Source organism: Protopterus annectens, chromosome 9.part0 (genome assembly GCF_019279795.1).
Source record: "Protopterus annectens isolate FY-2018-M chromosome 9.part0, PAN1.0, whole genome shotgun sequence".
Taxonomy (NCBI): domain Eukaryota; kingdom Metazoa; phylum Chordata; order Ceratodontiformes; family Protopteridae; genus Protopterus; species Protopterus annectens.
The window spans coordinates 1,860,348,673-1,860,420,761 of record NC_056743.1 but is presented as its reverse complement, the minus strand read 5'-3'; positions in this window follow the sequence as shown (position 1 = coordinate 1,860,420,761).

Sequence of the window (72,089 nt, the reverse complement as noted above, 5' to 3'; positions counted from 1 at the left end):
GAAGTCCAGTAAAGCAGCAGGATCAGATGAAGTCACGACAGATATTATCAAGACCTTGAGTGAGTTAGGTGAGATATAGCTTCTGAGGGTATTCACTGCAGTATGTAGAGAAAGGCATATCCCAGATGACTGGAAATTAATCATGTTAGTGCCAGTGTACAAAACCAAATAGGTCATTCACAAATTGTGAGCAGTACAGCAGTACCAAAGTCCTGTTGTATTGCATGAACGTGCTGGAGAAGGTGACTGATGAATGACTATACAGAGTAGTCAAAAGTAACAAGGGAGATGATCAGTTCAGATTCAGATCAGGATGGAGCACAATTGATCCATTGTTTGCAGTGAGACAGACAGAGGAGAAGTAACTGGAAATGAAGAAAGAGTCCAACTGGGCATTTCTAGAATCAGAAAACGCATATGATAAGGTTCCAGGAAAGCTGTTTTGGCAGTCCTGCAATGGTTCAAAGTCCTGCAGAAATTGGTAGGATTAGTGCATGTGATGTAACATGATCTAATGACACACATATGAACAGTGTTTGGTATCAGAGGGGTCACAAGTAGGAGTAGGTATGTATCATGGATCAGTTTTAAGCCCACTACTGTTCATACTGTTGATGGACTACATTATGAATAGTGTTTGGAGTCAGAGGGTCACAAGTAGGACAAAAAGGATTCAGATAAAAACATTTGTAGTTAAATAATAAGTTAATATATAAACTGTGATAGTTAGGAAGAGTTTGGTTCCATCTGTAGAGTATCAATCAAATTAAAAACTTTCCTCCACAGACTATTAACCAATGGCTTATGCATCATGGATCAGCTTTAAGCCCACTACTGTTCATACTGTTGATGGACTACATTATGAATATTGTTTGGAGTCAGAGGGTCACAAGTAGGACAAAAAGGATTCAGATAAAAACATTTGTAGTTAAATTATAAGTTAATATATAAACTGTGATAGTTAGGAAGAGTTTGGTTCCATCTGTAGAGTATCAATCAAATTAAAAGCTTTCCTCCACAGACTATTAACCAATGGCTTATGCATCATGGATCAGCTTTAAGCCCACTACTGTTCACACTGTTGATGGACTACATTAGCAAACAGTTTAGGAGGGACAGAGTAACAAAGCTACTATATAAAATAATGTGACACTACAAACTGACACTGAACAGGAACTTCAACAAATACAAAACTGAGGGCACAAGATGAAACTGAGTACAGGAAAAAAACATCTGTCATGACAAAAAAATAGTGGTCTTTGTTTTAGTCTCCAGATGTGCACAGTCACTAGTAGCATTTTAATTTCAGTTATGAAATGTATTATACAATAATGTGTAAAAAATATGTACTAATATTTAAGTTTTATTTAAGGTTTATTTTACAATTGTTTTATCTGTTGTTAGAGCTCCTTTACTCCTGGATGACTCATTTGTAACAAGTAAAAAATGTCACCGCATGAAAAAACATGGAAGCTGTACTGTCATGACATTGTTACCTCAAATTTAAAGGTGATTGCCTATGCTTCCTCATGATCAGTTTAGTAAAACATGGTCCATTTTCTTCAAGGTGTATTACAAATACTTAAAATATACCAAAGACTACTGCTTGTAAAAAATGTACATTATTCTACTACCTAGTGTATCCTCCTCCCCAACCAAACATGCTCATAATACAGGAAATTATAATAATTTTAAGTCTGCTTTCTGACGATATGTCTGGACATTTTGTAGAGGATTATTGTAGTGCACTTTCTCTGGTAGTCTTGATGAGTTATGTTATAGGCAAAGAGGAACTTTGAGTCTTCCTGTCACACATGTTGTTCATGTTTATAGGGTCAAAGGTGTTTACTAGGCTAATGACCACAAGGGCCTTTTTAAATTAGCCATGCGTCCCAACTCTCTGACAAGTTCTGATACCCTTGATAAAGTGTAAGCAGGGATTTGGGAGATGAAACATTTACAAGCAGGGGTCTAGGAGATGAACCGTTTACAGGATGCCTGTGTCCATTAGAGACATAGGTGTCAAACCAGGGATGCATTTCCTGTTCCCCATCCAATTTCCCAAGTTGCCCTTGAATTGGGTAAGTGAGGAACTTTGCTGCATGTGGATGAGGAGCCTGTTCCATAGACAGATTAGTCTCTGGGATACATACCTATCTCTCCAGTAGGTCCTATTTATGTCACAGGCAAGGTTTAAGTCTTTAGAACAGGTAATTCTGGTCCTGTTTATTTTGTATGGAGGTCCATCAGAGTGGGGTTTGACAATGCCTTGTATGCCAGGCATAGATATCCCCTTAAAAGCCTGTAGGAGACAGAATGCAGGGATAGGGCCTTGATACAGTCTGCATAGGATATTTTACTTACACACTGCATTCTTTTAGTGAGAAACCTCTGTGGACATACCAATTGTTGGATATGCCTAGTTAGGTACATACCAGAAGGAGCATTGTACTCAATGATAGGTAAGGATGAATGCCGAATACAGTGTAACAATGACTTCCTTGAACATAGATGCCATAGCTTTGTTTATAAGTTGTGCAACACAGAATGATTTCCTCACCACTGTAGACGCATGATGGTCAAAGGATACATTACTATCTATGTGTGTCCCTAAGTCCCTGACTACTGGGTCATCTTTAAGTGGTGTGCTGTCAATATGATAGTTACCAAGGATGTGTGACTTCCCAAAGGATACTATTATGCATTTCTTGGCATTTAGTTTTAATCCATGGTTCTGACACCAGTTTTATGTCTGTGTCAGCCCCTCCTGGAGAACATTTGTGTCAGTGTGAGATTCAGTGAAAGCTTCTTATTTGCAATCATCTGCAAATTTAGTCAGGCAAACACAACTGACATTGGCCTTGACTTCTGAGAAGTAAATGCCAAAAGGGAGTGATCCAAGAACTGATCCCTGAGGGTCTCCACTTGTGACTGGCCTCTTTGTAGAGGTGGACCCCCCCAATTCTAACTTTCTGGGTCCTGTCTGTGAGCTGGTTTGCTATCCACTGGGTGACATATGGGTTTGTACCTAACCTCTCCTGTTTGTCAACAATTCCTGAGTGGACTATTGAGTCAAATGCCTTGGCCAGGTCAAGGTAGTTAGTGTGAATGATTTTGCTCTCATCCATTGCTGCGGTGACCTTCTCAAAGAAGTCCACCAGGTTGAGTAGGCATGATCTGCCCTTGATGAAACTAAACTGAGCTGGATCCAGTGTCTGGAGGTTTACTATATCTCTACTGATCATCTCCATGATAATTCTTCCCATGGCTTTACATGAAAGACAAGTGAGACTTATGGGTCTGTAGTTTCCAGGGTCTGTAGATGTCCCAGCTTTGTGCAGAATGATGACTGTTGCCTTTCTCCATTCATGAGGCACAAAACCTGGTTGGAGGCTACAGTTAAACAGTAACTCCAGATGCCTTGATAGGTCATGATTCATGCTATTTAGAAGGCATCTTGGGATATTGTCTGGGCCCACTGATGCAGTGTTCTTGGTCTTAGGGCACTAAGGACCTGTTCCATAGTGATAGTAGGGGGAGTTATATACTTCCTGGGGAAGGTTGAGAGGCTCAGAGGGGTAAAGTTAGAGCTGAATTTATCAGCCAGAATGTTTGTGTCTTTTGTACAGAGTGTTACCCTCCTTGAAACTCTGTAGTTACAAAACATCATTCCCTATTCTAACTTTCTGCAGAATCCTTTGATGCAAGCCAATTGACAGTGTCAAAAACTCAGAATTCATTTTATTGGAATCCCAATTTTTTTTTAATTAGTGAATATTCAGAAGTAACAGAACAGTACTGATTAGACAATGATGTGTAGTGCTGCATGTGTGGGGTTTTAATCTGATATGTTGTATATGAAGGGGAAAGGGGTGAATGTTGTTGCTGTTAAAGTACAAGAAAATGATGGTGCAACTTCAATAAAGCTTACATGGTCATTTATTTCTGTGCTTGCATCGTGGCACGATGTGAACATGGGTGAAGTGGGTTTTAGATTCAGCGAACTCCATGTTGAGGTGCACGAGCATGCGCATTAATGTGCACCAATGGAAGGTTTTATGACATGCAAATTTTGGCATACTTAGATGAATTTTATGGTAATGAAGCAAACCAATATGGTAGAGCGATCCAACAACCCCACACACAAGCTTGTAGGCTCTGTGTCCATGTTGGAAGTGTATGTGAAAATCTTCCATGTACAGGAGCCTGAATGGAAGCAAGGGCATACCAACGTCTTGAAATATGGGCAGAATACCCATAAAAAGGTAACAACATGGAATGTACTGGCATTGGATGTCCAAAAGTATCAGAAATATATGAGAAATTACTATAACTAAGATTTATTTTTAGCACAAATTTGCATAATGTGCCACTACACACAAAACATATTAAAAAGAATAATTCAAATGTAATTAAAAATTTTGGTATGATGTATTGTCACAGCAATTACAGTAATAATCTGCATTGTATCTTTAAATCTGTGTGCCCGGCTGCTTCCCAGCTTGCACAACTACTATGCTTGGAGGTTCCAGGCTGTCAGCATGGTTATTATGTAAATTGTGTAAACAAATGAGTGGATTGGTTGAATCACAAAAAGCAGGGACAATGTACAGCTGTACTCTCCATGTAAGCTCCTACATGTTATGTGTTTTCCATGGATGACAACTTCTGAGCATCATGCACACCTGGTAAGTTGGGTTGCACTCAACTAACCCCCTCTAGTCTTGTGATGATGACTGTTAGGTGTTGGACTAAGGTATGCCAACTTTTAATCATACTGTGCCTGCATTATAGGTCATAGTAATGAAGTGCAATTATCCATAATTAATTCTGCATGTATCATGACAGTATGGATGATATTATTAAATGTTTTACATAATATGCTGTCAGTATGCACAGCTGCACTCTGCTGCTAATTGGTGCACAGAGATCAACACTGCACACTGCACCAGGAGTTTTAAATCCTGTCAATTATATCCTAAGCAGGTGAATGTCACTTAAAACAGCCAATACCAGATGGTGGTCCTAATCAAGAACTGTATAAAGTATGCATACAACCTACAGTCTGATTTTCCCTCAAAACTTCAACCATATTGGAGTGGATATTTGGAACTTTTAACTGACATAATGCTAGGGGCTGCTGCAGCTATTCTACATCTGTATGTGCTCAAGGCTGAAGTCAATGCTGTTGGTGCTGATGAAAATAGGCCTAGGCTGAGACAGAGAAGAGTATTCAGGCCTAGGGTGACCTAACAGGTGATACATGAGATGGAGATTGTAGAGTGCTACAAGGTTGGCATGGACACATTGCAAGAACTCTGTAGGTTCTGCTGGCCTCATCTCAGAGCTAGAGCCAACCATGGGGAACCCATCCCAGTTGAAACTAAGGTATGTGTAGCCCTTAGAATATTAGCTACAGGTATTTTTCAAAGACCAACTGGGGATATGATGGGGTGTCACAGGCATCAGCATCTAGAATACTCACATATATATATATATATATATATACATATATATATATATATATATATATATATATATATATATATATATATATATCTGGATCTAGGACATTTGATCGAATGATCAAATGTCCGAATCCATAACCACCGAACACACTTTAACGAAAGTGCTTTAACTGAAAAAGCGCTTTCGTTAAAGCATGTCAATAAAAAAAAACACTACATTTGCCCCACTACTTTAATATTCTCCCTCTGAGACCACACTACAGTGGGGAAAAGGAAATTTTCCTTACCCGCACAGTAGTACGGCCTCAATAACAGGCATACTTACACGAAAGTGCTTCTTCAGTGAAAAGCACTTTCGCTTAAGTATGTTTGCGCTTAATGGATTTGGACATTTGATCATTCGATCAAATGTCCTAGATCCATATATATATATATATATATATATATATATATATATATATATATATATATATGAACACATATGTTTTCCCCTCATTGCTGAGGAGGGACCAGCAATATGCAACACTTCTATCATGTAGCACACTAATCTGAAGTACTGGGTGCCATAGATTGCACTAATGTACATATCAAGGCACCACCTTGTGAGCAGGATAGAATCTACTTTAACCACAAGGCATACCACTCTGTCAACTGCCAAGTTATGTTTAATGCCCAAGGGATTATCTTTATTTTTTCACAAATGATTTTTATTTTGATGAAATAACACAATAATTTAATACATTCATAACATTCAATAACTATTTAAAGTATTTACATTCAGCCTGACAAAAAGGATTCAGATAAAAACATTTGTAGTTAAATAATAAGTTAATACATAAACTATGATAGTTAGGAAGAGCTTGGTTCCATCTGTAGGGTATCAATCAAATTTAAACTTTACTCCACGGACTATTAACCAATGGCTTAGGAAAAGTTCGTAACTCTTTAGCTCTTTTCTCCATTAGTATGCATTTCTTCAGTGATGATAGGAATACCTCCATTGTGGGTGCTACATTAGAGTTCCATCTTCTAGTTATACATTTTCTGGCTATTGCTAACATTGTCCACAACAAATACAAACCATCTTTCTTCATATTATTACTATTAACATCATTCAATAAAATTAAAGACTTTGTCAAAACAAATATATCAGTATAGATAGCTTGAAGAAATGTGTTGATCTCATTCCAATATGGTTTAATATTAGTACAGTCATACAAATATGAGACCAGACAGCATTAGTGAACAGATGACATCTCCAACATAACTTGCTTTTTGAAGGGTTCATTTGTGAGAGTTTCTCAGGTGTCAAAAATGATCTGTGTAGAAATTTCCAATGAAAAATCCTCCAGAATTGTGAGTAAGAAGTTAGTTTAACTGAAAATAAAATGTTTGTTTTATCTTCCATTGATAATGATACTTGAAACCCTTTAGTTAGGTATTGCCAGTAAGAATCTTTAGGAGCTGTCTTATAGACAATTAAAGTGTTATATAGATATGATAATTCATTCTTAACATTGATATTATTATAAAGAATTCCAAAAATCCAGTTTATAATTTTTGGTACGGTTTTGAAGGATGAGTTATGTATTATTCTACACAGATCCTTAGTGTATGCTGTGACACTCTGAAGAACCAACCAGTCATTAGGGGATAGGCCATAGGTTGACAATAGACTTTGTGTGTTCAAAGCTTGTTGGTTTTCAATACATTGTAACCAACAAAATAGGTTATTATTTTCCCATAAACCAAAAATCTCTCTGTGTTTTATCATGGAAATTCCTTGTAATAGTAAATGGTATTAAAAAATCTATGCCACAGTTTTATATTTAAATTTGTGTTAAATGAATTTTCTAAACACATCAAAAATATTGTTTATTAGTTTTAGTTTAGTTAATTTTGTTGTACTATACTGTAAATTTAAATTTAAATAATGCCATATCTTGTTATCTTTGTCAGTTATCAAAGCATTCTTTGATAAATAATTTTCATTCATTAGTATAATGGAGTGTAACTGTTTCCAACTGGAAGAGTATCTATGATTTATCCAATTCATCACTATTTTAATTATAGATGCCTTTATATAAGTTTCAATCTCTGGGAATTTAACCCCCCTTGTTCCCATTTTCTGATATGATGAGAATATGCCACATTATTTCTGTTGGGGTACCATAGGAATTTCATTAGAGTTGAAGTGATTTCCTTAAGGATTTTCTTTCCTGTTGGAAGTATAAGGGCTTGTACTATATATAATATTTTAGATAACAAAACCATTTTTATCAGTTGTAACCTATCATCAAATGTTATAAACAAATTACTCCATTTGCTTATTAATGTCTTGACTAAGTCTATGGCTTTGGCTTAGTTAAGCTGTAAGGTTTTCTCTATATTCTTGCCTAGGACTATTCCAAAATAGTCTAGAGTTGAAACTTGGTTTCCAGTAATGTGATTAGCTGGAACCTGTATGTTCTTTCTTATTTAATAATAAATATTTTGATTTAGATTTGTTGAAGGAGAGTCCTGAGATTTTTTGGAAATTTGTTGTTACTATATCCACTTAACCTAACACTTCCTTAGAGTTGGGTAAGGTAAGTAAGACATCATCAACAAACATCAGTATTTTGGATATATATTGGTCATATATATTTATACCTCTTATCTTTGGGTTATTATGTATTAAAATGGCAAGTATTTCTACGGCCAGAGCAAATAGAATAGGGGTCATGGGATATCATTGTATAGTACCTCTAGTGATCTGAATTGCTTTGGAAGTAAAGGGACCTAATTTGACATATGCTACATTATTTTCATAGATTTTCTTTATCATTGTTATAAAAAATGGGGGAAAATCAAATATTTTGAATGTGTGAGCTGGCAACCCTGGCAGTTATCATGACTCCCATATATGGCAGACATCACAGCTGTACCAGATGTTTGCTAGGGGGGATATCTCACATGGCTATTTACTGGGGGATGCTGGCTATGCCCTGGAACCGTGGATGATGACACCCATCAGAAATGCACACGCACCCACAGAAGAATGCCATATTGAGGCACACACACAAATGAGGAACATCATAGATCATGTGTTTGGGCTTCTTAAGTCACGGTTTCGGTGCCTGGATATATCTGTTGGAGCCTAGCAGTATACTTCACACACATGTACACAAATATTCACAGTTTGTGCTATGCTGCACAATCTGATCCTGCAGAAACATCTCCAGCAGGATCAACAAGGGGAATGAGCACACATTCCCCACCAATGCTGAGGTCACCACAGCCACAGTCACAGGAGGTCTTGGAAGAAGGAACCCCCAGCTTCTGTACCTGCAGGTAGACAAAGGAGTGCTCAGTTTGCTCTTTCTTTGGCTAAGAGATAATGCACAGCACATGCACTGACCACCTAGGGTCTAATACCTTCCTCCTACTCACATACTTATATTAAAATTGAAGCCAGACAACTCACCCAACCTTTATCTATACATGTATTGGCTGCGTACTGCTTGCAGCAGACAGAGTTATCCCTGAACTAATGCTGTGTCAACCAATGCATTTGCAAGGTAACTCCTGAACCTAGACTGTAGTGCATATCCTTCTATATGTCTTGCTCCAACCACATATATACACATTTTCACAGTTTGTGCTATGCTGCACAATCTGATCCTGTGGAAACAGCTGCAACAGGATCAGCAAGTGAAATGGGCACACATTCCCCCCACCAATTGCCTAGGTCACCACAGTCACAGGAGGACTTGGAGGAGGACCTTCAGCTGCTGTCCCTGTAGGTAGAGGTAGGTGTGCACAGCATGCCCTTGCTTTGGTTAAGAGACAATGCATAACACATTCACTGACCACCTAAGGTCTAACATCTTCCTCTTACTCACATACATATATTAAAACTGATGTCAGACAACTCACACAACCTTTATCTATACATGTATTGGCTGTGTACTGCTTGCATCAGAGTCAGCCCTGAACTAATGCTGTGTCAGTCGACACATATGCAAGGTAAGACCTGAACCTAGACTGTAGTGTTCACTATTAAGACATATTCTTGTATATGTCTTACCTTGTTACAGTATGCAAATATATAGTGGTGCTTTTGTAGATAATTTAAGTTAACCTGTAAGTGCACACACTTATATCACTACAGTGTTACCATATGTGATTCTTATACATCAGGCATGAAACAGTCACAGAGTTCAACCACAGCTGAATATTGTTACATCATGCAAGAGAGAAGTTAGTAATTGACTCCATTCCATTGCAGTTTCTGACTTCAACTACTTTGCATCATAAGAGTAAATGTGTTTCCCCTACAAACACATACACAGGATTGTAAGACAGACAGCTGTATAGTTATAATCATATGTTTGTCAGTAGTTGTGTCTACTAATTGGTCTGTGTCCAAATGTAAGTCATAGAAGTACTTGTACAATATACTGTGCATGGTTTGATAGCAGTGTACAGTTTTTATGAAGATGGTTGTGTGAGAAATGACCCTAGTTTAAAAAGCAGCTTCTGTGGACAAAAGGACGAAGGTAGACATCCTGCTTGATGAAGCTTTGATGGTGTTTTGGGTTCTAATCCTGATGTAAATTAAAGTTTTGGAGGTGTTATTGCTATAGTTTGTGTTTTGTACAGACTGTGACTCTGTGCATCATAATGTTTTCATCTTTATATGTTTAGTACACATTTGTATGATGCATCACATGCTGAAAACAGTTTTAATAATACTTAAAGATATTAGTGAAGTGCAAGACTGCAGAAAAAGGAAATATGCAGATAATAGCTATAGATTGCCCTTAGCAATTGTGAAATCACGGCCTGAAGTACCGAGAGGAGTGGGTTGCAGTAAGACGTATGCAATACATAATAGGTAAAGTGCATGCTAGCAATGCATCTGTCATTTGCACACTGCATATCATTGAGCAAACAGAGGAGTAAAATGAACATCAAGGTGCACTTAGTGCAATACTCATTGCATTTTTGCTATGCCTAACTATCATAGCTCTAAACTGTCCAAATTAATGAAAAAATGTCCATATTTTACATAAGTCTATTCCCCATAAAATGTTGGTTTATACAACATTCTTGCTAAATCATTGTGAATGAAGTCAGAAAATAATGGCATGTATGCATGTCATACCCTTCAGAAAATACATGCTAATGCAAATCCTTTAATTCCATCAACACTGTAGGTTTGTAAGGGCAATATTTCAACATTTGCCAAATTAATTATGGCTTTGTGCAGATTTTGTGCTCTGTGAGGTTGAGAGGTATGCTAACTATTACATCACATACACAGATCTGTGTTCTTCCTGTTCTATATTTCCAAGATGTGGAAACATTGCAAACTGAGAACTTAGTGTAACTATCTGTACAGACAGTTAATAGACATCTGTATGTGTTTCCTCACAACCAATCTCAACAACAGTCAGTACAACCATGTGATCTCCTTAATTCTGCAACACATACATCTAACACAAAACAAAGGTGTAATAATGTTGTGTGCTCCCTCATGGACACAGCCATGTAGTTGTGTTCACAGGCTTGCACTGCAAAGACTAACATCTAAATATGCTCAATAAGGGATTCATGCTGTTACACAGGTATGGCTTCTAAACAGTATACTACTGTACTAACCTCAAATGACACAAAGGAGTGATGTGCCTATGCAGGCCTCCAAAGCAGGTGTTCCCTACATCCCATGATGATGTCATCTACTATAAGATCACATTATGTTGTGTTAAAATCAGACTTGTATAGTTGGACTTGTGTTAAAAACTGTGTTTATTAATCTGTGCACTCAGGTAGGGGTTTGGTCTCACTGTAGTAGTGTGTGTGTGTGTGTGTGTGTGTGTGTGTGTGTGTGTGTGTGTGTGTGTGTGTGTGTGTGTGTGTGCATGCGTGTGACTGCCTGTCTGTCTGCATAACAATTAGTGGGCATGTGAGTGCAGCACTGACTACTGCCTTGGAAACTGGCATGGTGTTTGTATTCTTTTTGCGCTTGCAAAAAACTTCCTTATGTCTAGCAGTCACTCAACCTGCTGTCCCCCACAGGGCCTGCTGATGTTATCTACTATAAGATCACCTGCAGCCCTGTTAAAGTCAGCCTTACACCATGATGCATGCCTTAAATACTGTGTTCTCTAGTCTGTAAATCTAGATAGGTAGGGGTTCTAATCTCACTGTAGCCAACTTGGTGTGTGTGTGTGTGTGTGTGTGTGTGTGTGTGTGTGTGTGTGTGTGTGTGTGTGTGTGTGTGTGTGTGTGTGTGTGTGTGTGTGCTGTCTGCAAGACAAAGACTGTGACTGTGTGTGCAACGCTACCTTGAAACTGGCATAGTTTTGCATTGCTTTTGTGCTTGCAAAAATTATCATTATGATTAGAAGTCCTCCAAACTCTTGCTCCCCACAGGGCCTGCTGATGTTATCTACTTCAAGATCACATGCAGTCCTGTTAAAGTCCTGTGCCTTAAATACTGTGTTTTTTAGTCTGTAAACCTAGATAGAAAAGTGTTCTTTCCTCACTGCAGTCAACATGGTGTGTGTGTGTGTGTGTGTGTGTGTGTGTGTGTGTGTGTGTGTGTGTGTGTGTGTGTGTGTGTGTGTGTGTGTGTGTGAGCTGCTGGTGGAAATTATATAGATCATTTTACTGCAATCTGTGGTACACTGTCCTCATGTCTTTAACACACACTGCTGATGTCATCAGCTATTTCAGATTATTGAATACATATTGTTCACAACAGGCCATGGGCACACAATGGCCCTGCAGACAGGTAGATGTCACCTCATGCAATATGCTATGCACAAACATCATGACAATTTTTTCAACGGTGATGGACAGGTTGACACACAAGATCACACAGGGGTCACCATGGACTAAGATGTCTGTGGATGATATTGTGATCAGAGAACATGATTAGGAGACCCTGAAGAAGTGGAGTTAAGTTATACAGAGGTGAGTACTGAATGGCATAAGGACTAAGACAGAATATATGTCTGTGAATGAGCATGAGGATAGAGGAATGTTGAGACTGCAGAAAGTACAGTTGGCAAAGGTGTATGATATTAAATACTTGGGAGATAAAGTTCACTTTAACACTGCATGTGGAATGGAGGTGAAGAAGACAGTGCATGTATGGCAGAGTGGGTGCAGAGTAGTGTCATGAGTGATTTCTGACAGATGGGTACCAATAATACTGAAAGGGAAGGTGTACAAGAGTGTGCTGACAAAAGCTGTGTGATATGGTTTGGAGACAGTGGCTCTGACAAAAATACAGGAGTTATATCAGGTGCTGGAAGAGTTCCAGTTGTTAGGATTTGCATTGGGTGTGTGACAATGGAAAGGATTAATAATCAGTATATTACAGTGTCAGTACAAGGTTGTACAGTTTGGACACAAGTCCAGAGAGGTGAGATTGAGTTGTTTTGGACATGTGTTTAGGATGGATGCTGGGTATATATGGAGATGGATGCTGAGGATGGAGCTGGCAGGTAAGTGGAAAACAGGAAGGCCTAATATTAGCTTCATGGATGTGGTGGCCGAGGGTATGCAGGTGGTTGGTGTGACAGAACAGGATTCAGAGGAAAGGTGAAACTGGAAGCAGATGATGTACTATGGGAACCCATCATGGTAGTAGCCAAAAGAATAAGAACATTAGGATGAAATCTGTTTTAATAGAAATCACAAGTGTTTACAGCAGGAGTCGCTATTTGAAGGTTACTGTTTCTGGACCTTGTGTGAACTTTAACATTGTTTCCTTGGATTACATGGTCTATTGTGGTTTATGTGCAGCCTCCTTAAACACTTTGCCCTCATATGTACAGAAATGACAATATAATTATTTTCCGACAAAATCAGATGCTATGTTGCAGAGCAGATTCTCAACAGCTCTAGAAAGCTGTCATACATTCTGTTACATAATAAGCAGCAATTAAAACACTTACTGAGCAGTGACAGAAGTAACCTCAGAATGTACAGACCAAAAGTTTTCCCAGAAAATACCACCCAGATCACAATATAATCCTCCTCTTAGCATTCCCTGTGCATATAATAGGTTACAACCTTCCATCCGCACCTATCAGTTACCATCTGTTACCCCTGCAAGACTAGTTGACATGATTTTTTAACCAGTGCATATAATGCCTCATGTAGATAATTATAGGAGGACAACCTCCCTTCCACAAACATAAGTGAATTTTGCAAACTCAAATGACATGGAAGAAATAGTGCGCCACCCTACAAGGGTCTGTAATATATCAGACTTGTTTGTCAACCATATGAGTGAACAATGTAATGGCAAACGTATAGTGCCTGCACTGTTAATCCAAACATAAAAAAAGTATGTGTAGAGTTTGGAATACTTAATGAACTCCCTAAAGGAGGACTCAGGTTAACAAAACATCATCCAAGGTAACTACATATTCCTAAGGGATGGGATACTCAATGTCCAAGCTCAGGATTCCACAAAGGACATTGACATCTGGGGTAAGTTACACCCTAATGCCTTGTCTACAAATCTACACAAATGTACACAGACAGCTGTGCCTGATATGCTCAGAAACAGATCCACCAGGAAATACAATCCATACTGGTGCATGTCTGTCATTACTACAGTCTACAGTAAGCAACAAAAGCTGCTGTTTACAAATACATGTACAAAATGATCCAGGAAGCTCACTCATCTCAGTGCACCTTAAACAATGAGACACCTTGAAGAAGCCTCCTATAGCAACTATGCTAGTAATTTATGACACATATCCAGGTGTAACCATAAGCCTGTAGTCATTTACATCTGCAAAATAAAAATATATCACTCAGATGTATAGTGAAGTAATTCTGGATGGTATTGCACACACTGACCCACTGTAAATTCCAAGCCTATAGCAGACATAGGTGGTTGTAAAGTATCTGCCCTCACAACACCAAGCTTACTACCTTTTTGCATTATCACCTCCAAACCATGGTATCTACATAAAGCAAGTTATCACTGCTCACTCCGGTGCATGGAACACAGAATCCTTGGGACCAGATGACATTCTGGGCTGTGTTCTTCATGTGCTGCAAAAGTGAGCTACTGCACTAGGCACCATACTCATCCATGATTTGAGAACTTCTGTGTTCCACAATGAGTGGAATACAGTGACCATTTCCCACCCACAAAATGTAGGATAGGCAACATACAAATGGAATTATACTCCCACAACTGTATTAAACTTTCACTTTAAGGCAATGGAAACAATATGCATGCATGTCACCCAGAAAGGACATAGGTGACCTCCAAACAGTGGATCTGTTCCAGGTAGCTAGTCTCATGGATAGCTTGTGCCTGTAAAAACTGTGGGAAATCCAGACTGTGAACAAAGACATATACAATGCTGTGTACTCATCCTATCTTGCATTGGCCAGGCACTTCAATGCAATCCAACATTAGTTCTCATTGGGAAACTAACCAAGGGGAATATCACACCTTCTGTTAACAGCTGGATTGTAAATTGACTCATAGACCAACAATACTCAGTCAAAGTGGGAGACCTCACCTCAAGCAGCTGACCTATCACCTGTGTGGTATCAGATGTGTCAATGTTGTCTCCCCTTTTGTTTGCCATATACATATCAAAAGGCCCAACAGAAAGCAGAGGATGTGTGGCAAAACATCTTTGTGCCACTAATGACCGCTGAAAAAGCCATGGGTGTTATAACAGCTGCACACACATGCATCAACATACCCTGTGATAATATATGTTCCTGCTTATTTAAAAAAAAAACAGAGTACAGTATTCCCCAACTATATATACCTTGGAACATGTCAACTGCCAAATGTATGCACTGTGGGGAGGAAAACATTCCTTATCTTAAATCCAATTAGGAAAGAAATTACATTGACAAAAATGTTATCAATCCCCTATACTCATCCATCATCAGCCCTGTTAATGTATATAATTGTCCATTCGATAAGTATTATTCCACACACCTGCAGGAAGTTGACAGATGTCAGACATCTCTGAGTAATAAAACATCGGAGAGTCTCCAACATGTCTCTTCTGTGGGTAGAATGAGGTAACTATCAGTGTATGCAGTATCAAATATATAGTTTTGAGCAAGAATATGTAAACATTACATGTCTGTCTTTGGGCCAAATGAGATGAATATGCTGCACATCCTTAAGTCATATGGGACCACAGCCACCTGTTACAGGGACCTCAATGTAGACTATGACATATATAGGACATGCTGGGTAGACACATACATGTCTGAAAGGTTGTCACTCATTTGCATGCTCATGGATGTCAGACTGTGCAACATCTAAAACCCTGAGCATTCTTCTGGAGTGACATTCTGAACGTGCCTGTGTCTCCATTATGGCCCTAAACATATGTCAAATGACATGTGAGGACACACTTGCACCAGCTGGTGGAGGGAAAGCAGGCCTCTGATGAACACCCCTATCAATCCACCTGTGTGGCAACTCTCCAACAGTTGCTACAGACAGTGTCAACAGGCACTGAAGCCATGGTGGTCATACTTCCCTGGTCTATGCCCACACCCTCCAACTGTCCAATATGTGTGGCCTCAAAGGTCTGGGTATGTGTAGGCATACTGGCTATCTGGGGATCCTGAGTGTGGGTGCTGGATGCCAACTTATATGTCAAATTCAGCCTCTGCAACCCCCAAATGTGCATCACTTTGGTCACCACCATCATCAAGCTCTGATAAGACACTGACATCAGGTGGCACAGGGGACACAGAACTACTGCCATGTTCACCTGTGATAAAAAAAAAAAAAAAAAAAAAAAACAAGGTGACATTAATACCTGCACCACTTTTCTGCAATTTACACTGCTGTCACTATTACAGACATTTAAATCTGTTAGCCACTTACACTAAGAAATGTGGGCAAAACCATAAATAGTGGTTGTAAAAAGGCTAACTAATATGGACAAATGTTACCTAATATTCTCCTACAGTTGCTGGAGTAACAGGTTTTGCTTCACCATAACATATCTGAAGGGTATGACATTTGAATGCAGGATCTGTGTCATATAATTTAAAGTTTGCTATCATTACTGACTTCACAGTAATCTGACATTCAATTACTATGATCTTAAAAAGAGGCCTGCAAGATGATTACCAAATCTTGACATTCCAAAAAAAAAAAAAACCTGTGCAGTGGACAGGTATACAGACTGTACTGAAATGCATACAGCAGGCCTGAGAAGACAGTATAGCAGATATGTTGGAATGAAGCTGTATGTATATATATATATATATATATATATATATATATATATATATATATATATATATATATATGTATATATATATATATATATATATATATATATATATGGGTCTACTTTAAAATTACCGAAAACGCAGTTGACCGACACGCGGAAGAGGGAGACGAAATGGCCGACAGGTAAGTTTACCGACAAGGTGATGTGCCAAAATCGAGTTGACCGGCGCGCGGAAGATGGAGACGAAATGACCGACAGGTAAGTTTACCGGAAATGTGATGTGACGACAGCGGATACAGCGACTAGGGTAACATGTGAGCGTGTCTTGGTAAGTGTGCGATTGTGACGGAGTTAGGATCGGTAAGGTAAGTGTGCGTTGTTGTGGGATTTTGGGTTAGGGTGTGGGATAGGTGAGTGTGTGGTAGTGTCGGAGGTAGGGAGGTAGGGTTCGGGTAAGGTAAGTGTGTGATCATGACGGAGTTTAGTTTAGGGTGGGTTAAGTGAGTTAGGGTTAGGGTGCAGGTAGGGTGAGTGTGCGATAGTGTCGGACCTTAGGGTTAGGGGTGGGTTAAGTGAGTTAGGGTTAGGGTGCAGGTAGGGTGAGTGTGCGATAGTGTCGGACCTTAGGGTTAGGGGTGGGTTAAGTGAGTTAGGGTTAGGGTGCAGGTAGGGTGAGTGTGCGATAGTGTCGGACCTTAGGGTTAGGGGTGGGTTAAGTGAGTTAGGGTTAGGGTGCAGGTAGGGTAAGTGTGCGGTAGTGTCGGACCTTAGGGTTAAGGTTTGGGTTAGGGCTAGTGGCTATGCGATGTAGTGTAATGTGTTGTTTATGTTTAGTGTGTCGGTGTAATGGTGTTCGGTGTTTTGCGTTGTCGGTTTTGTGTGTTGTCGGTTATCTGGTGTCGGTGGTTTGTGTGTCGGTGAACTGGCGTGTCGGTGTTCTAAAGTAGACCCATATATATATATATATATATATATATATATATATATATATATATATATATATATATATATATATATATATATACATATACAGTACAGAAAAAACGTAGTCCACTTACCAACTGCTGCAACCCTTGCATGTTGAATCCCTGATGGTCCTAGGAAAAGTAAAGGAAGACATAATGGCAACATTTAACTCATCTATATATACGCTCAAATAAATGTTATCAAGAATGTGGCTAACATCCTTTACATGAGCATAAATCTGTGACTATCTAAAATACACCAAAAGAACACACATACAGCTTGACTCAACTATATACACTTATGACAGAATGCAGAAATATTTTAATGATGCTGTAACAAGGGATTTCTGGCAACCCCACATGTAATGTGGGAGTGGCACCCACATTTAGAACATATTGGCACAAGGATGACTGGGAGCTGTCCTGTGTGTAGACGTGTGCGAGGAATCCCTCTGTGGCAGTGAAAGGACTTGAACACTGCAGGCATGTCACTTATAACCCCACTTATAAAGCAATTTGACACATATTATAACTATTTACAGTATTACAGACTGACTGCAAACATATTCTACTGATGATCTAACACAGCCTACCTGGACGCTTATCTTGAGTAGCAGGAGTGGCACCCACGTCAAGGACATATTGGCTGCTTGACTGCTGTGAGCTTTCCTTAGTGGCAATATTTGCCAGGAATTCTTCGGTGGTGCTGAGGGGTTCTTCTGCTGCAGGTCCACCACTGGTGGCCTCATGGTTGTGCTTCAGCTGCACACTTCCTCGCTGTATGGATCATGTCGGTAGTTCTGTGATGTACCTGCTCATACTTGTGACTCAGTCTACCCGCTCTGTTGATAATTCGGACAAGGTCATCCTAGAGATCCTCATGCTCAGCCATTCTTGCCCACTCTCTTGACAGCAGGACCTCATGGTGTTGTCTGAGTGCATTTATAATCAACTCATTTTTGGCATCAGAGAATGGGGTTCTCCATCTTGGGGGCATATAATTTTCTGAAAGACAAAATAATGATAACACATATAAAGATCATATATGTACAAATTGTTATACAGATTATGCAGTAAAGGAAGGCTTCCCATACTCAAAGTGGATTAAACTGCACAGATGCATACAAAGTTACTTCACTGTATTGTTATCTACATTCTAGCATAGGCATTATTTAGGTTACAAGATTAATACATACCTGATAGAGTGTAATACTCTGTCGAAATATAGTAAATCTGAAGAAATGTGTATTTCAGTTACAATCATGTACTGTCATCTACATCAGTTTACTCAGCTACTCATTTGCCTTTTTATAATGGAGTACATGAATGATTGATAGCATGTGTCCTACTCTGTGTTTCACAGGTGCTAATTACAGCATCCACAGCTAAATTGCATGCTAATCAACCAATCCTGCAGAGCTAGTCCACAACATATAAAAGCATTAATGCTGTCTCCATTTCTTTTTTTTGTGGATTGAGATAATACTGCAGTGCAGAGAGACAAATTAGGCACAAATAGACTGTCATTACTTGCTGCTTTTTGAATACATCTGTCTGTAATACAGGCTGAATACACTGCTGCTGCTGCTGACAATAGCCACACACAGAGAAGGTGGAAATGTTTCTAGGGCACATAGACCCTGGAGGAATCAAGCAAACTCTCTCAGCACTGACTCACAGACAAAGACCATTGCAGGAAACCATTCTAGTGGAATGCAAGGTATGTGTTTAAATGTTATTTGTAGTCACTGGGACATTTCACAGACTATTAGGGGGTATGCTTGATGTGTTACAGGGATCACCATCCACAGTCATTAAAACATCAATACATGGTATGCTATAATATGGCAAATGTGAACATTATTTCTGAGTATATATTCAGAGGAATGCTTCAGTTGTATCATGTATTGCATTATCCTTAATTAATACGTGCCTTACATTGGAGTCATGTACTGATAACAACAAGAAATGGGGAACAGGATAGGGTCTACAATAACCATGAGGTGTACAACTGCAACTGCCAAGGCATGCTGAACAGCATGTATATCATCTGCCACATGTGTGCTGGCAAACCTGCCAGTTAACATGAAACCCATATGTGCCCCCTCCCAAATTCTCAAGATGTGTGGTCTGGGGGATACCTCACAGGCTCACGTAGGGGTGGATACCTTGGATCCACACCCACAATATGACAGCAAAGATTGTTCATGGTAGCCAACATGGCTTTACTCATTTGATGACTGGATAACATTATCCCCACTTCATATCTTTAAACATTATTAAGGCAATACTATAGAATTGTTTTACCACATGGTCAGTACCATGGTACATGTCATATGATTGCTAACTGACGAAGGAACACAGCATGTTAAGACAGTGTTGTATATTTGAAAACAAGAATCAATACAGGCTGTCTAAGGAGTAAGTGAATTATATTCCATGTTGAACATTTAACTAAGTGTACATCTAACATGTACTATTTCAAAATACATGTAAATTCACTGTTGAAGTTGCTTGTGTGCTGAATGACTGCTACTGCTTGCTACAGTGGTGGATGTCAGAGCAACAGCTTTAAGGAAACCATGCATTCCTCTGAATCTTCATTGCATGTTGATCTGGATTGCACACATCTGTAGGCATATTCCCTATGTACTAACAAACTGGACTGTATATGTCATAAATTAATTTATTTTTCTACATGTTATCACTTCATTTTATTATACTGAGCCTGTATGAACCTTACAATGAATACAAACGTTACCACAAGCTATGTACCTTCTCCTGTGCTGCAAGGAGTTGCGTCACTTACAAGTTCAGAGAGCCCTGGGTTCAAATACAAGTAATACAGTTTTTATTTTTGTAATGTGTACTTGTAATGGCTAACAGTACAATGAATCCTACACATGTAGATCTACATTCTTGTTGTGGGAACACCTGTGATTGTAAGACCATAAGTAGGACCCAAAGTTCAGGGCTGTAATACTGCAGAATCCTGTCCTTTTTAATGTTGTCCACTTCACATGATGAATGTTAGTAATGAGCTAATATTTTCTATATAATACTTATTGGTATGATGGGTGAGGCAGTTTTCATAATGGCTGTGACACTACCAGCCCAATCTATCTGGAATTTTGTAAATAATTCTGTGTAATTTGTGAATATTGATATGATTTATGCAGAACTGTATGTTATGTACAGAGTTTCAGGAATTTAAGCACAGCATACCCTGCTGGAACATAGGAGATTAACTTGCAAAACTTAAGAATTGTTGAGGTTAAGTTACTTTATAGCTGGGCCATAAACAAAAGTAATTACTAGGTTTTAAATGTAAAAGCTTTTTACTGCTTTACAACTTCCAAGATCTGCAAAGATCTGAGAGATATGTATTTCTCACACAGAGATGTTAAATTCTGTTAAGTTTCTGTTTAGCCTGGTAACTGAAGTCAGGTGACAAAGAATGATGTCATCCAAACTGGTCCAGCAATAATGTTTCATATTAATTTGGGAACTCTCTCAGAGAGAGACTGTACATTTTGCTTTTTGTCTTTGACCTGGAAACATCCACTCATCATCATCACCATATGCACTTACCTGATTGTAAGTAAGATCTTGGGCATAGGATCCCTTTTAGATATAGATAGGAATATAGTAAAAATTAGTTTAGATGTTTTCTGTATTTATTTGAGACTGTCCTGCAATCTTGTTTTAAAATATTTCCAGTGATTTTGAACTCTGAAGTTACTGTTTTGATTGACTGAGTATTGTCTTGTTCTTTTATTATTTAATTATTAAATATATTTAAACTTATCTTTGTGGGTTATATTTGTGAGACGTATTTAAGCTCATAGAGTACTTACATATGTATTTGGTGACACTGTACAGGCTACTCCTAAATAGCCTGAAAGTCTTGGTCAGAGTATCATTAGGATAATTGTAACATTACACAGTAGGATTGGGCACCCTTTGTAAGGGCCTTAAATAGCTGATAAAGTAGTGTCTCGTGGCAGTTGGAACTACCTTTTAGTCTGGGCAAAAGGGGGCATAGCTAGTAAACCTGTGCCGTCCCTTTCTCAGGTGTGTGTGTATGTGTGTGTGTGTGTGTGTGTGTGTGTGTGTGTGTGTGTGTGTGCGCGCGTGTGTGTGTGTGTGTGTGTGTGTGTGTGTGTGTGTGTGTGTGTGTGTGTGTGTGTGTGTGTGTGTGTGTGTGTGTTTGTATATCAATCAAATCTCAAAGGGTGTGTGTGTCAGCTACTTGGGCAGGGACATGAAGCACTGGTTGGACAGAGAGGGTGCTGCAGGTCTTAGCTTGGCCACTCAGCTGAGATCTCAACCCTATAGCTGTGCCAGTAAGGAGTCTTACTGGTGACCTCGGGAAAGAGGGAGAAACCATCCCCAGACTGACTGTGAGCTCTGTGTGCTCTTAAGGGAAATTGCACTTTACTGTGTGTGAACTTGTCATCCTCCCAGTGTGTATGTCCCCCATTATTGTCAGTGGTGAGGATTAAGGCTCCTTGATTACAGGGCCACTGCAGGGATTTCACCATGAAATCTGTATTATTTCACATATTGTGTGTAATTAGCTTTGGGCAAAGATGTGATGGTAAGCAGCATGCACCATTTTCAAATGTTGCAGATCAGAGCATGTGGCATTCTCAGTATCTGTTATAACTGTAATTGGCAGGAAACCACATTGTGCATTGGTGTTCACCCACATTAAAGATGGCTGGCATTCAGGGTGAAGGACTGAGATTTCATTCTCAAAGGCGGGGTGTGCAGGAGTCCAAAGTATTTTGTTGGAATCCTAGTGAATGATTATTGTTCCCACCTGTTGCAGGACCACTATCATGAATTAAATTACAAATTGGATGCATGGAATAGTTTGGCCCAGGATTTGTCTACTGTTACTAGTATCCCCTGCACTGGCAAACAGTGTAGAAATCACTATTGAGACATCTGGATGAGGAAAAGGGATACCCTCAGAGTTTGGATGGATGAATGTAAGACTGATGGCACTCCACAGATGTGTGAGTACCATTTACAGGAACTGTTTGAATGATGAATCTGTTTCTCATAGCTGATCTTAATGTATTTATATGTCCCCCCACAGCTAATGTGGAGAGAATACTAAATGTGCAAGCCTATGAGGGAAGACTGAGAAGGATGAGAGATGCAAGTGGTATGTATGCCTCAAAAAGTACTTGTATTTTACCATTAAGAGTAAATTCATCTTATTGTGCTAAACACTTGTATCACTATGATTATGCATTTATCCATTGTAATGCTACAGTGGTCATGCATTGGTATGTTTATGAAAACAGTCCGGTATTAAAGAGTAGATAGAGGTTGTCATTTAGAAAACTACACTTCCAAAGTGTACAGGACATGTTTCAGTTGATATAAATATTGCAATGTAAATCATTATGTATACACCAGGGACACCAAGAGTATGTTGCAAATTGTGCCGTTTTTATTTTTTTTCTTTATAGGATAGAGTGAAATGTTGGGGGAAGAACATAGGCAAGTCTGGGGCAGGCAAGTTGAGAAGGTGAGGAAGCATTCACAGACAAACAAGATATACAAGACAAGGATAAGGTCAGTGAAGGACACAAGAGGGTTGAACACCTTGCTTGGGGTGGGGGTGGGGGAACCTAGGTCCCAGCCTGTGTGCCATACAAAGATGGACATTATGTTCTCCATCCAGCATAGGCATGTGTCCTATGCACCACATCTAGCAACTCTGCATTGGTGATGTAAGTACCCTCCCAGCCTCTACGCCAAGGGGGGAGCCTGACCCTTAGGGAAGATTACCTGATAGCCCAGGTAGGTCAGGGGCAGCAGGGGGTAACACTAGATGGCATCCCAGAACTGCTGGGCTTTGAAGGTGTAGCCAGTGGAGTAAGTGTAGACAGATCACCAAGTACCGGCCTAACCTGCTGTGCTGTAGTAATGGGATAAAGAAAAAACAAGAAGCAAAATTAAATAAAACATGAAATAAAATCAAGTATTTTACAAAAAGAAATAAATTATAACAAAAATTATAAAAATGTTTAAATAATATTAATGCAAACATAACTACACATGAAAGTTAACATAAACACATGATAAAATAATACATAATAAAACATAACAGGAAATAAATGATATAATAAGGTAAAATGATTAAAGAAATACTATTATAATAATAAGAAACAAATCATAATAAAAATAAATACTATATACATAACAAAAAGACGATATGGGGTGGGGTGAGAGAAAAAAAGGAGAACATTAGCAACTTCACACATTATATAACAAGCTTCAAAAATAACTTTATTACCTTCTGTTACAGTCTATTTTAAAAAATAACAACTGCTAAGAAATTTCTTTATTACTTGGACTACATGTACAGTGATTACACGTGACCGCAGGCCATTGAAGCCACAGCTGTGGAGGTCTGCATTTCAAATGCTATAATGATGATTACATGACAGTACTGTAATTTGAATTAATGAAGAGCTTATATAGTTTTGTAATCAAATTATTTATATACTAGCTGTACCTGGCCACTCATTGCTGTGGTTCAGTCTGGTTATATAGCACTGATAAATATGAAAAACGGTAAAAAAAATGAAATGAAAAACAATGAAAAAAGAAAAAAATAAACTATACTCACGAAATGAATGCTATGGTAAATGACACAGCTCAATTCCAACGCAATGTCACACGAAAAAATTAAATCAAAATGAAAATAAATCGAAATCTATGAATATGCAATTTAACAATGCAATCATTAACATTGAAATGGAATCGTAAAATTGGAAATTTGGAAATCATAAATGGATCGTAAATCAAAAACATTGAAATGGAATTGTAAAATATTTAGTATAACGTGTGTTGCTTTTATGTCCAACAGATGGTGCTGTTTTTCAAAAAAAGCATGTTTTTACCTGTCACAGGTGTGACATCTATATAATAGTAGGTAAGTATATAAAAACAAGCGCTTATTTGAATGCAACGTGTGACATCTATATAATAGTAGGTATATAAAAACACGCGCGTATTCGAATGCAACATTGTGTGAAAATTTCAAAGCAATCGGTGAAGAACTTTTGGAGATTTAAGATTTTGAACAAACGAACATTTACATTTTTATTTATACAGATTTGGGGGTGGGGTGGTATTAGAACCCACAAGCAGTGTCTACTGTAATAATGTACTTTTCCATTGTAATACAACATAATGCAAACACTCTTTCATTTTACACTTTATAGATTTATTGGCACTATTATCTGAGAATGTGCAACTGTTTCTTTTCATTTCAGACCACACCTCTTCACTTTTCAGAGCAGGATATCTGGACATATCATTACATATTGGGTGTACAAGGACCCATAATTAGAAACATGTTGCAAATGTTGCTATTACACATATGGTGAGTTGCACAGGGTTTGTGTTAACTTTTTGACACTCCTTTATTTATTGATGTCTACATTAAGTACTTGCCAGACAACCCTACAATGACCAGGGAAAAACAGTGATTCTTAAATCTGGATGTTCAGCAGTTATAAATGGTATGGGAAAGTACTGTGCAGATATGCATTTCCAAAATCATAACAATGCACGCTATAGCTGACAATCCATCAATAAATGTTAGGGCTGCAATACGAGTGCTTTATATAATTATTCTTAACAAAACAGTGTAAGAAACTTTTCTGTGTGGAAGGTTTTCAGTCCATATATCTCTAGTTAATCACTGTATATTAATCAGGTCAAACAATAGTAGTAGAAGTAGCAAACATAAACTCGTCTTAAGTCAAAGCAAAACAAAACAAAAAATAATAATAGAAAATATATAATTGTACAACATTACTAAGTATTCGAAAGTAATCCAAGCAAGGCAGGCAGTATGTTTCCAGTCAAAAATCCTTTATTAAGTACACAGACAAGCGATCCAAGTAAAACAAAAATAGAGCAATAATTTCCTCCCAAGCTTTCTAAATATATATATACTTTTTATCAGTGATGGGAGTGGTTTATTGTGCTGTAAAACAAAGTGTTATTGGTACACATGTTAAATTCACATCCCTTCCCCCATCAGTGTGACATTCGAGCTGGTCCTGCCCTACTTAGTAGCTGTCATAATATGTACTTTAAATAAAATTTATAATGATGTGGTACCTCTTATTTAACCATATTATTAAGTATGTGATTTTTATCCAAGGCAATATACTACATGGCTGGAAATATATCAACCTTTGTTCATTTGGCAATCAAAAAATATATATAAAAATATACATATACCTTTTGCATGTAAAAATCAGTTTCTATTTTCATATCCTGTTGTTAAAGATCACTTTCATCCTTCTAGACTTCTTCAGGACTGTGTACAAAAACCCTTAAAACTATCTATAAACATATATATAATTGTATAATTAGTATTGTTATTACACATCATCTTGAATAAAGTGGAAAAAAGAGCCAGAAAAAAATAAAAATAAGAAAAAATGTATGTATGATGATGGAAACAAAATATACACTTAAATTACAACTGATTTAAAATGGTATTTAAAACCAACTGGTAGAATAAAATAAAATAAAATTAGTCATGTAAACAATGTGGCAATTTTCTAAGTTCCAGTGCACTTTTAATTGAACAGTAGTAGTTTAGTCCAGGCTTCCTAAAATAGTTCAGCTTTAATTGCCACATGAGTTCATGTTTCTCCAGAATATTCAGGATGTCTCCTTCAAGATCACCCATGTCTATGCGATCCAGGATCTGGAACTTAAAACCTGTGCGTCTTTAATGAAGAGAAAGGTGTTTGGCTAGTGCATTATTTTTACATCCAGAGCGGATTTCTGACAGATGACATGAAATCCTACTCTTTAGTTTATTTACAGTCTTACCCACATAGAATGCATCACATTTATTGCACTGTGCCCTGTAAATTACTTTTGCAGTGTTACAGTCACTAAATAAAAACTATCACCTTGCTGTATAAATATACAAGATGTACAATTAGTTTCACATCTTTTAGTGCTTTTCTCATATGGTCTAGGTTTAAATTCGACAAAACTTCTAATGTTCCTGGCCTTCCTATAAACAAAGGATGGGGCTTCACCTAAGATGTTAATCAGAAAAGGGTTTCCTGTGACAATGTCCCAGTTTTATTCAATAACATTTTTGATACTGTGATAATCCAAAGTGTATGTCAGGGTGCAGCTATTTTTGCATTTGTTATTCTCTGTGGAATTACTTAACATTCTTCTACTGGGGAGTTGAGGGAAGGTGCTTCAGTTCTTTTCAGTTCTATAATGGGTTCCAGGATGTTTTTTTAACATCTGACTTTCATAGCTTCTCACTAGAAAATCATTCTCTAAGTTTTTCAGGTTTCTCACAAATGGTTCCATCTCTGTGGCAATTCTAGGTAATCTATAGCCTTGGGACGTCATTACATTATACTTGGTTTTTGTAGGATGTAGACTTTTACTGTGGAGTAATAAGTTAACCCTTGTTGTTGGTTTTCTGAATAGATCAGTGGTGATTCTGTTATTGTTGGTGTCCTTGGAAATCTGCATATTTAAGAAAGTGGTTGAAGTATAGCTATGGGAAGAGGTAAACTTCAGGAATGGGGGTTGTTTGATTGAGGTAAGTGATAAAATCTCCAAGCTGCAAGGTAAGATGTCATCAATAAAACATAAATAGCATGTGATATGCTGCATGTAGTCTGTGTTGTTTAACACAAAGTCCTCCTCCCATTTGCCTAGGGCTATGTTAGCTATGCTGGGAGCCATGGCAGCCCCCATTGCTATACCAGTTTTTTGTTTGTAGTGTTTGCCATTGAAAGTAAAGAAATTGAAGTCCAGTACAAAATAACTGAGTTGTGCCTGTGTACCCTGATTATGTTTCTTAAAAGACTCCATAGCTGCTGTTATACAGTAGTGTTGAGGGAGCACTGTGTACAAGGATTCCACATCAAAAGTTAATAAAATACGGTCAGCTTCCACTGTAATGTTTTATATTTTCCTCAAAAAATCCATTGAATCTCTTATGTATGACATTCTTTTCTGCTAGAGGTTTCAGCAAGTAATCAAGGTAAATGGCTGTAGCTTCAGTAAGGGAACCTCTACTTGTTACCACCGGTCTATAAGGTGGGTCTTCTCTGTTTGTGTGTGGCTTTGGTTTTCCAAAAAAGTAAGGTAAACGTGGGCTTGGGCTCTATAAATAATTATAAAGATTTTCAGTGATGTTTTTCTTCCCATAATGTGGTGAGATTAGTGTTCCATAAATCATATGCTCTTTTTATGTCATCCATGGTAAATAACTCAAAAAATCTGTTATCCACCAGCACTCTATCTTTTGGTTGTAGCTAGTGGTATCAAAGAAGAAACGAAACAAACGGACTAGCCGCAAACTAGAAACTTTCCACTTTATTGAACTTCTTCAGAAAAAAGACAATGTGCCCTCCCAAACACATGTCTTATAAATCTTTTAAACAGGATATGATGTCATGAATTCTCAATTCTTTTTTTAAAATTAAAAATATATATGTTACATTTCAAATATCTGGAAAAACAAATTGACATTGAATACATTAAACTACTTTGTGATAAATAATGATAGTACTTGTGTGTACCATCAATTTAAAAATATATCTATATATATATATATATGTGAATCAATATAGCCCTACATATATTTTTAATTTTAAAAAAAGAATTGAGAATTCATGACATCATATCCTGTTTAAAAGATTTATAAGACGTGTTTGGGAGGGCACATTGTCTTTTTTCTGAAGAAGTTCACGTTTTTAATAAAGTGGAAGAAAGCGCTAATTCTAATAGCCTCTATCGTGTCATTTACGCACTGAGCTGTGTTACAATTTTTTTAAGTAGCTAGTGGTATCAGTCACAAGTATACCTCCTCCCGTGTCTGCCTTCATTACATGCCTGGATTTATCATTGCCTAGCTCAATCAATGCTTTTCTTTCTCCCTGTGTTAAGTTATAAAGTTTTTTCTTAGGAGGTTTTTTAAGCAGTTTCCTGATATCCATCTCTCATTTCACTTCAAAAGCAGCTAGTGCTTGATATAGTGGTGGATAATAGCTGCTAGGCCTTTTTATAGTTTCATCAATAGGCTTATTTTCAATGTCATTACTTTTACCATGAAACTGTACCCTTAGGTTGAGCTTCCTCACAAACATTTTAAGGTCTATCAATACTTCAGCAAACTCACTCCTGCAGATTCGTACAAAAGTAAGTCCTTTGGACAACACACTTTTTCCTCTTCAATCAGTGCTTTAACAGAGTGGTTCCAGATAAGAGCACCTGTTATTGTGGCACCTGTTATTGTACCTGATATTGTGGCTAGTTCCTCTGTCTGAGCCTGGGACCTGAGTTGTAGTTGGGGTTCCAGTTGGGATTGCCCAGGTATTGCATTTCCCTCACTCCTGTCCACTGTTTGGTTCTCCTGTCTCCCTGGGAGTTTGTGGATATAGTATGAGACCTCTGGAATTCCTCCTCTGCTTTCTGGAATCTCGGTGGGTTGTGGTAGTATTCCTCACTGTGACTGTGTTATGGGGGAACTTGGTAAGAGAGACAAGCTCTGGGGCTCTGGTGGTCCCCATTCTTGTTCTGGTACTGGTGCTGGCTTTGGTATTGGTGTGGTGGTTGATGTCTGTGCTGTCGATACCGGTCTTCCTGAAGAAACTGGTCTCTGTAAAGGTGCTGCTGCTCCAGGTAGATGGATTGTCTGTGGTCCCAGTTATCCTGGTAGTCCTGTAATTTGCCCTGTAGAACTCTCTGTTGGTTCTGGTTGCTGCTGTGGCTTATGTTCCTGTCCTGATCCTTCTGTGATGTCAAAGGCTTCTGCAGAGTGTTGCTAGCCAGAGGGGATTGGGATTGTGGGGAATGAGATGTTGGGGGGCAGTCTCCTGGTGGTCCTGTATTGTGCCCCTGTCTGGTTTTGGTGAGGATCTCCCCCGGGAAAATCCCGTTGAGGTCTGCTGCCATGGTTAAACTTTCTCTTATATCCCCTGTAATAACTAAAACCTTGTCTGTTGTTGGTTCTCCTGTTGTTGTTGTTGTTGTTGTTATTATTATTGTACCTCCTAGTAAGTCTCCCAAGATCATCTTTATCCAGCTGATCTCATTTCATTTTATTAATCTTTCTTTCTTTAATGGACTGCTCATATCCTTTTACTCTTTTTTTAAACAGCTCAAATTTAGCATCTAAGTCATTGTGGTTCTCATTTTCCAATGTTGTCTTCATAAAAGACACACAGGTTTTAAGTTCCAGATCCTGGATTGCATAGACATGGGTGATCTTGAAGGAGGCATCCCGAATAATCTGGATAAACATGAACTCATGTGGCAATTAAAGCTGAACTCTTTTAGGAAGCCAATACTAAACTACTACTGTTCAGTTAAAAGTGCACTGGAACTTAGAAAATTGCCACATTGTTTACATAACTAATTTTATTTTATTTTATTTTATTCTACCAGTTGGTTTTAAATACCATTTTAAAGCAGTTATAATTTAAGTGTATATTTTGTTTCCATCATCATACATATATTTTTTCTTATTTTTATTTTTTTCTGGCTCTTTTTCCACTTTATTCAAAATGATGTGTAATAACAATACTAATTATATAATTTTATATATATATATATATATATATATATATATATATATATTTATAGATAGTTTTAGGGTTCTTGTACACAGACCTGAAGAAGTCTAAAAAGACGAAAGCAATCTTTGTTAACAACAGGTTATGAAAATAGAAATTGATTTTTACATGCAAAATGTATATATATATATATATATTTATATATATGTTTTGATTGCCAAATGAACAAAGGTTGATATATATCTACCCATGTAGTATATTGTCTTGGATAAAATCACAGACTTAATAATCTACTTAATAATCTGGTTAAATAAGAGGTACCATATCATTATAAATTGTATTTAAAGTACATAAGGGTTATATTATTCTGACAGCTACTAAGTAGAACAGGGCCAGATTGAATGTCACATTGACAGGGGAAGGGATGTGAATTTAACATGTGTACCAATAATACTTTGTTTTACAGCACAATAAACCACTCCCATGCCTCATAAAAAGTATATAAATATATATATATATATATATATATATATATATATATATTTAGAAAGCTTGGGAGGAAATTATTGCTCTATTTTTGTTTTACTTGGATTGCTTGTCTGTGTACTTAATAAAGGATTTTTGACTGGAAACATACTGCCTGCCTTGCTTGGATTACTTTTGGAAACTTAGTAATGCTGTACAATTATATATTTTCTATTATTATTTTTTGTTTTGTTTTGTTTTGACTTAAGATGAGTTTAAGTTCGCTACTTCTACAACTATTGTTTGATTTGATTAATATACAGTGATTACCTAGAGATATATGGACTGAAAATCTTCCACACAGAGAAGTTTCTTACACTGTTTTGTTTTTGGACCCACTACATTTGTTTAGTGGATTGTTTTGAGACTTCGGGGATACCACGGAGATTACTTGTTTTATATAATTATTCTTACCTCATGCTTGTCTCATCCTCTCTAGTCATCTAGCACATTCACAGCCCTCTCATCTGCAGCTGTGGAAAAGGGAAAAGAAAAAGCAATTATGAATACCGATATTTACCATACCAAGCTTGAGTATTTTCAGGTAATAGATGTAAATCATACTTACACATCACCGGGATGTTCCACGCCTGTCAATCCCTGATCCACTGGTCAAAGGTGTCCCTCTTACTCCTACGGAGGTCATCATAGGGGTGATGACACTGTTCACTGGTGCGGGGGATACCAGTTGCACTGGTTAAGTGCCCTTGCCAAACTATCCCAGGCTTCCACTTTGTATTGGGTGCCAGTATATGCCTCCTGCAACAGGCATGAGCTATGATCCCTAACCAGGAGCCCATTAAATGTCTTGGACTCCTGGAAACCCCAGCATTGTGTTCTAATGCATACACCTTCATCTGCTCCAGCCGTTGCTGCATAAGTCAAACCTCAATGTATAAAGTACATTTCCTGGTATTTCCCCCTTTAAATACCATAGTTTCCCACCACTTGTGCTTACTGACAGTGTGCACTATGTACAAGTTGATACATTTGAAAATTGTGCAAGCCACTTACTATCACACAAACCCTATAGTGCATAAATATATGTATAAAACCAAACCAATATTTGCGTGATGCTAAGCGGCACTCGCCTTTTTCTAAAATATATGCAAAAACCATCACCAAGACAATTCTGCTGTAAAAATTGATAAGACTGTACTGTACTGTACTGTACCATAATTAGCTGGAAACACTGTATTGATACTAAGAACAAAAGTATTATCTGTTAATTACCCAAACTCATGCTAAACAGGTGCCAGTCTCCTCTCCTTTATGGGCCAATTCTTGTGTAGTTTTCAGACTGAATTTTCTAAACACTGTAGTTCATTCAATAAGACTTTATTAGATGTTCACAATATCTGAATACCATCTTCATCAACAGTGCTGATAAAAAAGTGCTGCTAAATATATTCTAAGTTTCTGTACATATCTTCTGATTGTCCTGAATAATGTAAATGGAAACAGTCTTTATTTGATCTGATTGCCATACTCAAGCTCAAGTGTCTGTAAATGTCAGGCTGAACAAACTAACCTTAACTAAACTGCTATCCTGAACACAACACATTATATTGCTTCAGTCCAGTCATTTTCTTTATTTACTCCTCCTAACCTTGGTCTCAGGCTTTGTCTCATATGTGCTTTATTTAACATTCCATTAAGAAACACTCTGTAGCTGGCAAGATTATTCCTTTGAGAAAAGGACATTCTGTATTTCTGTATTTTTACACACTTTATTCTTATCTTTCCTTTCTAATAAACTGTCTCTCATGCTTGACCAGCGAGGTTATTTTTCTTTCTGCTTAACTGTCTTTTATGCATAAATGAAACACAATTTATTTTACCCTTTAGCCGTAATGTCTAATAACTACTTTAAAATGGAAGTTCCTAATCTAACAGTTGCCCCTGAGGTCCCTGACAAAGGTTTACAGGGACCTACTTCTGTAGTTACCTTACATTTATATTGCTAACTACTGTATGCAGCTTTATGGGGTCTACTTTAATTAAACAAAAGCGCAATCCATGGAATACAAATCCGTCGACATGTAAACAGTGAAACGCGGAAACGTCAAACGCACTAAAAAGCGAAATCGGAAATGTCGAATTGTCATAGTTGGCCCATCTGCGGTATAGCTCCGTAAGGTAAGTGTGCGATAGTTACGGACCTTAGGGTTAGGGTATAGGTTAAGGTAAGTGCATAGATAGGTAATGTATGTAAGGTTTAGTGTAGTGTTTTAAGTGCATGTGTGTGGAATACTTACTTTGTGTGGGTATAGTTTTGTAGGGTAAGTGTGTGGTAGCTATGGACCTTAGGGTTAGGGAGGGGGTTAAGGGTAGTGCATATATAGTTGAGTATGTGGGGTTTAGTGTAGGGTTACAAGTGGAGTTTTGGTGCTTTAATTTAGGGTTAGTAGTAGGGTTTTGGTTAGTGTATGTATGTGTTTTTTGTTGTTGTGTTTGCGTAGGTAGTATGTTACAGATGGTCGAGTTGGCCGACTTTTGCGGTTTCGATGTTTAAATTTCGCAGTTCTGCGTGTTCGACGTTGTCATGTTTTGCTGTTTATGTGTCGACGGATTCATATTTGATGGATTGCGCTTTCATTTAATTAGAGTAGACCCACTTTATGCTACCTGACTCATAATCTGAAAATTAAAAAAAATATATTTGGTAAACCTTTACCAAATAATTTCTTTCCTAGAAAGACTCTGCTACACTTTGCTGTGAAGGAAAGGTTAGTTTGCTTTTTATTTGTTGTATTTTGTATTACTTTATTGCCTTTTTATATTTTGAATGCTGTGATTTGTTTTCTTTACCTTGTGTTTTACATGTATTCTGCTTTTAACTGCATATTAAAACTTCAAAAGAGACCACAGCTCTGTCTCTTGTGAGTCAGGTAGAAACTTTTTCCCACTTTCCCACCCGTTTACTGTTGTGTTCTTAAATACCACTGTCTTTCTAGTTGCCTGCCTCTTATGTTAATTTGATCATATATCTCATTTCCTCTCTCCTTTCACTGGCTTGTGTGAGTAAGCACAAAATTATCATTTTGTGAAATCACTCCCCTTCAACTATTTAAATTTATTGGCCATCCTACTGTATTCCATAGTACCAGAATACAAAAGTGACCACCCCCTTTCAATCTAAATTGCTGTTTTAAAAATAGTGACTCTCCACTAAAACCTAACTTTTTAGACAGGTAAAACTTAAGTCACCTACTTTCACATCTAACTTCTCTAGTGCACACTGCCATGTTTAGGATAAACCATTTTTTTATCTTTCCTTTAAGCTTCCTTGTGATTAGCACTTGTTCTAATACCTGATGGAAAGCACTAGGATGCCTTAAACTGATACAAGCACTCAACTCTCCTTGCTAATAAGGAGAAATTAATCATAGGCACTAAACAGCATATAATTGCAAAGTATCTTGTTAAGGTAAGGCAAAACAGCTCCTGTACTTTACAAAAAAGCACCAAACCAGGATGTCCAAGGGTCAGCTTCCGGTGATTTCTCCTGTCCACCTGGTGAAACTTGGCATACCGGGGCAATGTAGTAATTGCCTCATGTACACAGACAACCCTCTCCTCCTACCACCCAACACTATAACCTGTGAGAGATGCACTTACATAGCCAAACTGGAAGGAAAGCTCTATCCACCCAAGATTGTGCTAGACAGTCAAGAGGAGAAGGTTAACACCCACACTACACCTCAAGCAACACATAGCCCTTCTAAACCCACATTGCCAACACCCATACATAGCAACACTAAATCCACATATGCAGAGGCCCTTAACTGTAACCTGCCCAAACAACAAGGACCATTGAAGCTGAAATGCAAACAAACACCAGTCACAACAAAAGTGTCACATAGCTCACAACAACAGTGTGCCACCCAGCAATAGCCCCTAAGGCAAGACAACGTACTTAACACTTTGGTCATAGGTGACTCTATAGTTGGGCACAATGATGTTCCACTCACCAGGCTGAATAAGGAGAAAATTACAGTCAGCTGCCTGTTGAGTGTCAAGATCTGCTACATAATGCATGCACTCAAGTCACTCCACAGCAAGTAAAAATATGACTCTGTCACTGTCCATGTTGGAGTGAATGACTTCAGACGTACCTCACTGAACTACATGACAAAAATACATGGAAGAGCTCATGGATCATGTGGCCCAGGCAGGTATGACCCTAGCCCTGAGTAGCATCCTGCCTTCGCCCAGAATGATACCACAATATAAGGACAAAATGATTGACTTCAACAATTGGCTAACCTTCTGGTGTCATTCAAAGGGGATCCAGAGGCTGTCTACCTGGGATGGGATGATCGACAGACCATGATGCTTTGTCAGAGATGGTCTGCACCTGTCACCCCTGGGATTCAGGTAACTGGCTAAGGGTCTTGCCACCCCTATAGTGCCTTTTTTAGGCAAAGTTCAAAGTTCAAAACCACCACCATAACAGGTACAAGCATGCAAAATCTGAAGGTAATGCTGCTCAATGCTAGAAGTCTGAACCTCAAAATGCACTCTCTCGAGAAGCTCCTAAAAATGGAGAACATCAATATCTGTGCAGTAACTGAGACCTGGTTCAAAGATCCAGAGAGCACCCCTGCAATACCAGGCTACAACTCTTACCACACTTTTCAGCCACCAAACCAGGACTAAAACACTAAAGGTGGAGGAGTGCCCATATTCACCAAGGATATTCACACCACCAGGCTAGTTACCCAACACAATGCATCTGAAATTATCCAGGTGCAACTAACACTAGGTAAGACTGCAATCCAAATTGTAGCTTGCTACAGATCCCCCACCATGCCCCAAGATTTTCACTACTCCTTTCTAAACATACTGGAAAATATTAAGATACAACCAAACACCCTAATACTGGGTGATTTCAACTACCCTGCCATTAACTGGGAAAACTACTCATGTACCAACACATTTGCCCAACGGTTCTTGGAATTCATAAATTCCAATGCCCTGGATCAACTAATCCATAGTCTCACCAGGGGATCCAATATCCTAGACCTGGTCATTACCAACATGGGAAATCAATGCTCCACACTTATGGTCACCCCCCTCGTTGGTTAGGTCTAAGCATAAGCTAATCACCCTTAACATTGGCATCCCACCCCCACCCCACAGTAAGGAAACCTCCATAAAAAACTTCATGCTACTCACGTCAGAAGTGACAAACTTCTTGACACCCATGCAGATGGGAACTGAAAGTTCATCTGCTGAATCCTACACTAAGGCACTCTACGAGCACATCCACTCATGCATGAATTGTGCCATCCCAAATAGATCCAAGATGCTCTCCTCTGAAAAAGGAAGCCAATCTGGTGGTCCCCTGTCATAAACAAACTTTACAACAAAAGGAAGAAACTGCTGCAGAAAAAAGGAAAATCCCAGGATGCAAAAAAACTCCCTCAGTAAGAAGCTGAGATCCCTCATAAAGTCCTCCAAAGCTAGTTACGAAAATAAAATTGCCAAATATTCTAAAGACAACCACAAGGCATTCTATAACTATGTCAAGAATCTAAATGGCAATGCTGAGATCTGCTCTGAGCTACAACAGAATGGCATTAAATATACTGATCCAAAGGATATTGCCAATATCCTGGCAGATCGATTCAGTGCCAACTTCACCCCCCCACCCCCTAAATGACCCATCTCAATACTGGAAGATTGCCAAATTCTGGTAATAACGGCCACACAGGTAAAAAAACACCCTCTCCAAAGCTAAGAATACAGCATCCATGGGAGCAAATGACATCTCGGGCTGTGTACTACATGAACTACAAAATGAACTGGTAGCTCACCTAAGTGTCATGTTTAATCATAGCCTCACCTCAGGCTTCATACCCACTGAGTGGTGCACAGCTACAGTTATCCAACTCCACAAGGGGGGATGCACCTTGGATCCCAGGAACTACAGCTCCATCAGTCTGACAAGCCTGATCTGCAAGGTCATGGAACATATTATCATGTAACTTATAAACAAAGACATTGGCAACCTTCAAACACTGGACCCCACCCAGTTTGGGTTCGTGAAGGGCCAATCTTGTCTCCTGAACCTGATTGACTTCTTCAAATCAGTCTCCAGAGCTGTGGACGAGGGTAAGGCAGTCTACACAGCCTATTTGGACCTTGCCAAGGCTTTTAACACCATCCCCCACTCTGGAATCATAGATAAACTTACTAAGCTGGGCATTAATCCCTACATCACTTGATGGGTTGCCAACTGGCTTACTGACAGAACCCACACTGTAATAGTAGCTGACTCCATATCCAGCTCCAGACAAGTAACAAGTGGAGTACCTCAGGGTTCAGTCCTGGGACCACTCTTGTTTAGCATTTACTTCTCTGAAGTACAGGCCAATACTAAGGGTCTCTGGCTAACAAAGTTAGCAGATGACTGCAAACTGGGAGCCATTATTAAATCCCCAAATGATGTGAATACTCTACAAAACGGCCTTACAGAAACAGATGCTTGGTGCCAGAGCCATGAGCTCAAGCTCAATGTCAAGAAATGTATAGTTATCCCCTTTGGTAAAAAACATGTACCTGTGAATTACCACATATGTGGCAGTACACTAAACACTGAAAGTGTGATAAGAGACTTAGGGACACAGGTGGACAGTGGTTTCACCTTCGATAACCACATCACCACAACAGTCAGGAAATCCTTCTATTTGGCGCACCTAATCACTAAGGGCTTTTTATCCAGAAAAAAGGAGGTCATTGTCCCACTGTACTCATCCCTCATTAGAACCATTATGGAATACAACACCCCCTTTGGTATGTACGTCTCAAGACATCTGCAACAACTGCAAAGGCCACAGAAATACCTCACTAAAAGAATCAGAGGCCTAAAGCAGATACCCTACGCTGACCACCTTAAAAAACTTCAGCTATACTCTATTGCATATTGTCTACTCAGAGGCAATCTCTGCTTAATATACAAAGCCATGTCAAACCCAGAGCTGTTGGACATGCTATACTTAAAGAAATCCCAATCCCTCAGAGCCACATGCTCCAGGGATCTAAACCTTTTCATCACAATAAGCAAAACATGCTGGAGAGATAGGTTTCTGACCCAGAGACTCCCCAGACTCTGGAATACACTGCCCATACATGTCAAGCAGAGCGCTTCGGCCCTCTTCAGAAGGAACCTTGACTATTGGATGGGAGAAAGGAAATTCACCCTGGGGATCACATCAGTTGCCCTGCTAGACAGGGGTCCTGGGAAGTAAATAGTGTGGGAAGAAATAGCCAGGGAATTGTTATGGCTAGGCTTGTATAGGCCCTAGGGCCGATAGCCTAGTACCAACCTATGAACCTGAAATGTTAATTTTGACCATGATGTGTCAATGGAGCATTTATGTCCTGTTTGGACTGAAGTCTCTTAACTTTATGATTTGATTTATATTACCTAGATTTATAGTCTTTATCGTCTTTAAGTCTAAGTTGTGATGTGTGAGTAATATATTTAAAACCTGTAAATTATTCTGAAAATGAATGTCTTAATTCTGCAGCTTTTAAAGCTAATTAGCCTGTCTTTGTGAATTTTCATTTGAGTTAGACAGAGTACAAACTATTAACCCCTGCCTATTTTTCTTTTATATCTCTGTATACTGTAATGGTAAAGTTACATTGATTATTACTTACATTTTTTTACCTTATGAACTGGTGCTTTAGTGTACTATGATGTCTTTTTCTTATAGCAAATGAAACATTTTCATGTTATTTATAGATGTACATCTTTAAACAGTGTACTGTTTCTTTTTATTGTATAGCCTATCAAGCATGATGGCTATTTTCTGAAGATTAATTGAAATCTGCACTAAAAAGATAACTTTACAAGTGGCCTTTAAGCGTAATTACTATATCCTGTATTAACTTGTGTCTATAAATTTTTATTAAAATCTGCTCTATAATGTTACTTACCTGTTTTAACTTTTATGAATACTTATGAGCTATAATTGTTTATTAAAACCTATACTTTCTGTACTTCAAGTCTATACCTTTGCAGTGTCTGTTAGTGTTCTTTTAATTTTCTGACTAATATACAAAAATGATGCAAGTGCACTGTAATTTGTAAATGTGGACTGTACTCTATAAACTAATTAACAAATTAAGCCTGCCCTGTTATGCCTTGAGTGCATTAAATAACTATTACTACCTATTCTTTAGATAACTTATTTTAATAGTTTACTAAACTTATGCTTTCTGTATTTCAGGTCTATACCTTTGCATTTTATGTTAGTATCTTTTTTAACTTTCTGACTAATGCACAATAATTATATAACATGTACTGTAATTTTAAATTAAATGACAAATTAAGCCTACCATGTTATACCTTACGTATACTGAATAACTATTACTACCTATTATTTAAATAACTTATTTTAATAAGGCTGTAAAAGATAAGTCTGGCCCTTTACCCTTAACTAATGAGTAAATAATGTAATTCTGTTACTTTACTTTTAAACTAATGACTAAATAACGTGAAGTAACTAAGTATTATTCTTATATTTTCAGATTTGACTGAAATGTACTATACTGAACACATAAATGAATATGAATGCCATATTCTGAAACTTGACTGAAATTTACACTAGCATATACTGAATATTTAAAAAATAGCTGTGTATATTCTGGAAACTGAACTAAAAGAATATCTTTTAACAGTGTTAGCTAAACACAGATAAAAGCATAACTGAAACTGGTACCTGTTATATTCTAAAACCAAACTATTATTGCCTGAAAATGGACTGAAAGCTAGTACTATTGACCAATTGTTTGAAACATGACAACATTTTGACAGTGTTATCTGAACACAGATGGAAAATTAACTGAAATCTGTTCTTGTCAGTATTATCTGAACGTAGATAAACTAAAACTAGTACTATTGTTCAATTGTCTGAAACATGAGAACATTGTTCTGAACATAGATAAATTGAAAACTAGTACTATTGTACAATTGTCTGAAAACATGAGATCATTTTGATTGTCTGAACATAGACTGAAAACTAGAACTATTGTACAATTGTCTGAAAACATACATACTTTCTTTAACTCATTTATTTTAACTTTAAAACAAACATTGAAGAAATAACTGAAACACACAGACAATCAACTTGTGCACCACAGCTCTTGCTAAATTGTACTCTGCATTCTTCCAGTCACTGATGAGGTAAAGGAAAGCCTGCTTTAATTTTGAAGTAGTTAGGCCTTTTAAACCTCTTCTTTTCATTTCTTGTGCAAGGCTGGGTGACTAAAGTTCTTGATAGCATTTAGTATTAGGTCATTAAAATAACATTTGCATATTTAATAATTATAATGTTTGCTTATTGCCCTGACCTTGTTTTCATTTTTCTGCATGAAATAAACATTTGCAGCTTTAACAACTATAAACTGATAGCATTGCTTACTGTGCTGACTTTATTTACATTTACCTGCATGAAATAAACACAGTGCTAATAAACTCTTGCAAGTGTGTAAGCAAACTGATAATTTCAAATGAAACTAAATAGTAATGTAATACTGTGCATTTCGGCACCTATATAAAATCAGTTTTAACTGCTGAACATTTTTACATTTTGTGTTGTGATACTTAGATTTTAATAGACTGTTCTGTGAGTGAAACTCCACCCACTTTTTTACCATATCCATTTCTTTAGCTGACGTTATTTAACTTTCAGTAGTACTGAATGCTGCAAGAATTATTACTGTCTACAATTTTTTTGGATAAATAGTAAACTGTAAATGCATTAAATCGATAGCACTGTCTTTTAATTCAGCTTGCTAGGCTGGCTGTAATCTGAGCTGATGTGATTGGCAAACTGCCATCTCCATATGAAACATATAGAGTCTGAAACTGATTACATAATGTACTTTTTTATACATTGGATCTGAATTTTTAACTGTGTTGTCACTCTTACAATGTAGCATTGAGTTTAAATTGTACATTCTGTAAACTAGCAAACATTATCTTGTCTCTGTCTATATCATTGCTTATTGTTTATGCATTGCAACATTTTAATGCAAAACTCTTAAAACAATAACACAAAAATTAGTTTGCCAAATCTGTAACTATAAACCCTTTATTCTGCAAATTAATTTAACTGTTATTTCTGATATACCTTACAAGACATAGAGGTACACAGTTACCTTTTTTCTAACTGCCCACACCCAATATATCTTTCTGAGCACTTCAGCTGTGTCAGCTAAATTGGAATTGATTTTATCTTTAACCCATAAATCTGCATGTTCGTGTCATAAGCAATTCTTTAAAATCTGTACATTTGCACAAATCTTGTCAATGAAGTATAACTCTAATGACATGTTATACCTAGTACAGAGCTGCTACATTTGAACTGTTAGCTGTTATAATCTTTGACCTTTTAAATTCTGACAAAACTGTATCTGTGTCTTTTAATAAAGATGTATGTTTAACTGTAATTTATTTGTCTGTAAACAATGGAATATTGTTATTTCTTTTAACCTTAAACAATGACAGATTAATGTGATCTTTACAGTTAGCTATGGAATGCATTGAACTGCATAGCGCAGCACTGCAATGTATAGCACTGAAGTATGTTCTTCAATATATTGCAATTTACTCTATTAAAATCTGCACTCTGATTTCTCTTATCTCCCTTCAGTGTAAACATTGCACTTGATTCTGAAAATAAGAAAATGGATTAAGTAATGTGAACTGGAGACATTGCCTGCATGTTATGTACAGTGACTGTTTTGACATTTGTACATTTAATACTGCAACATAATTCTGTATTTTGAATTACGTGTATTACATTCTGATCATCTGTATGTGAAAGTATACTGCAACTGAAATTATTATGTTGAATTGTATGTACTGAAGCATTTACATTCAAGTTTGAGATTGTACTGACAGAAGCTGACTTATTAGCTTGCTTATGTGATTTAAACCTTTTGCGTTTAGACATATTTAACATTTTTGAATAACCTCTAACTTTAAAAGAATATTTCTAGGCTGCTTTATCCAGGTTTTAAAATTAAGACAAAAATTTTGAACTGTAGAAGTATTACTTGACATGTTTACATGCAAATGACTTTAATTGATTAATTTAAACTGTTTTGAGCTTCTAACTAAAAGGTGCATATAAAGTCTTACATAACTTTATGGTCCGGGAAGAATGTGTGCTGTTGTCTGTAGCTTATTAACCTTTTTCTTGCATCTTGGCTGTGTGACATAACACTGGAAACTTGAAAGTTTGTGGAGATGGCTAACTGGATAATGTCATTTATGTTCTCAAGGAACACTGCTTTGATTTAATACTGGTCTACCTAAGTTGGTTGAGGCATTTCTGAAGTAAACACTGGTGCTGTGCACTTTAGTTCGCTGCATTTGCTATATATAGCGGTCATCTGCTGTGTCCATTTTCTACATGAAGAGTGCTATCTTAGTGAAAATTCTTTCTGCAGCTGTTTCTGTTGAAATGTTCTAATAATCTTCAAAAAACGGCACAAAAAACTAGGAATAAACAAATAGACAAGCGGCTCCTCTCCACACTGGATTTAATTGCACAGTACAGAATAAAATTCCAACTAAACACGAATACAAGGTAAAAACCAAAGACTTTACTTTGTAGAACACATGCAGTTGAATGAAACACTGCTATTTTGTAGATTTTTATAGAACACACGTAGTGAGACCAAGTCTGGAAATTAACTATACCTTTACTGAAAGTGTGGTCTGTAGCATCATTAACTATGTTTACCAGGGTCTCTCAGCTAGAAAACCTCTGGAGTGCTGTTGAAATGTCGATAGTACTTTTGCTGTAGTGACTTGGAAGAACAGTCACTGTGAACTTAAGAAAATATATGCTGTAGTGGAAACTGGATTTGAAAAGGTCACACACTACAACTTTCTTTGATTTTCCAGTTGTCCAACGTAGCTGCTGCTGGGTTGCAGTATTAAATCAATTATATATCTCACCCCAGACAGCAGGTCTGTTTGGGTGCTATTGTAAATATTTATAAGACTTGAGAAAATAACTTTCTGTATATCTGTATTTTTTACACACTTTATGCTTATCTTTCCTTTCTAGTAACCTGTATATCATGCTTGACCATCAAGGCTATTTTTCTTTCTGGTTAACTGCAGAAACAAAACACAATATTTATTTACGCTTTAGCCTGTCTAATAACTACTTAAAAATGTAAGTCCCTAATTTAACAGGTTATTGCCTTACATTACCAACTTATTTGGATATGCTGCAATGTCAAACCATCATATAAAAAAATGCATGCCATGGATTAGAACCCAGCATCATCTGCACTTCAGTCCAACACTTACCCCATGTCACCACAAAGGTTGTGACATTGTCAATGTTGTTTACTAGCTGTTATGCCATCCAGTGTATGACCATAGTGCAGCTCTGCTTAACAGGTTTGCATGTTGCACAGCACTGTGCATTTACATTTATTGAAAGCATCCTGTTTCTATTTTTAGATGTCTGTATCATGTTTGATACATGGGTGGTCCTGCTGTGTAAACCTGATAAGGACTGCTACTGCACATTGTGCAAAGATGTGGAAAGACTTAAAAAAATAAAAGAACAAGATGGGGGAAGATTTGTGGAGTTCAGATGGTCATTTGGGAAGGAAGTATGGACTGCATACTCTTTTGCTGGTGTTTGATGAGGTCGGACTATCAATGCTTACACAGATTCATTATCTGTGCTGTTTTGTAAAGTTTCAAGGCCAGTGTTTATGGGACATGTTGCGCAATTTCCCTTAGGTGAGCTGTGCATCATGAATATGCAGTACGCCCTATCAATGGCACTTTGCGGCCATGTCCACGCATAGAGTCTGCAGGCTCTACACAGAGCCTACACAAAGTTTATTGAATACTGGGAGATATCTTTCACAAGTAACATTGCTACTGATTTATGTGTAAGACATGATTTATTTATGTTTTTACATGTGTCTTTTGAGAAATGGCAAGTTTGTCTACCAACTAACTGTAAGCTGTATATTAACTGAATTATTTTTTTCTTACTGGTATGGTAATTCATCAGTGCTTGCTCAATTATCCAAATTAAGTTGTCCATTTTCTTAAAAGGATTTCCAATTCACCTAAGTTTTATTACAGTGACGGTGTGAACCTACATTCAATGAGTGACATTTTTGATGAGTTGAGAGTAGGCGAGTTATATGGTAAATGTCCAGCTAAAGTTATAGCTAGTTTCTATGCAAACCTGACTCTTCCTTTTCATCTATGCTGCCTCATTTCAGCTCCAGATGCTAACTCACAATTAATTGTCTCGTACAATATGAAGATATGTAGGTGCATTAGTTTCTCTGTTTACTTTCTGTATTTCTTTTCAGAATAGAACATTTTTTCTCAATGTGCTGGATATCCGTCATGTATTTATTCTTCTTTCTCTTAAGTTTCACTTATTCTCCTTCCTCTAAGTATTCTATGGGACCTGATTATATTTTTTCTATCAATTTGCTACATAAGACTACACTACTTAATATTATTTAACCAGCTTATATAATAGATATTACCCTAAACCTACACCACTTTCTTTACCTTTCAAATGATTCTTTCCACCAGCCTGATATTATCTGTGAATTTTAGTTTTTGAAACAGGGACATAGTTATGCAAGTCGAGTCTGACAAAAAAATGTAAACAGAGAAAAAGAGAAGCATGATTCTACTCAAACACTAGAGTACCCCTGGGTATAGTCCTTGTGCATCTCAAAGGCAGATTACTCTTTTGTATATAATGACTCCCAGAGTCACTTCCACCTCATTACTCCTTGGTATGCAGTGACTCTCATACCCATGTACTCTTCATTACTCCTTGGTAAATAATGAATAACAGACCGACTTCATCCTCATTAGTCCTTGGTATGTAATGAGTCCCAGACTCACTACTTACTCATTACTCCTTGGTATGCAATAACTCTCAGACCCATGTCTTCTTCATTACTCCTTGGTAAATAATGAATCCCAGACCCACTTCATCCTCATTACTCCTTGGTATGTAATGAGTCCCAGACTCACTACTTACTCATTACTCCTTGGTATGCGATAACTCTCAGACCCATGTCTTCTTCCTTACTCCTTGGTATATAATGAATCCCAAACCCATTTCATCCTCATTACTCCTTGGTATGTAATGACTCTCAGAGTCACTTCTTCATCACTACTTTTTAGTAATTATTGGCTTCCAGTACCACTTCCTTCTGATTACTCCTGGGTATATAATGACTCCCAGGAACACTTCCTCCTCATTACTCCTTGGTGCATAATGATTCTCGGAGTTACTTCCTCCTCATTACTGCTTGGTATGTAATGACCACCAGAGTTACTTCTTCCTCATTACTCCTTGGTATGTAATGACCCCCAGAGTTAGTTCTTCCTCATTACTCCTTAGTATGTAGGGACCCCCAGTGCCACTTCCTACTCATTTTCTCCTTTACATATAATGACTTCCAGCTTCACTGCTTCCTCCTTCTTATCTGGCATGTTTTTTTTGGGGGAAATATTTTGGCATGATGTTCATCCTATCAGATTCATAATGTCACATCTGTTGAAATGGGACCTAAAATAGCACCACCTCTGTCAAAAGCATCTTCCAAATAAGCCCTCCAATTTTTTTCTGCTATATTTTAATGTCATGCATAAACAGGCTGGTCTTGGTTTTTGTTTGGTGAGTAATATGTCATATACAGAAATGAATATTACAACATTATGCACAGACCACCTGCAGCATTCTGTTACCCACTAGCTTTCAGAATGACAGTCCCTGATCACAATGACATTTTACATTCTCGCTGTTCTCCTCACTAACATTCCTCCTACCTCTAGATTGTTCTGAGATTTTTAGTGTAGACACACTAACATTTCTCCTACTTCTAGATTGTTCTGAGATTTCTAGTGTAGACACACTAGCATTCCTACTACTCCTAGATTGTTCTGATTTTTCTAGTGTAGACACACTAACATTCCTCCTACTGCTAGACTGTTCTGAGATTTTTAGTGTAGACACACTAACATTCCTCTGACTCCCATATTGTTCTGAGATTTCTAGTGTAGACACACTAACATTCCTCCTACTCCTAGATTGTTCTGAGATTTCTAGTGTAGACACACTAACATTCCTCCTACTCCTAGATTGTTCTGAGATTTCTAGTGTAGACACACTAACATTCCTCCTACTCCTAGATTGTTCTGAGATTTCTAGTGTAGACACACTAACATTCCTCCTACTCCTAGATTGTTCTGAGATTTCTAGTGTAGACACACTAACATTCCTCCTACTCCTAGATTGTTCTGAGATTTCTAGTGTAGACACACTAACATTCCTCCTACTCCTACATCGTTCTGAGATTTCTAGTGTAGACACACTAACATTCCTCCTACTCCTAGATTGTTCCGAGATTTCTAGTGTAGACACACTAACATTCCTCCTACTCCTAGATTGTTCTGAGATTTCTAGTGTAGACACACTAACATTCCTCCTACTCCTAGATTGTTCTGAGATTTCTAGTGTAGACACACTAACATTCCTCCTACTCCTAGATTGTTCTGAGATTTCTAGTGTAGACACACTAACATTCCTCCTACTCCTAGATTGTTCTGAGATTTCTAGTGTAGACACACTAACATTCCTCCTACTCCTAGATTGTTCTGAGATTTCTAGTGTAGACACACCAACATTCCTCCTACGCCTAGATTGTTCTGAGATTTCTAGTGTAGACACACTAACATTCCTCCTACTCCTAGATTGTTCTGAGATTTCTAGTGTAGACACACTAACATTCCCCAACTCCTAGATTGTTCTGAGATTTCTAGTGTAGACACACTAACATTCCTCCTACTCCTAGATTGTTCTGAGATTTCTAGTGTAGACACACTAACATTCCTCCTACTCCTAGATTGTTCTGAGATTTCTAGTGTAGACACACTAACATTCCTCCTACTCTTAGATTGTTCTGAGATTTCTAGTGTAGACACACTAACATTCCTCCTACTCCTAGATTGTTCTGAGATTTCTAGTGTAGACACACTAACATTCCTCCTACTCATAGATTGTTCTGAGATTTCTAGTGTAGACACACTAACATTCCTCCTACTCATAGATTGTTCTGAGATTTCTAGTGTAGACACACTAACATTCCTCCTACTCATAGATTGCTCTGAGATTTCTAGTGTAGACACACTAACATTCCTCCTACTCCTAGATTGTTCTGAGATTTCTAGTGTAGACACACTAACATTCCTCCTACTCCTAGATTGTTCTAAGATTTCTAGTGTAGACACACTAACATTCCTCCTACTCCTAGATTGTTCTGAGATTTCTAGTGTAGACACACTAACATTCCTCCTACTCCTAGATTGTTCTGAGATTTCTAGTGTAGACACACTAACATTCCTCCTACTCCTACATTGCTCTGAGAATTCTAGTGTAGTTTGTTACAATGGGACATCTTGTTCTATACATAAGCGAATGTAGTGTATAGCTGCAAAATTATAAATTTTATAAAATTATAAACACTTATTTATTTATTTATTCTGAGGGAGGTACACCCCTTAATCCTCACATCTCATTCTTATATCTGAGCCTGGGCCACCTCTGAGGAAGGGAATACCTTTTGGGTGCTTTCTGATTTATAGCTACACATTCATTTAACTATAAAACAAAATTTTATGCTTCATATTTGTCAAGGAACACTTCTTTAGTCTTCATACCAATTGTCTATTCTGCACTGCATGCAAGACCTTGCTATATTCCATTGAGACAAAAATTCACTGACTTTCCTTGGTCCATAAATGTAGTGATTTCCTGACTTAACAACATGCAAAGTCAGATCTTTCAGGATTTTAAAACTGCACTCCTACAAAATACTCAGGTTCAACCTAGAGGAAACCAAGAAATACTATTCATGTAAAACAAAAACTATGCTGTTTGATATGTCACATAAACTGAAGAAACAGCACAACCCACTAATTCCACAAAATAACATCCACAGAAGGCACTCCAGTCAAGGAAATATTTATTTAGCACTTTTATCAAAAAGACATCATCAGAATAAAATGACATGGGGGCAGAGCCTAGATGGCCAGCTGAGAGCAGTGAATTTTGAGAGCTCCATAAACTCGTATAATAATATAGAAAAATGTTATTATTTTCAAGTTTAAAACATCAGAAATCTATAGAGAAACTACTAAACTACATAAATATCAAGTTTGGTGGAGATATACAAAAATTTTCCTGTCAAGTAACTTGGTTTTATATTGAGTCACTGAATATGAACAACTCAAGGAATTCTCATCCATTTAACTTCCATTCTTTCTGTGTGATTCATGACATCTCCACCCCTGATACTAGAATGATTCATTTGAATCACAAAGAAATAAAATGTATGCTCTGTCCCTACTTCAAGAATATATTTGGATAGGGCATTTGTATTGGAACGTGTGCGTATCTGGTATAGATGTTCTCTAAATGGATAATACAGTTTAAAGCACATGCCATTCTGAGGTTAAATGATAAAATTCCCCTGAAACCTGTCTTGAAAAATAGGAAGTTGGTAGTTAGGTAAATCATAGGGTTAGTATACCAGTGTTTAAAATTATGCTCTGTGATATATATTTATTGTATATGTTAATATGTATATTTTTAATCATGGTAACTGTGTTATATACTCATTCATCTTTGGATTCTATCCATATGGATGTACTGTTTTAATATGCTTATTTGCTATGATACATTTTAAAATGCACTTGACAGTGTTCAGCCTATGACTTTACGAGGAGTGGTGACTTGATTGGTATTAATTAGCTAATTACCAGTTAGATATATAGTAGTAGGTGATTTTACACTCTGTTTGTTCAAGGCTTGACAAAGCCTCTTGGTGAAAGCGCTTACCTTCACGCATCTGGAATAAAAGGATATTAGTTTTACTCTGCCTCTGGATTTTATCTACCTGCTGTTGGAATTTATATCAAATACTATCAATGTTAGAGACTATACCTTGAGTGCATAGATATATGCTGAACTTTTGGTTCTATGCTGGGTTGCTCCTGACCATCTATATTTATTACAGTTACTTTGCACTTTCTTGGCTATGGAGCATTTATCCCTTGGTGGGTGACATGTTTATTTTCAGTTTAATCACAATTTTATATTTAAAATGTGTTTTGGTCCAAACACATTAAGGACTTACATAAGAGTGGAAGTATGAGTTATTGTGAAAGACTAAGAGCACTTCATCTTGTACAGTACCTTTTGCAGGGGTCTGGGAGGTGAGCTTGCTTGGACGTGTTGGGCATATGGGGATTGCTGATTTTAGTGGTGTTTAGGGTTGCCGGGAAGTGCTAGAGAGTCATCAGTTTTCCTTCATTGAAATATCTGTGGGAATGGAAGGTGTGTTGAGTGGTTCACTGGCAGAGTGGCTACTGCATGGAACAGGCTGGTAAAATGGAACAGGACAAATATTGGTTTGGATATTTTAAGAACAGCCTGGAAACACACCACATGAACTAGTGAATGGTATTCTGGCAAAACTGGATGAGCATTGGTGCCTGTGCTTGCAGTACTGATGTGTGTGTATGTAAGGATGGAACTATACTTATAACAAATAAGAAACTAGAGGGGTCTCATAATTTAAAGTTTATGGACTGTGTAGACATACTTGGAAGGAGCTAATAATAAGAATAAGCATTACAGCTTGTGGTTTGTCAAATAACTAAGCAACAGCCAAAAAAAAAAAAAAAACATACACACAATAGTTATGTTATGTATGATTTTAGTAAATCTAAACATAAAATATATAATCGTCATATAAGATGCAGCAGTCTGCTGAATTTAGATATTAAATGCCTCACAAGGGCAGTTAGCCTAGTATGAACCTAGTTAGTACCTAGTTAGATTTAATAACATGGGTTTGTGTATAATAACACTACTGTCTTAACTTGTCATAAATGACATACACTACATTGAACATCAAAGGGAAGCATGATGATTTTCTTATATAAGTAAATATGCATAACAAGTCATGTAATTGCTTTAACTTGAATTGTAGTTTTTGTATCTCATATTGACCATATATAATACTTAAGCAGTTACCAAAGTAACTAATGTTTTATACATAACATCAAACTGACAACGTTGTTCAAGAGAAGCAATAGAAGCCTGAACTTGAAATGTCACAGAATGTCACAATCATATTCTGAACAAATAGTATTAAATTGACAATAGACACTCAGTTTAATAACATGGGGGTGTGTATAATAACACTACTGTTCCAATTTGTCATAAATGACATACACTACATTGAACATCAAGGGGAAGCATGATGATTTTCTCATATAAGTAAATGTGCATAGCAAGTCATATAATTGCTTTAACTTGAGTTGTGGTTTTGTAACCCATCTTGACCATACATAATACTTAAGCTATTACCAAGGTAACTAATGTTTTATACATGACATCAAAGTGACAAAGTTGTTCAAGGGAAACAATAGAAGCCTGAACTAGGAATGTAACAGAATGTAACAATCACATTCTGAGCAAATAGTATTAAATTGGCAATAATCACACAGTTTAACCTCTGCTGATTATACAATATAGAATGTTGCCATTTAAATCTAAAAGCTTTCAGTATATGCCATAAAATGGCAATTTATTAATATGGAAAGGGAACTTGTAATTATTAATCACAATAAGTGAATTTGTTGTTTTTAACCTATAATTTCACCCATTTTATAATAAGAAATGACAGATATGAAAATCCTTATGTGTAGGAAATGGGAGGAAGAGGGATGCACTGATAATTATCAATGTTCACATAAAAAAACTTGATGCTTTAAGTAAGTTAGCAACAAACAAAGTGATTACTTAAATGCTGGAAAACAATGAAATATAACTTCTGATATATCCAGTAAAATACATTGTATTATAAACATTAGATATAAATATTACCATCTATTTATATTAAGTAATAAGTTTTGAAAGACTTCATCAATACGGGTGAATATGTTAAATAACTGTGTGCTATAATCTTTTACTGAGGGTTTTATATATGATACATCCTACATTACTATGATTGAATTAATTGTCATATAGCTTTCATGTAAATGTTAATTGCTTATACAATAAGTAGACATTTATATTTTTCTAGAATTCTGTCTAATCTGCAATAGTACTATATATATATATATATATATATATATATAGATATATATATATATATATATATATGTTCAAAATAATATAAATATTGCTTATTCTTATCACAAATATTCTCTAGATGATAATTCAATTTATGGAGCTCAGATGTTCTGGATTGTCAAGGTATGAGTGATAATCTGATAGGCTTAGGTTTATCCATCAGAGTAGAAATAATTTTATTCCATGGCTAGTGAGAATCTTAGTTTTGTTAACATTTATTAATTTAAACTTGTTATTTCACAAAAATATTTAGTATGCCTGACCAAAACATTACCTTATTGGTAAACACTCAAAGTATTAAATTGATAATTTCCTTTAAAAGCTCAAACATATACTTTATAGTTGTCAGAGGAAAATGTTTAATAGTCACAATAGAACAAAAAATACATAGTCTAAATAACCTAAGATAGATTTAACTTTATTATCTTTAAATACCAATGGCTTAAACAATCCTAGCAAGGGATCAAATCTACCGAAATTTTTAAAATTTAACAAAGCACAAATTGTCTTCCTTCAAGAAACGAATTTCAAAACAAATGACAATTACAAATGGAATCCTAAGGAATATATGATATTGGTGCAATCCACTTATAAAACAAAGACAAAAGGCGCAACAATTTTATGGAAAACAAATGTGATTAACACAGAAATAATTTATAAGTATGAAGATAAAGAAGGCCTTATGGCATTAGTAATAGTTAAATATAATAACAGAATATGGACACTAGTCAATCTATACTGGTTCCCAGGCATTGGAACAGGAACTGTTAAAAAATACTTAGATTTAATTTCCAATAATTATAAAGGCAACGTAATATTAGGAGGAGATTTTAACTGTATATTTGATATTTCTGAAACTACAAATAAAAGACTGCTCTGTACATCTGCTGTATTAAAAGCATTAAACAAGTGGGTAGAATCATTTCATCTTCCTAATACTTTCAAATTTAAAAAATATATAAATCTTTGTTGTTTTCCCATCAAGATCACAGATTTGGTACCCAAACTAGAATAGATAAAATATTTGCTGCCCATGACTTACAATCTAAAATCATTAATTTCTCAATCACTCCCTGCCCCTTTTCAGACCACAATTCATTGATACTAAAACTTTAAAATGGGTATAAACCATTAATCTTTAACTCCAGAATTCCAGCATATATAACTAAAATTAAAGAGTTAGTTCAAACCCTTGTTATTATCTGAATTACAGTTCTTCTTAAATATTAATTATACCATAGAGCTAAATAAAATAATGATATGGGACTCAATAAAAGCTTACATATATGGTAAAATCCCTAACTTGGTATAAAAAAATCAGAGAATGGGATTCTGAATTATTAGATCTACAATCCAAACTTTTGTCAGGAAACGCTGAACAAATCAAAATTATTTGGAGATGAAAAAGAAAGTAGAAGTATTAAACAATAAAACAATAAATACAACAAAATTCTAACACCTAAAACTAGTTTAGCCTTAGAAAAACTAAAAATTAATGCCCTGGCCACTTCTCCCAAATATCCACATTATTTACCCACAAGAATCAAAATACAATCAAAATCAAATAACATTAAAAGTATCATTGTGAAAAGAAGGGGAAAAATAACTCAGGTATAGGTGACATTCTTGATGCCTGTAGAAATCACTATATGGAACATTTCCAAAAGAAAATATACATATTGTTCAATTAAATCTAGATGAAAAATATTCTAATATAAACAATACCAGAACATTTAAAACTAGATCTGCAAGCACCCATATCCTACAAAGAAATTACAGATATAATAAAATAGGGTAAAAATAATAAAGCTCCAGGTATAGATGGCATAATTATGGAAATATATAAACTTCTTCCTTCAAAGATACTATCCCTCTTCCATTAAACTCTATTAGAAATTCAGTCACAAGCTTTAATACCACCCTCTTGGATATATTCCTTAATCACACCAATCCTAAAGGAAAACAAATCTCTTTGTACCTCATATAGACCTATATCATTATTAAATAATGACTATAAGATAGTAATGACAATATTAACTAACAAAATGAAAACACCCTTATCCAAAACAATAAACAATGATCACACTTGATTTATATATCATAGATACACACATGACAATATTAAAAGGATACTTTCTCTTATAGATTATGAAATAAACATAATTAGCTTTGATATAGAGAAAGCCTTTGATTCCCTAAATAGGGATTATTTGTTCAAAATCCTAATCCTATTTGAATTTCCTGCATCCTTTGTTCATCTCCTAAAGAATATATATACACAAATACATTAGTGTATGTTAAGTCATTTTACCTCTGAATCTATACATATAACAAAAGGCACTAAACAAGGATGTCCCATGTAACTGATTCTATCTGCTCTGGCTATTGAAATATTGGCAGATTCAATGATTAACTATATAAAAATCAAAGGAATAGATGTTTATGAACAATACAATTCTAAAGTAATGCTATTTGCTGATGACATATTACTAACATTATCTAATACAAAAGATACATTAGAAGAATTAATTATATTAATTGACAAATTTAACATGACTTCAGGACTCCATTTCAATAAATCAAAATCAAAATTTTTATTTTTAAATAAAAAAAGAACTGCAGACTAAGGGGGATCACGTCATAGGGAAACAAGAATTTACCTTGAAATATCTAGGGATTGAGTTATGCAAGGATAATAATGAATTAGTCTCAAAACACTAAAATAATATCATGAAATACAATTAAAATCTCTGGAAAAATGGAACAAAATAATATTAACATTTGAAGATAGACTACAGTTAATAAAAATGGTTTTACTGCCCAACATCCTATATATAGCCTTGGCAATACAACTGTTACCGGAAAGGAATATAGCTAAAGAAATAAATTCATGCCTAATAATATTTTTATGGTTTCCCAAAATAAACAGAATAGCTTTAATATATCATATCAGACCATGGAAACGGGGAGGATTAAACTTTCCTGCTATAGAAACATATATAAAAACATCAATATCTAAAACAATCTCATATTGGATAAGTCCAAATTACTCTGCAAATTAGAAAGAATTACTAACGTTAATATCAATAAATGAATTTGATTTACAACAAAAATTTCAAATAACAGATTAAAACAATTTGCCATGGCACATATTATGTATTAGTATGCAATATAGCATAACTAAACCCACTAAAGCTCATATGATTAATGAGGGTCTATATCAGAACATCGAAGTATTAAAACTTCGAATGTTCTGATAACAAGTACTATTCGGTGAATGCTAAGAATAGTGAAGCTGCAGAACAGTGAATTATTTCCTTGGGAAAGAATTTGGTTGGCCGTTTCTGTGGCTTCGCTATTCTTAGTGCTGTGGTGGAAAGTTACAGGTTGAGTTTAGGTAAGTGTGCGATTGTTTGTAAGTTAGGGGTGGGTTAAGTGAATTAGGGTTAGGGTGCAGGTTAGGCATGTGTGCGATAGTGACAGACTTTAGGGTTAGGGGTGGCTTAAGTGAGTTAGGGTTAGGGCGTTGGTTAGGTGAGTGTGTGATAGTGATGGACCTTAGGGTTTGGGTTAAGGTAAGTGGGTAGAGAGTAATGTATGTTTAGTTTAGTGTAGCATTAGATGTAGGAATTTAAGTGTATGTGTGTGGTTGCTGTTTGTTTGATGTGCTTGTGTTGTGTGTATGTGTTTCGGAGCAGCAAATTTTTTCCATGGGAAATAATTCGCTGTTCTGAATGTTCAATATTTTCATATTTAGATGTTTTGAATTCGCTGTTCTGAATGTTCAATATTTTCATATTTAGATGTTTTGGGGCCAATGAAATATGGTTCCATATTTTCATCTTTCGATAACATGATATAAACGCATTAATTATTACATTGACTCATTTAAGAAAATTATTAATGCAAATATAGATATAAAATCTGGTTTGATATTTTAAGACCATTTATAGTCACAGAGAACTTTCCACATATAATATATAGGAAAAAGTATTAATTCCTGGGAACAGAAAGGATTTGTTTGTTGGCTCCAATGTATCAAAGAACTAAAAGTTTTAAATATGCAAGTAATTAAAACAATATACAAATCTCCACAACAGGACTGGCTAACTTTACAGAGTATTATGTCATATTTGCAAGATTTAAGTAGAATAATTAACAATTCTTCATTTAAAGAAATACCTAAATTTACAAAATACATATATGAAATCATATATAATGACTTTGACATAGGAAACAGTATTTTCAAATTTTACAAAATATTGATAAACTATAAAACAACACCCAAAACCTCATATTGGGACAATATAACAAAAGGACATTCAATACAGTTAACTGAAGATATTAGAACAAATATCGTATTATTGATAAAATATACATCCTTTACACAATGCTGGAAAGTTTTTAATTGGAAATCCTTGCATAGAGCATTCTTAACCCCAGATAGAATCAGTAAAATTAGTTCTTCTATAAAAAATATACTGGAGATGTGAACAAGTACACAATGCAGATTTAAACCACATTTTCTTTGATTGTGTTAAACTTAAACCATTTTGGAATGGTATTAATAACTTTCTACAAGCTTTATTTAATGAATCATTTTAGTTAACTAAAGCTCTTGCATTATTAAATGTGAATGAAGGTCCTTATTTTAATAGGTCAAATGTATCTAGTATGGACTATACTTGCAATTTCAAGGAAATGTATAACAAGAAGATGGAATACAAACACAATGCCAACTTTGGAAGACTTCTATAGCCTACTGAAGACCATAGCATTATTGGAAATTAAAATTAAAGAACTAAGAATGTATTCAAAGCCATGTATCAACAACCCTTGGAGAAAAGTCTTATTGTTGATTGACACTATACAATAATTGATCAGACACTCTGATAATGGACTGGACATACTTATAAAGTAACTGTATACATTAATATATGTTATTGTGTCAGGCTAATATAAATAGTGTACATAGTTATTTAAGATATTGGGCAGGATTCACGAAGGCTTACACGGAGTTTAAGAGTAGTGTAAGCCTCTGTGTAAGCCTCCCGATCCAGGAACAGACCAAACCTCCATGTAAGAGACTAGCTAAAACGTCTCTTACATGGACTGGGTGTGGACATGCTCAATACCTCATTTGCAGCTCAAAGATATGCAAATGAGGTATTTGAGCAATCCAGGAAGCCCAAACCAGTCCGTGTAATGGACGTTTTAGCTGCAGAAATGTACTCAGCTGACAACTGAGTACATTTCTGCAAAATTTACAACGGAGCTATGTCAGCTCCAAATAAAGGTTGCATATGTGTCATCTAGCATGCCAATGGCCAAATATGTGGCCATTGGCATTAAAAAGTGATGCAAAATTATTTAAAATAACATTTTTTTTTTCGGGGGATTTTGATGTTTAACTGCAGCGCACACCCATGCAAACAGGGTGCGCTGCCTAAAAGTGAAAACCGAAGCTTATAAGCCCACAATTGTGGGTTTTATGTAGTACATGAAATGACAATGCAGGGACTAGCAGACCAAAAACAATATGTCCACCGTGTAGTGGCTGCCAAGGGGGGGAAGCTCAGTGTAAGAGATGTAACTAAACATTACTAGGCAATCCTATGTATATGAGGGTTACAATACTGAATCACACTGCCACATAGCTAATGAGCACTTTTCGAGTAGTGTAAGAGTTACAGAAGGGGGAGGAATAGAGTAAGAGGTAGGTGACATCACGGAGGGGAATGATAGAAGTAAATGTATCACATTGGAGAGCAGTGTAACATGACAGATGACAGACAGACATCAGGGAAAGAGGTGTGTCCCAACAGAACACTAGGAAAGTCAAGAAATAGAGGGTGTACACTATCCCTACACTCAAACTTTCTTGATATATGTGCATGCACGCGTGTGTGCATGTGTAAGGCAGGTTCACCATGTGGGAGCGTGTCGCAAACTGTTTAAAACGGTTTGTGCGGGCGTGCACATGTGTAAGGCAATGTAAACATCAGAAAGCCTGTTGCCTGATGTATAAGGCTGTGTGCGCATGTTTTACCATGAATCAGCCAAGTCCAAACCGTGTAAGTATGTGTGCGCGCGTTTAATTCACTGTGAGCGTGCTTATGCTGGTGTGCACATTGCTCCCCCTGAGGAAACAGAGAGGAAAAAGGAAACAACCAGATTACAAGGAAGCTGTCAGAGAATACTGCTGGAGTTAATTGGTGATAACAATTAGAAGCAGGCAATTACACAGGCAGACTAGAAGCCCAACCCAGCACTTAAAACACTGCAAACAGCAGTGCAGGGTGTTTCTCTCAAGAGATACTGCAAGAAAGGAGTAAGCTATCAGAATTAAAAACTGAAAAAGCTGAACTCAGAGCAGAAATGCTAGGGGCTGCCATAGCTGTTATAATCAGGCATAGGCGAATTGCTGAGGGTGGTGACAATGCAGATGCTGACAGACAACCCAGAGTGAGGAGAAGGAGAAGAGTATACAGGCCCAGGGTCACCTACCATGGGTTACATGAGCTGGAGATAGTAGAGTGCTACAGAGTGGACAGAGACCTTCTGCAGCAAATTGTTGAGCTGTGCAGGCCACGTCTCATGCACAGAACCAACAGAGGGGAACCCATCCCAGTGGAAACCAAGATATGTGTTGGCCTAAGAATACTAGCAACAGGTACCTTCCAGAGACCAACTGGTGATATGATGGGGAGATCACAGGCATCAGCCTCCAGGGTACTGCACCAGTTCCTGGATGCCATGTCAGCACATGTCAGTGATCATGTATATTTCCCTAATGCCCGTGAGGTTGTGGCCAGCAATATGCGTCTCTTCCAGCAAATAGCGGGATACCCTGAGGTACTGGGTGCAATAGACTGCACGCACATACGCATCAAAGCACCAGCCGGTGAGCGGGGTAGAGCCTATATTAACCGCAAGGGATTCCCCTCCATCAACTACCAGGTCGTGTGTGATGCCCAGGGCATAATAATGAATGTGTGTGCTGGCTGCCCTGGGAGCTACCACGATTCCCTCATCTGGCATCTGACGCAGCTGTACCAATCATTTGCCAGTGGGGACTTCCCACACGGACACCTAGTGGGGGATGCAGGTTATGCACTTGAGCCGTGGCTGATGACACCCACCAGAAATGCACACACACCTTAACAGGAACGCCATAATGAGGCACACGCACAAACACGTAATGTCATAGAGCGTGTGTTTGGGCTGCTCAAGTCACAGTTCCGGTGTCTGGACATATCTGGTGGAGCCTTGCAGTACACACCAACTACATGTACCCAAATGATCATGATATGTGCTATGCTACATAATATGATCCTGCAGAAACAGCTGCAGCAGGACCAGCATAGGGCTGGGCCAAACATACCCCCACCATTGCCAAGGCCACCACAGGCAGAGGGTGACTCGGAGGAGGAACAACCTGACCTTACCCCAGTAGGCAGAAGGATGCGTGCCCAGTATGCCCTGGCCTTGGCAAAGAGGCAACACATAGCACATACACTGGCTCAGTAGGAACACTGGGACTGATACCCCCTCCGACTCACTCATATAGTAACAGGGACACCTAACATGACACAACCTGCTTCCAAACATTTACAGGGAGTGTAGTATGTGCATCCGACAGAGGCAGCCCTGCAGCACCACCATGTGTTAAGTAATGTAACACCATGTACCATATGCACACCTGAGGACCCTGACTAACATCCACCCTCACCAATCATGAACCACAAAAACACAAACCCACCTTCATAGGTACCACAAGGGATAGGAACCTAGATGTAATGCTACCCAATGCCAGAAGTATAAACAGCAAGATGCGTGCAGTGTAAACACACACAGTATAGAGAATGTAGATATCAGTGCTGTAATAGAAAACTGGGTCAAAGCCCACATCAGCACCCTGGCACTACCAGGTCACACCTCATACAGTGATATACAGCTGCAAAACATGGAACAAGCTACAAAACGAGGGTGACTAGCAATAAATGTCATGGATAACCACACCCTCATGTTGGTACCACAACAAGAAGCAGCATGGATTAGCCATGGTCAATACCAATGGCTAAAACTGCCTACCACTATATAGCTTTCTGCAGACCACTGCCCTAATAGCAGGAACTGCACCAGGCCTATGTTGGAATACATGAAGATATCAAGCCCCCCAAACCACATTATATTGCTTGACTAAAAATACCTACACATACACCATAGTTTCATAGTTTCATAGTTTACTACTAGGCTATCTGCCCTAGTGCATTTATAAGCCTAGCCATAGTGATGTGGCTATTGCCACCCCTTATAGTGGTAATAAGTGTACAGAATAGATTCCGAATATTGTGCCTCTGACTTAGTAGTGACACATTATGACCCCTTTACTTAATCAAATTAATTGACTGTGCCTCTGTCTAGTAGTGACACAGGGAGGACCCTGGGGTAAACCTACGATCTCACATCCACTTGTCCAGATTTCTCTTGAAGAGAGTCAGTGAGGGACTCTGTCTAACATGAACTGGGATTCTGTGCTAGAGTGTGAGAAGCCTCTGAGTTATGAATCTGTCCCTCCAGCATGTCCTATACATGTATGTGCTGAGGTTCAAATCTTTAGCTCTCATGGTTCTGGTGGATTTGGATTGCTTGCAGTGGAGCATGTCCATCAAATCCTGATTGGACATGGTCTTGTATGTCAGGCATAGGTCACCTGTAAGTAGGTGGTATGCTACTGAATAGAGCTGGATTTTCTTTAGTCTGGAAGCATATGACATGTGTTGTAGACCCTTGATCCTCTTGGTAAGGTACTTTTGGGGTCTCTCCAGCTGTTGCAAGTGCTGGGTGAGGTACATACCAAATGGGGCTTTGTATTCAATCATGGGCCTGATAAGGGAGAAGTATAGGGGTACAACGACCTCCTTTGATCTGGATGGAAAACCCTTCATGATAAGGTGGGCAAGATAGAAAGTCTTTCTAACCACTTTGGCAACATGGGTGTCAAACGAGAGGTCACTATCTACATGGGTCCCCAGGTGTCTGATTTTTTTTTTCTGTGCTCAGTGGGTTGCTGTCTATGTGTTAATTTGTGGGTACTTTGTTCCTCCCAAAGGGATGACTACACATCAGTTGCATTCAGTTTCAGGCCATGATTCCGCACCAGCTATCTGTTTTTGTGATGGCATTCTGTAGGATGTGTGTGCCGGCTGATGTATTCACTATGGTGCCTAGGTTGCAGTCATCTGCAAACTGTGTCAGCCACAACCCTCCTATGTTTGCTTTCACATCTGAAAAGTAAATGCCAAATAAGAGGGGTCCCAGGACAGATCCCTGTGGGACACCACTTGTGACTGGCTTTGAATCTGACAAGGCACCTGCAATGTCGACTTTATGGGTTCTGTTTTTTAGCCATTTTGCAACCTATCCTGTGACATATGGATTTATATTTCAGCTGTTGAGCTTGTCTATGATGCCTGAGTGGGGTATTGTGTCAAAGGCCTTAGCCAAGTGCAGGTAGGCTGTGTGGACCGCTTAGCCCTCATCAATGGCCCTACTGACAGTTTCAAAATAGTCAACTATGTTCAAAAGGCAGGATCTGCCCTTTACAAAGCTGAACTGGGTGGGATCAAGAGTCTGTAGGTCACCAATATCTCTGTTTAAGAGCTCCATAATGAGTCTTTCCATAGCTTTGCAGACAAGGCTGGGTAAGCTTGTGTGGTGGTAGTTCCCAGGGTCTGTGGAGGCATCTCCTTTGTGGAGTGGGACCACTGTTGCTGTACGCCAGTGTTCAGGTACATATCCTGTAGCAAGGCTAAGGTTAAATATCATTTTTATATACGGGTTTAGCTCCTCTTGGAGTTCACATAGCACGCAACTGGGGATACCATTAGGTCCCATTGATGCTGTGTTTTTGTCTTTGCTGAGTGCAGCTCTCACATGGACATCTGAGATGACAGTGAGGTTATATTCAGCTGCGATAACTATCATCTTTTGGGGGTGAGGGAGGGAGAAAATTGCACTGAACCTGTCTGCCAGAATGTTGCCAATATCTGTCGGGTCTCTGAAATTTATGTTGTTGTGTACCAACTCTGAGCATATCTGAGGATTCCCACCCAGGTTTCTGACATAACTGAAGAAGGCATTGTGGTTATCTTTATTGTCTTTGGTGATTTTTGTCTCAAAGTTGACCTTGGATGTCTTTATGAGAGAATGTAGCTTTTTACTAGTGCTGATCACAGCTGCCTTCCCTTTAGGAGATTTAGCTCTGTTTTGCATTAGTATCCTTCTTTTGTGATACAGTTCGTTTATGGCTGGGGTCCACCAGACAGGCCACTTTCCCTTGGTGGAGAGGGTCTTGGTTTTATTTGTGATTGCATGGTCCATGCTTTCTTGGTGATGTCCGTAGAAAGCGTTTGTGAAGGAGTCGCCATTGTGTGTTGTGGTTTCCACTGGCCCAGTGGGCTTAAAGGATACCATCTCAGTTTGAAGAAGTGTGAAGTCAGCTTTTGAGAAGTTTGTCACTATACTCTTTGTATTATACTAGCACCGACACATTTGTAGAAAATTTCCCAGAATCCATCAAACAAAATGGACATGCAAAATGTAACACTTCCACAAGAGGGGTAAGCATACTGGATGTGATAATCAGAAATATGTGTACTGGATGTCAAGATGAGAAGTGTATCCCTCACTGGTAAGACCAGACCATAGAGTAATCACACTGTAGTTACACATCCCGACCCCAGTCCCTGGCCTAATGGTTAAGGTGTTTGCCTTACAAACACAAGGTGCAGGGTTTGAGTCTCACAAGGGATAATTGGCTAGGCTTACAATGGCCCACAAGGGCAGTTAGCTTAGTACTTATCTATGAATCTATGAATCTATGAATGTCTGTCCAGTGATAGAAACCTGCTGCAAGCCTCGTAACAGCACACCAGCACTACCAGGTAATACCATATATCATGTGTTATGGCCACAAAACCTGGAACAAAACATAAAAGGAGGGTGAGTATCCATATTCAGCACAGACACCTATACGTCCAGTTAACTGACAATGCTTACATCATTGCAGTCCACCCATGTGGAACTAACCATAGGCAAGACTGCTGTACAGTCTGTAGCATGCTACAGACCACACTCTCACACACAGGAACCCCACCCCGCTGTCCTGAAGACAGTGGACAGTATGAATGTACCACCAAATACAAAACAAGGTACACACAAATTACCACATAGGTGGTAAACCATTATGTATGGAAGGAGTAATCAGGGACCTAGTGACACAAGTGGACAGTAACCTGTTATGTGACAGTCACATTGCCAATCTGGCTAGGAAGACTGTCTATAATGGACACTGTATCATGAAAGGAGTCACATCTACGTCAACAAAGGTCATTGTGCCCCTATACTGTTCCCTTATCAGACCCATAATGTAGTACAATGCCTCATTTGGGATGTACATTACCTGGCACCTGCAGCAGTTAGAAAGACCTCAAAGCTACCTCACCAAGAGTTAGAAAGGGTCTCAAATATATGTCATATGCTGCCTGGCTGTAGACACCACAGCTGAATGCAGTCACATACTGCCTACACAGAGACATTGTATGTCTGTTGTACAAGTCCATGTCCAACACAGAAGTAATGGACATGCTCCACCCCAGAAAACTCAAAGCCATCGGAGCTGTGTGAGTCAGAGATGTCAACCTCAACACATAATGAAATAGGATGTGCTGGAGGGACAGATACCTAACCCTGAGGCTCTCCACACCCTGGAACAGAATACCACTACATGTTAGGCAGAGCCCCTCACTGACACTCTTCAACAGGAAGTTGGCAAAATGGATGGATAATTGTAGATGTACACTGGGGTTCTTCACTGTGTCATGTCCAGAAAGAGGCACAGCTAAGTAAATCATAAATGGCCATAATATTGACATAGCAATGTGGCAAAAGCCACACACACTGTGGCTAGGCTTACAAATGCCCTAGGGTGGATAGCCTAGTATGAACCTATGAACCTATTATGATACAAATTGTACAGAACACTAAGGATAATCCCAAGGCTGCTGCAACTGATGGTAGGAAGCGTGTTGTGAATTCCCAGATATGCTCTGGATCACACAAATATTACAAACAACATACCAAACACACACACGTATTGCCAACATACATCCTGACAGGTGCAGTGCAACCCCCTCCCCCCATAATGCAAAATATCTTTCCCAGAAGACTGCTGCCTCCCTGACATTATGTCAGCCTTACCACAGGATATGTACCCAAAGAGCAGTGTATAACAACAGTGGTCGTTCTCAAGAAAGGTGTCGCCTGAATGGATACTAAAAACAGCCACCACAGAATCTTGAGAAGCTTGGTCTGCACAGCTATGGAAAGGATCAGCATGTACCACAGACATAAAGATATTAGGGATCTATTGACACCCGACCCTTCCCAGTGTGGGTTTATTAAGTGCAGACCCTGCCCCTAAACATGTGTGACTCAGTTGAAACAGTAATTGAGGTCACTGATGAGGGCAATGTGGTCCACACAGCGTAGCTGGACCTTGCAAAGCCTTCCATACAATACCCTACGTGTTCAATATAGATATGCTCACCAGCTTATATATACACCCCTATGTCACTAGAGGGGTTGCAAACCAGACCAATGACAGAACTGACATGGTCAGACATGCTGCAGCCATGTCAGACTACAAACCACATATAACAGGTATCCCACAAAGCTTGGTCCTGGGACCTTCCCCGTCTGGTATATATGCCCCATAGGTACAGGCCAACATGTAAGGACTGTGCCTGAACATGTTTGCAGAGGACTACAAACTGCCCAACATATCTGACACTCCAGCTGACACAAGCATCCCACAAAAGGGCCACATAGAAACAGACAACTGCTGCCATAGCCATGTCAGCAAGTTAAATGGAGAAAACTGTATAGTCAACCTCTGTGGATATACAGTAAGTGACCACCAATTACCACATAGGTGTTAACCCATTACATACTTAACATGTAATGACAGACCTGGGTACACAAGGTGATAGATATCCTGCATTGGATAAACATGTGGCTGTAGTGTTAACAGAAACAATCCATATACCAACCTAATCATGAAGGTTATGACATCTAGATAAGGGGGGTCATTGTGGTTCTGCAGTTATCCTTCATCAGCGTTACAATTGACTACAACAGCCCCTGTGGGGTGTACCTCAGCAGACACCTCCATCAACTGTAAAGTCCACAACAGTACCTCACCAGGAGTATCAAAGAGCTTGAACAGATGTAATGTGTTGCCTGATTAAACAGAGTGCAACTCCACACACTGCCATGCTGGCCACCCAGACGCAAGATGTGCCTGATGTAGAAAGCCATGTCCAAGCTGGAATCAATGAACATGCTGCACCTTGTACAATCTGAATGGCAGTGAGCTATGCACATGAGGGACCTGAACCCCATCACTGACATACATAGGACAAGCTGTACTGCATTATCCATAACACAGAAGCCACCCCACGCATGAGTAAACTACCAGTACAGGTTATCCATAGAGTCACTCATTGATTCTCCTCAACAGGAATCTTAATGAGTGGATGGGAGATGGTAGGTTTACCCTGGGTATCACTGTTATGTCACGGGTAGACAGAGGCACAGTATACTAAACATGACATATGTCATGGCAAACTACACTTACAATGTGTTGAAGGACAAACACACTCTCTGACTAGCATTAGAAATGGCCTAGGGCACATCGGTAGTGTTTGCCAATGTACACCTATGTTGTGGAATACACTAATGATGTTGGACGAGGCTGTTGTAAGTAGTTAATATCTGAACATAATGCAACATGGTCAGATGTGCACAACTGGACCCTAACCAGGCTGTTATGCTCACTATGGAAATGTAAAGCAGTGATAGGACTAAAGCCCAGGATACTGTCCACCACAGTGAAAGTACTGAACCACTACACTATACAGTACTTCAGTGTTAGGTCAGTATGAACGGATGTTGACAATTGTATGCAAAGTATCCCATGCAAAACCTGCAGGAACAGTATAATCCCTGTTGTGTTCACACAAAAATCATTTGGACAGTAACTACACAACATGACACAGAACACACAACCATAAACAGGAGATATTTGTTGAAGTTCACACTCATCCACAAATGTGATGGGCTGCAGAGTTCAACATATGGAAAGCTCACACTGGGCATGCTCACACACTTTGATAAATGAGAAATCTTTCACACAACATGCCATGGGAAGGTTGAACTGGGCATGCTCACACACTTAGTCCAAATATCAGTTTAGCATTTTGCCACATATATCTGGTATATGTACATGTTATTCCAGTAACCAACAACATTATAGCAATCTGACCAGTGCTCACACTTAAATGACTACAGAGACATACATGATATAGTGGATTTCCCCCATATGCAAACATCTTCCACAGATACACACGTTGTTCATACAAACAGGAAATGTTATGGCAATAAAGACCTGCAAACACTTCTATCAGCACCAAATAATGTGCATCTGGCAGTTAAACATATGGGTGTAGAGGTCAACACTAGGCTGTTTGCCCTAGGGAATGACAGCTTATCCAGAGTGTGTGTGTGGGTGATTGTGGTTGGTGTGTGTGCAAGTCTGTGTGAGGGAAATGTTCCTTTTAGCAACTGGGAAAACACACCACAGGATGCTCATTCCCCTTTCTAAACACTGATGATGTCAGCACCCTATAAGTATATCAGGAGAAAGAAAATCTTCCAGTAATGTGAATAGCGTGCTCTGCTAATGCATCTGTCTCTATTGTCATAACATAGTTAGGTAGGGGTTTGAATCTAGCAAGTGGCACGTGTGTGTGAAGGGGGGTTAGTGAGTGTGTATGAAAAGAACATCCCTTTTGGCAACTGTGAAAACACACCACAGGATGCCCATTCCCCTTTCTAAACACTGATGATGTCAGCACCCTATAAGTATATCAGGAGAAAGAAAATCTCCCAGTAATGCAAATAGCGCGCTCTGCTAATGCATCCGTCTCTAATGTCATAACATAGTTAGGTAGGGGTTTAAATGTGGCAAGTGTGTGTGTAAAGGGGGGTTAGTTTGTGTGCAAGTGTGTATGAAAGCAACATCCCTTTTGGCAACTGTGAAAACACACCACAGGATGCCCATTCCCCTTTTTAAACACTGATGATGTCAGCACCCTATAAGTATATCAGGAGAAAGAAAATCTCCCAGTAATGAGAATAGCGCGCTCTGCTAATGTGTCCATCTCTTGTGTCATAACATAATTAGGTAGGGGTTTGAATCCAGCAAGTGTGTGTGAAGGGGGGTTAGTGTGTGTGTAAGCGTGTATGAAAAGAACATCCCTTTTGGCAACTGTGAAAACACACCACAGGATGCCCATTCCCCTTTCTAAACACTGATGATGTCAGCACCCTATAAGTATATCAGGAGAAAAGAAATCTCCCAGTAATGTGAAAAGCGCACTTTGCTAATGCGTCCGTCTCTAGTGTGATAACATATTTCGGTAGGGGGTTGAATCCGGCAAGTGTGTGTAAGCTTGTATGAAAAGAACGTCCCTTTTGGCAACTGGGAAAACACACTACAGGATGCTCATACCCCTTTGTAAACAATAGCACAATTATTTATGGCTTTTGATTCCAGACATGTCACGTGTGTTTTGCTCACACAGAATGCCCATGTGTGCTGGTTGTTTCTCACAATATTGCATGACATCGATTAAACCAGTTATGGCAATGCACACATGATGTATGTGTGTGCCAATTACAAATATGTACCTGTGACCTTCAATAGTTACCATGTGTGATGCCTGCCACATGTGAATACATGGTATTTGCACTGGGTAACATCATGACTGTGGTCTTCTGTGCAGGTGCTGCATGTGGGATGTGTATGTACAGTGTGAGATGTAGATGCTATCAACCTAGCAGTGAGGGATACACACCTGGTCTGGGGCATATAGTCTACATGTTGTTGATGAACAGGTGCTGCATGTTTTCACCTGTTGTGGGAGTGGTAAGAAGTTGTTCCATAGCAATGCAGTGACTGCATGCTAAGAACCTTTCAGCTAGGGTGTTGTAGCTACAGTAATTCATTAGCATTCAGTAATATGTCAGCATTCCTGGTGAGGGTATGATGCCAACCAAGGTCAGGGTTCTACCAGCCTGTGCCACTTACTCAGTGAGCCCTTCCATGTTCCCTATCATGTATTCCAGTGAGGGACATCACACATCAGCTGTAGTGGCATGGACAATGACTGAGTCATATGTGTCCATGCATCTGACTGACCTGTATGCTTGTGTTATGTGGTGGACCATAGTGCCCCATGAGCATATCACTGCGACCTTCACCTTGTCCAGCCTGGTGAGCATGACTTCACTGTACCAGACAATAAAAGTACCTAACACAACTGCAGCAGGAGTGTTGTATAGCTGTACAGACTGTGCTTGTTTGGCACACAGGATTTGTGTGTTATGTGTTATGCATGCTGTGTTTAGGCCTAACGTATGCCTGTGTGCCAGCTGCAGAGGTGTTGGACACTCAGGCAGGATGCCATTCCTAGGCTCCACGAATGGCCCGGTGTGTTCCCGTGCTTGTATTGCTGTCAGTGTAGGTCTACATCAGACTGGTATTGCAGTCACTGTAGTATTTCATGCCACCTGACAGGTTATGCCAGTAATGGGTTCAGAGTGCTTAGTCCACAGTTTGGCTATGTGTTTCCATCTCATACATGTGTTGTACATCCATGGGTAGGGGATAGGGTTGACTGTGTACATGTGGCAGCTGTGACATTACTACATGACTCACATATTCCACAACTGTACCATAGAGGTGACTGACAACTGACCTTTGCACATGCTACCATAGTATTGAGATTGCATTGGTGATTAACAGAACATAGGGCCAATGGTGAACAAGATACATAGGTTCATAGGCTCATACTAGGCTATCTGCCCTAGGGCATTTATAAACCTAGCCAGAATGTGTGTGGCTTTCACCATGCATTGTAAATCTATCTTGTTATGCCCTTTTCCAAGGTTAGTATACTGTGCCTCTGTCTAACAGTGACACATAAGAGATACCCAGGGTAAACCTACAATGTCCCATCCAGTCATTAATATTCCTCTTGAAGACAGTCACTGAGTGACTCTGCCTAACCTGTATTGGGATAATATTCCAGAGTGAAGGGAGCCTCTGAGTTATGAATGTGTCCCTCCAGCATGTCCTATGTATATCACTCCTGAGGTTCAAGTCTTTCCAGCGTGTAGCTTGATGGGATTTGGATATTCTGAGGTGCAGCATGACCATTAAGTCCGGGTTTGACATAGCTTTATATGTCAGGCACAGATTGCCTATGAAGAGGCAGTATGCCACTGAGTAGAGCTGCTGTTTCTTTAACCAGTCAGTATGTGGCATCTGTTTGAGCCCTTTGATCCTCTTGTTGAGGTACTTTTGTGGTCTTTCCAGTTGCTGCAGGTGTCTGGTAAGGTGCATGCCAACAGGGGCATTGTAGTCAATTATGGGCATGATGAGGGATGAGTAAAGAGGCACAATGTCCTCCCCTGATCTACATGTGAATCCCTTCATGATGAGGTGGCCTATATAAAATGTTTTTCTAACCACTTTGGCTATGTGGTTGTCAAATGAGAGAATGCTATCAACTTGTGTACCCCAAGGTCCATAATTCCTTCTTCTGTACTTAATGGATTAACACATATGTGGTACTTTGTGGTCACTTTGTTTTTGCCAAAGGGGATGACTATACACCTTTTGGCATTCAGCTTGAGGCCGTGGCTGTGGCACAAGTCATCTTTTTCTAAGAGGCCCTTTTGGAGGATGTGTGTGTTGGCTGGAGAGTTGATTATGGCGTCCAGTTTGCAGTCATCTGCGACTTGCTCAGCCACAGTCCTTCCATGTTGGCCTGTACCTCTGATAAATATATACTGAACAAGACAGATCCCAGGGCTGAGCCTTGTGGGACACCACTTGTAACTGGTTTTGAGGCTGACATGGCTCCAGCAAGTCTAACCATGTGTGTTCTGCCCTTGAGCCACTGTGCAATATATGTAGTGACATAGGGGTTAATATGTACACTGGTGAGCTTCCCTAGAATGCACAAGTGGGGTATTGTATCAAAGGCTTATGCAAGGTCCAGGTAGGCTGTGTAGACCACCTTCCCCTTGACAGTGGCCTTGGTGACTGTTTCAAAGAAATCAAACAGGTTTGAGAGGTAGGATCTGCCATTAACAAAGCCAAACTGTGTATGATGCAGTGTCTGTAGGTCCCCAATATCTATATTTATGAGGTTCATGATGATCCTTGCCATAGCTTTGCAGACCAAGCTATTCAGACTTATGGGGTGATAGTGTCCAGGATCCGTTAAGGCACCACCTAAATGTAGAGGGACCACTGTTGCTGTATGCCACTCTTTGGCCACATATCGTGTAGTAAGGCTGGGATTGAACAGTAGTGTTATGTCTGGGTGAAGCTCTTCTTGGAGTTCATGTGGGACACATCCTGGGACACTGTCTGGTCCCATTGATGCAGTGTTTATTGCTTTGGAGAGAGCAACTCTTACCTGAGCATCTGAGATGTCAGTGGGGGGGGGCAGCACTCTGCTGGGAGAAATATTTGCCCTTTTGGTGTGGAGGGGGGGAGAAGTTAGCAGTGAACCTGTCCACTAGGATGTTGGCAATGTCTGTGTGTTTGGTATTTTTTTTGACATTTTGGACTACCTCTGAGCATATCTGGGAATTACCACCCAGGTTCCTAACATAACTAAAGAAAGCCTTGTGATTATCCTCAGTGTCTTGTGGAATTTTCTCTCAAAGATGGCCTTAGACAATCTTATGAGTGCCTGTAGTTTTCGTCTATTACTCATCAGTGATGCCTTCACATTTTGGGAGTTTGCTGTATCATTTAGTAGCTTCATCCTTCTATTGTATAGTTTGTTTATGACTGGTGTCCACCACACAGGACGTCTGCCTTTGGAGGATTGGGTCTTGCTTTTATTTGGGATTGCATGATCCATGCATTCCTGAAGGTGTCCATAGAATGCCTTTATACAGGTATCTGCAGTCTGGTCCATATTTTCAACAGGCCTGGGGGCTTTGAAGGTTTCCACATCATTTATGAGGAGTGTGAACTTGCTTTACATGAGTTGTTGACTGTATTCTTCTGTGCAGGGGGTGGCCTTGGGATGTGGATATCCAGTGAGATTAGTTTATGGTCTGATCTTACCAGTAAACCAATACCAATACACTTCTGGTCTGGAGCATAGAGTCCCCATGTTGGTGATGATCAGGTTCAGTATGTTTTCCCCTCTTGTGTGAGTGGTAACAAGTTGTTCCATAGCATTTTGGTATATAAATTCTAGTAATCTTTGGGCTAGGGTGTTGGAGCTACAGTCATGCTCCCAGTCTATGTTTGGGTAGTTTAACTCACCCAATATAATGGTGTATGGACAGACCTACATATTTCCAACTGTTTTCAGGAAGGCCAAGTATGGTTCTTGTGTTTGTGAGGGTGGTCTGTAGCAGGCTATAACCTGGAAGGCAGTTTTACCCATTGTTACTTGCATATGGATAGTCTCTGATGTTTGGTGCTTTGCCACCAACCTGGAGGTGTGGGTATCTTGGATGAATATCAATACACCCCCTCCTTTTGTGGTTTTGTGCAAGTTTTGGGCCTGAAAAGCATGGTATGAGGTATAACTTGGTAGTGCTTGGGTGCTGTTGGTAGCCCTGAATCCGGTATCTGTTACTGCACAGATAGCGATGTTCTCCATGCTGAGGAATATTTCGAGTGTGTGCATCATCAGGTTTAGAGTCCTGCAGTGGCATATATGACTGCTCACATGGACAGATGCCAGGTAAGTCATATGCAAAGTGTCACAGGCAATGTACATGTGAACAGGAGAAACAGTGACATTCTGTCAAGTGAGACATGAACATACATATAGTAAGCTATGCAGATGTCACTAGGAGTCCACAGAAGCTGTGTAACTCTGCATGGCAGGTCGGATCAGTATTCCAGGGTAACTGCAAGGAAACATGCATGCAAACATAGCTACTGTAAGCAGGGCTGCATGTAGTCCATTATACAAGAAACAAGCTGTACCACTTTCAGTAGGTAACACTGCCAATGCTCACCAGCTGACATATGAATACCTATGTCACCAAAGGTGATACTTACCAGACCACGGACAGAAATGACATGGCCAGACACGCTGCATCCCACATGAACACATATCACAAGCAACACAGACCTCACAAAGTCAGTGTTCTTAACAGGCACAGCCCATAAGGCCAAACACAATGTGTGACACACCTATAATAGGTGATGCCATAGTCAGACACACTGACGTCCTACTCTCCAGACTGAGCAAGGTGAGGGTCACATTTAGCTACCTGTCGGGTGATAGAATGTGCCACATAACACACGCACTCAGGTCACTCCACAGCAAGTACAAGTATGAGGCAGTCATTGTCCATGCTGGTGTGAACAACCTGAGACGTACCTCCCTGTACCACATGAAAAGAGACACAGAGGAGCTCTTACATCACCCTCTCAAACTCAGGAATCCCACACAGCCTTCATGAAGACACAGGAGAGTATAGATTTCTCTGCAAACACCATCATACTGGGTGACTTCAATTACCCAAACATAGATTGTGAACATTACTCAAGCCACAATACCCAAGCTCTAGGGTTCCCATAGTTCAGAAACTCTTTAGCTATGGAACAAGTAGTCAACATTCTCACAAGAGGGGAAAATATACTAGACCTGATCATCACAAACATGAGTACAAAATGCTCACCACTTGAAGTATATCCCTCATTGTTGCAATCGAACCATATACTAATCACACTGGAGTACTGGATCCCCCACATATGTAAACCTCAAACACATCTATGTGGGCGGCACAGTGGTGCAGTGGTTAACATTGTCACCTCACAGCAAGAGGTTCTCTGGTTCGATTCTCGGCTGGGGTGCCTTCT